The following is a 72,089-nucleotide window of genomic DNA, read 5'->3' on the forward strand; positions in this document are numbered from 1 at the left end:
GTCCTTTTGTAATAACCCGGCTAACGAAAAAGAAAAAGCTCTCCATGTCAGACAGGCAGTTTTAGACTACCTAGCAGCCACTAACTCGTGGCGTATTGACCCAAATTTGTTAATTTTTTTGGAGGTAAGAATAAGGGAAAGAAGGCCTCTATCGCTCGTTGGATCACTTCTGTGATCTCTGAGGCTTACCAGTCAGAAGGGCTTCCTCCTCCAAAGGGCCTCCATGCACATTCTACTCGAGGGATAGCTACTTCCTGGGCTGAGAGGGCAGGTGCCTCTCTTGAACAGATCTGTAAGGCAGCAACTTAGGCTAGCGCCAACACCTTTTGTAGACACTATAAGCTTGATGTTTTGTCTGGTCAACATACTGCATTTGGGAGAAAGGTTCTCCAAGCGGTAATCCCACCCTGAGGAGTTGCTTTGGTACTCTCCAGGGTGCTGTCAGGAGGGACGTACTGGAAAATAGGTATTAAGCTTACCGTTAATTATGTTTCCAGGAGTCCATACTGACAGCACTGGTAGTTCCCTCCCTGGTGATATTGTTATGCATTATGTAAGGTAGCCTGACATAAGATGTATTATGTTTCTGGCATAAGAGGTATTATGTATTATGTTTTTGGCATATGATGAAATATCTTCCTGACATATGACGTAATATATTTATTTTTTATTAAAGTTATTTTTTTGCATTTCCATGAGGTGGTTCTTGTTACAACACAGAGGATTGGGGGGTGGGACATGCCCTTTTGAACTCTCTTGTTTCCTGTCCCAGCAAGGGGAGGAGGACGTCCCAGGGTGCTGTCAGTATGGACTCCTGGAAACATAACGGCAAGCTTAATACCTTTTTTTTTTTTTTTTTACATCATGTGGACGGCCACGTTCATCAGTTACCTAGGTACGAGATGGCACCAGGATTCCCTATAGTAAAAAGGCAAACTGGCACAAGAAGAGCGATGTTGGGACCTGGCTTTCATGTGGACGTTACCTTGACCCGTACACTTCTGCACATGGAGTAAACTCCTTCGCTGCAGGGGTATTCTCCATTAGCTATGACCTGAACTACAAAATTTTTGTTTTTTGTCACCTTCTTCAAACATTCAACAATTTCAAGGTGTTTTAAACATTTTGCGCGTCTGTGATGTATGCTGGAAAAACATGTAATACATCTGGTGTACATGGATCTGACAAGAGTTGCTGCAAGATCTAGGCTAGGACTTCATGGTGACGCTGCAATTGTATGGACACAGCGAATGTAATGATTTCTTATGTTGGATTGTGACCTGTTCCAACAGATATGCAAATGTTTCCAAAGGTGTTGGGTTTTCCTGTGACTGTCACACTCTACATACTTGGTCATACACCATGTTCCAAATTATTATGCAAATGACATTTTTCTGGGATTTTCCTAAATGGTCGGTGCAAATGACAGTCATCACCCGTTAGAGTATACATCAAGTTTTATTGAAGAAACCTCCCAATGATAACAGTATGATCTCAAAAATGAATAAAAACTGAAAATGCACTGTTCCAAATTATTAGGCACAGTAGAATTTCTAAACATTTGATATGCTTTAAAAAACTGAAAATTGCTCATTTGTGGAATTTGCAGCATTAGGAGATCACATTCACTGAACAAAACAGCTATTTAACTCCAAAACATCCTAACAGGCCAAGTTATATGTCAACATAGGAACCGTTCTTTGATATCACCTTCACAATTCTTGCATCCATTGAACTTGTGAGTTTTTGGAGAGTTTCTGCTTGTATTTCTTCCCTCCCAGAGCTGCTGTTTTGATGTGAACTGCCTCCCACCCTCATAGATCTTTTGCTTGATGATACTCCAAAGGTTCTCTATAGGGTTGAGGTCAGGGGAAGATGGTGGCCACACCATGAGTTTATAATAATAATAATATATAATAATTTTTATTTATATAGCGCCAACATATTCCGCAGCGCTTTACAAATTATAGAGGGGACTTGTACAGACAATAGACATTACAGCATAACAGAAATACAGTTCAAAACAGATACCAGAAGGAATGAGGGTCCTGCTCGCACGCTTACAAACTATGAGGAAAAGGGGAGACACGAGAGGTGGATGGTAACAATTTCTTTAGTTATTCGGACCGGCCATAGTGTAAGGCTCGGGTGTTCATGTAAAGCTGCATGAACCAGTTAATTGCCTAAGTATGTAGCAGTACAGACACAGAGGGCTATTAACTGCATAAAGTGAATGAGAACATGATGCGAGGAACCTGGTTTTTTTTTTTTTTTTTTATTAAATAGGCCACACAGGGATCGTTAGGTTAATGCATTGAGGCGGTAGGCCAGTCTGAACAAATGAGTTTTTAGGGCACGCTTAAAACTGTGGGGATTGGGGATTAATCGTATTAACCTAGGTAGTGCATTCCAAAGAATCGGCGCAGCACGTGTAAAGTCTTGGAGACGGGAGTGGGAGGTTCTGATTATTGAGGATGCTAACCTGAGGTCATTAGCGGAGCGGAGGGCACGGGTAGGGTGGTAGACTGAGACCAGAGAGGAGATGTAGGGTGGTGCTGAGCCATGGAGTGCTTTGTGGCTGAGGGTAGTTTTGTACTGGATTCTGGAGTGGATGGGTAGCCAGTGTAATGACTGGCACAAGGTAGAGGCATCGGTGTAACGGTTGGTGAGGAATCTACTTTTATGCCCATAGCAGCCAATGACTCAGAGGTATTATTTGCAGCATGAGATGGTGCGTTGTCATGCATGAAGATGATTTTGCTCCTGAAGGCATGTTTCTGCTTTTTATACCATGGAAGAAATTGTCAGTCAGACACTCTATATACTTTGCAGAGGTCATTTTCACATCTTTAGGAACCTTAAAGGGCCCTACCAGCTGTTTCCCCATGACTCCTCCACCTCCTTGCTGGCGTCACTGCCTTGTTGGGACATGGTGGCCATCCACTACTCCATCCATCTGGACCATCCAGGGTTGCTCGACACTCATCTGTAAACAAGACTGTTTGAAAATTAGTCTTCATGTATGTCTGGGCCCACTGCAACCATTTCTGCTCATGAACAATGTTTAGGGGTGGCCAAATAGTAGGTTTATGCATCACGGCAAGCCTTTGAAGGATCCTACACCTTGAGGTTCAGGGGACTCCAGAGGCACCAGCAGCTTCAAATGACTGTTTGCTGCTTTGTAATGGTATTTTGGCAGCTGCTCTCTTAATCCAATGAATTTGTCTGGCAGAAATTATCATTATGCCTTTATCTGCATGAACTCTGCTCTGTTTCAGTCACAAATCTCTTCACAGTATGATGATCACTCTTAAGTTTTCGTGAAATACAGGGCTGTGGAGTCGGTAAGCCACAGTTGCGACTCCGACTCCTGGATTTTATCAGGTTCCGGCTCTGACTCATAAATGGCCAATTCGTAACAATAAATTTACTGTTGTCAAATATTAACATCGTGCTTATTCAGTTTCTCACCATCATATAAGTAATCAGACCACTTAGAGCAAAAACTATATTAATTAGAATACAATTAGAATATAGCAAATAACTTTTATAAACTCTAAACTCTTGTAAGTAAATATGCAGTAAACACTGTTATGCAGTTAATAAGAAGAAATCTATAAATTTGTCCTCAGAAAAAGTATTGCCTCTGTCAGATCCTCCTTCATGGATGCCCTCAAATCTGATCTAATTATTTTGAGAGCAGAGGACAACCTCTCTACACTAACTTGGGTTGGTGGCAAAGCAGTAACCACTCGGGCAACATCTCTGACAATGTCAGGATACAGAGGAATCGCTTGTTGCACTGTTATTTTTGATGAACGGTCAAATTTCTTTTAGTGCACATGAAAAATTCTGCTGAAATGTACTGGCTGTGTTCTTTGGTGGGGATGACTCTTCTATGCGGGAACGCTTTGCACGGTCCTTGTGATCCAAATATTTTTCGAAATTAAATTCTTCATCAGTTGATGAGGGTGAAGATGTGGCAGGACGACCAAATTCTTCTTGTTCCTCCTGACTGTTCTGCAACCCTTTCATCCTTACTGCTATTTCAAACAGAGCTTCTTTTCCTTTAGTTAGCCGTTGATCTAGAAGAATCCGATGCATTGGATCTACATAAACAGCTGCCAAAAGAATGTTATTTTGTAATAGTAGCTCCTCTCAGTTTCATTGATGTAGCAATGCCACTTGCAAGCTGTGAGTAGCAGCTGTGAGATGCTTGGAAGACGCACACCAAACATCTAGTCTAGAGGAGGAGCTTTGCTACTAAGAATTTGCAACACGTTTTCACTTTCAGTTTCATACATTGTAAGTAGGGGGGTTAAGGCACCATGAGGTTAACCAAGTATAAGATTAGATAAGGGCAGTGGAGAACAGTGACACACAAGAAGTAAAGGTACCGTCACACTAAACGATATCGCTAGCGGTCCGTGACGTTGCAGCGTCCTGGCTAGCGATATCGTTCAGTTTGACACGCAGCAGCTATCAGGATCCTGCTGTGATGTCGTTGGTCGCTGCAGAAAGTCCAGCACTTTATTTTGTCGCTGGACTTCCTGCTGACATCGCTGAATCGGCGTGTGTGACGCCGATTCAGCGATGTCTTCGCTGGTAACCAGGGTAAACATGGGGTTACTAAGCGCAGGGCCGCGCTTAGTAACCCGATGTTTACCCTGGTTACCAGCGTAAAAGTAAACAAACAAACACTACATACTTACCTTCCGCTGTCTGTCCCTCGGCGCTCTGCTTCTCTGCCCTGTGTAAGCACAGCGGCCGGAAAGCAGAGCGGTGACGTCACCGCTGTGCTTACACAGGGCAGAGAAGCAGAGCGCCGAGGGTCAGACAGCGGAAGGTAAGTATGTAGTGTTTTTTTTTTTTACTTTTACGCTGGTAACCAGGGTAAACATCGGGTTACTAAGCGCGGCCCTGCGCTTAGTAACCCCATGTTTACCCTGGTTACCGGCATAGTTGGTCGCTGGAGAGCTGTCTGTGTGACAGCTCTCCAGCGACCAAACAGCGATGCTGCAGCGATCCGGATCGTTGTCGGTATCGCTGCAGCGTCGCTTAGTGTGACAGTACCTTAAGAAATGTCTCCAGCAGAACTGCTTATCACTGTTCATAGTTTGATAGAACATATATATTTGAGTAACATTTATAAAATTCATATGAAAGTTCAATTATTAAATATTAATACATTTTTTTTAAAAGCTGGAGTCGGTACATTTCTACCGACTCCGACTCCAACCAAAACTAACTCTGACTCCACAGCCCTGGTGAAATATCTAATGTTTTCATACCTTGTCCAAGGCATTGCAATATTTAACGCTTTTCAGCAGCAAAGAGATCCTTTTTTATTTCTCATATTGCTTGAAACATGTGGCCTGCTTAATAATGTGGAACATCATTTTTAAGTAGTTTTCCTTTAATTAGAATCACCTGGAAAACTAATTATCCCATGTGTTTAAGATTGATTTCAGTGATCCATTGAGCCGTGAGACACAATACCATCCATGAGTTTTTGAAAAACAAAACAATTAAATCTTTGACACTTAAATCCAATTTGCATAATAATTTGGGACACAATGTAGACTTCAATGAAAGTTGTAACCGATGCGACTAGGCTTCTTTCACACTTGCGTCATTACGCGGCCGTCGCTAAGCGTCGGCGCGACGGACGTTGTGAAAATTCGGCACAAATTGGAACAAATGTTTTGCCCCCCAACATTTCAGAGAATTACTGTCGCCCAACTCGTGTCCCTGTGTCGTCTCCGGTGTAAGTGGATGCCTTTATGGTCTTTGCACACAACTTCATGTTCAGGGAGATTCCAGACGTGGCGAACAAAAAAAAAAAAAAAGGATAATCCACAGAAATGTAAAAATGACCTTGCTGTGCCCATGCTCAGATTTTGGAAACGATGAAGTGATAAAAAGCATCATGTTCAATTTTGGAAGAGCGACTTGGCATTGGACACCGCATTCTCGCTTCCTAGCTGACCAAGGAGATAAAACGCAATCTGATATCTTTTCATTTGGCACTGAAGGTCTAATGTAGACCGAAACGTTGGTGAACCTTTATTGTTGGATTGCATATTAAGTAATTTATTTCATTAAATCTACTCTGAGTGCCAAGTTTTCTTAGTCATCGTTAAAGGGGTTTGGATCCTACTTGTGCACCATTATTCAGTATTGCCGTGGACATCTCTATACATTCTTTGGAAGCCGCTGGCTATGTGCACACGTTCAGGATTTCTCGCAGAAAATTCCTGAGAAAAAACGGACATTTTCTGCAAGAAATCCACATGCGTTTTTGCTGCGTTTTTTTCTGGACATTTCCCAATGCATTTTGTAGTGGGAAATCTGCAAAAAAAAACACAATTAATGAACATGCTGCTTTTTTTTTGCGGAAAAAAAAAACGCATCATGTGCACAAAACATGCGGAATTCATTCTAAATGATGGGTTGCTTATGGTATGCTTTTTTTTTTTTTTTTGCGGTTTTATACTGTTTTTATCGGGAAAACCGCAACGTGTGCACACAGCCTAAAACCGCCTCGTGAAATAGATTGCTGGTTCATTTCTGAAGCAGCTTTGCCTAGGAAAACCGTGTCGGCTCAGGGTATGTGCACACGTCAGGATTTCTTGCAGAAATTTCCTGAAGAAAACCGGAAATTATCTGCATATTTATTTTTTTTTTAGCATTTTGCAAGCGAAATTAGCTTGCAGAATGCTGAAGTTTTCCAAGCGATCTGTAGCATCGCTTGGAAAACTGACTGACAGGTTGGTCACACTTGTCAAACATAGTGTTTGACAAGTGTGACCAACTTTTTAATATACATGCTGCCTATGCAGCATCAATAGTAAAAGATAGAATGTTTAAAAATAATAAAAAAAATTTTTTTTAAAAATGGTTATACTCACCTGCAGACAGCCGATCTCCTCAGCGGCGTCCGTTCCTATAGATGGTGTGTGTGTGTGTGCAGGACCCTCGATGACGTCGCGGTCACGCAACCAATCACAAGACGGCGACGTCATCGCAGGTCCTTCACACACACCATCTATAGGAACGGAAGCCGCAGCATGCACCGCTGAGAGGCGGGAAGACTCCGGGGCCATCGAAGGTGAGTATATTACTATTTTTTATTTTAATTTTTTTTTTTACCAATTATATGGTGTCCAGTCTGTGGAGGAGAATCTCCTCTCCTCCACCCTGGGTACCAACCGCACATAATCTTGCTTACTTCCCGCATGGTGTGCACAGCCCCATGCGGAAAGTAAGCAGATCAATGCATTCCTAGGTGTGTGGAATCCCCACAATTCCGCAAATTTAATGAACATGTTGCTTTTTTTTCCGCAATGCGATTTTCTCGCGGGAAAAAAAGGCAACATTTGCATAACAAATGCGGAATACTCTGTAAATAATAGGAGGCATATGTAAGCGTTTTTTCGCGTTTTTATAGCGAAAAAACGCGAAAAATACTGAACGTGTGCACATGGCCTCAAAGATATCAGGTGCACATACCCTCAGAGGATTAAGGTTCCAGACCACCCCTTTAATTTCTATCATGTGGTTACACTGCAGGGGAATCAACTTGGCTCCAAATGGGTCATGATGAGAGGACGGCAAGCTGCATGGGGCAGCAGTGTTGTTTTCAGGTGGCTGGGGCCTAGGTTGATCATACATCTACTCAGTGACATTTAAACTTGTAAAGTTATTCTTCATTTAATAGGCAGCCGCTGCAGTGTGCAAAGGATATGTGTTATGGGAACATGTCACGGTTGTTTTGTCTTAAGTCATGAAGTTCTCATATGGGCAAGAATTGCACTTTTTTTTTTTTTTTTAATGGAATTACAAACATCCGAATGCAGTTCGATTTTTCTACAGATTCTCAGAGTAGAGGATAAAGAAATCTTGTTCCTCATCCAAGAATTTCGAATCACACTATGCTAACACTATTGTCAAACTGTGATTAGAGCTTGATCTAAAAGTAATTTACATAATTGATCTGAATTTCTCAGAAGAGAGAATCTAGGGTCGTGTGCCTGTAGCCGAAAAGAAACGGTCAGATTAGAAGATTCACTTTCACAGCGCCAGAAAGGCCAAGGGAATAAAGTGGGACCCTGTTCTTGAGATCCAGCTTTAACACTCTTGAGCATTCACGGTTTGTTCACACGCCGCATTTTTGCAAGGATTGTCGCCCTGGAAAAAGCAGCAGTAGTGACAGTTCACACTAGGGGTAGAGGATGGTACAAGTGCTGGTCAGTACACACTGTTGGTAGAGAGTAGTACAGGCTTGGGTCAGTACACACTGTTGGTGGAGAGTGGTACAAGTGCCGATCAGTACTGTTAGTACTCACTAGTGGTGGAGGGTGGCACAGAGAGTGGTCAGTAGGGACAGTACACACTAGTGGTAGAGGATTATACAGGTGCTGGTCAGTACACACTATTGATAGAGGATGGCACAGGCTCTGGTCAGTACACACTGTTGGTAAAGGATGGCAGTCTCTGGTCAGTACACACTATTGGTAGAGAGTGGTACAGGTGCTGATCAGTACGGTCAGTACATACTATTGGTGGAGGATGGCACAGAGTGGTCAGTACGGACAGTACACACTAGTGGTAGAGGATTATACAGGTGATGGTCAGTACACACTATTGGTAGAGGATGGTACAGGCACAGATTGTACTGACAGTACATTCTAATTGAAAGAGGATAGTACAGGTGCTGGTCAGTACTGACCGTACACACGATTGGAAGATGGTGGGACAGGGTTGGGTTAGTACAGTACACGTATATGCAGTTCAATACAGAATAGGTATGGGTCAGTACAATACAAATGGTGCTGGATGATATAGCTCATATGCTACAGCTAAAGTACCGTGCATGCAATATCTATCACATAGCTAGAGATCAGTACAGGTAGAGAGTAGTACAGTAACAGTAAGAAGGATGGTAAATACAAAACTGATAACCCAGCAGGTTAGGAGCAGTACAGTTCATATAGTACTGATATAGCAAAAAAGTATAGTACTAGTGGAACTACAGGCTAGAAACAGTGATAGTGTGACAGGGAACACTCCAGAATATACAGTACCAGTTAAGCTGCAGGCCATTACATATAGGGTAGGGAGTAATACAGTACCAATAGCACAGGGAGCGGTAAAGTACCAATAGAGCAGGGAACAGTATAGTACATACAGTACCAATGGCACGGGGAGCAGTATATACCATACTGATAGCGCAGGGAGCAGTACAGTATGTATAATACCGACGGAGCAGGGAGTATAGTACATACAGTACCGATGGTGAAGGGAGCAGTATAGTGCATACAGTGCTGATGGAGCAGGGAGTATAGTACATACAGTACTGATGGAGCAGTATAGAACATACAGTACTGATAGCGCAGGGAGCAGTACAGTACGTATAATACCGAGGGAGCAGTATAGTACATACAGTATCGATGGTGAAGGGAGCAGTATAGTACATACAGTACCGATGGTGAGGAGAGCAGTATAGTACATACGGTACCGATGGTGAGGAGAGCAGTATAGTACATACAGTACTGATGGTGACGGGACCAGTGCAGTAGGTACAGTACCGATGGTGACGGGACCAGTGCAGGACGTACAGTACCGATGGCGACGGGACCAGTGCAGGACGTACAGTACCGATGGCGACGGGACCAGTGCAGGACGTACAGTATCGATGGCGACGGGACCAGTGCAGGACGTACAGTACCGATGGCGACGGGACCAGTGCAGGACGTACAGTATCGATGGCGACGGGACCAGTGCAGGACGTACAGTACCGATGGCGACGGGACCATTGCAGGACGTACAGTACCGATGGCGACGGACCAGTGCAGGACGTACAGTACCGATGGCGACGGGACCATTGCAGGACGTACAGTACCGATGGCGACGGGACCAGTGCAGGACGTACAGTATCGATGGCGACGGGACCAGTGCAGTATGTACAGTACCGATGGCGACGGGACCATTGCAGGACGTACAGTATCGATGGCGACGGGACCAGTGCAGTATGTACAGTACCGTTGGTGATGGGACCAGTGCAGTACCGATGGTGACGGGACCAGTGCAGTGGGTACAGTACCGATGGTGACGGGACCAGTGCAGGACGTACAGTATCGATGGCGACGGGACCAGTGCAGTATGTACAGTACCGTTGGTGATGGGACCAGTGCAGTACCGATGGTGACGGGACCAGTGCAGTGGGTACAGTACCGATGGTGACGGGACCAGTGCAGGACGTACAGTATCGATGGCGACGGGACCAGTGCAGTATGTACAGTACCGATGGCGACGGGACCAGTGCAGTATGTACAGTACCGATGGCGACGGGACCAGTGCAGTATGTACAGTACCGTTGGTGATGGGACCAGTGCAGTACCGATGGTGACGGGACCAGTGCAGTGGGTACAGTACCGATGGGGAAGGGAGCGGCGCGTACAGTACCGATGGTGACGGGACCGGTACAGTACCGATGGGGAAGGGACTGGCACGGCGCGTACAGTACCGATGGGGAAGGGACTGGCACGGCGCGTACAGTACCGATGGAGCGGGGAGTGTAGGCTACCCGTGGAGCTGCAGGGCCGTCGGTCCATGTATCTCCTGCCCCAGGGTGAGTGACGTGGATTGTGGCCCGCTTCCTGTCTGCCGTCCGCGCCTCCGCTCCCGGTCATATTCACGCTGTCATCCCTGCACGGTCATGTGGCCACACCGCAGCGCGGGCCGGTGAGGGGGTAATAACCGTCTGACACCTGTGGCCGCGCGTTATTAGTGACCTTGGGGCAATACCGGCCTGCGGGGTGGAGACTTCCAGCACTGCCGGTATCAGCACAGCAGTCCGCTCCAACCACAGTGGCTGATAACAGTGAGCAATAGCTTTAGAAACGTCCCCATACCGCAGTATATAATATCCCGGAGCCGCTGTGTCAGGAGCGCGGTACCGTGTGAGCCGCGGCTGGAGCCAGAGGGAGGACGGGACGGAGCCGCACACCCATTACAGCTGCACGGACTCACCCCGCCCCCTTCCCGGAGATGGCGCCTCAGTTTGGATTGCGTGTGACGAAATGACGCGCTGCGTTAGTACGTGCTGACGTCACCGGTGCCGGGCGGACCAATGGGGAGAGTACAGCCCCTTCTCTCAGTGCCTGCTGATTCACCAAATAGTAATCGGCAAATCAGCAGGCACTAGAGGACGGGGCTGATCTCTGCCATTGATCGTCCGATGCAGCCCTGCTAGGTGAGCGCAGCCTCCTCTGCGGCCTTGCCGACCCCTCCTCCCTCTCTCCGGTCGCCTGTGTGTCCGGGGTCTTCTCATTGTTCCCCGGTGCGGGTTGGGTGGGCCCGGACGCACATTGGCTGCGGCGCGGCCCTCCTGTGGCTACGCCCCGCAGTGTGTCTGCTGCTGCTGCTGCTGCCCCCGGTCTGACCTGTGCTTTCTCTCTCTGTACAGTGCGAGGCGGAGTGCGGCGACCCCCCATGCGGTGTTAGTGCAGCTCTGCCATGCTGGCCTGATAGCCGGGACCGGGGGACCTCGCCTTCCTGCTTCTCCCTCAGCCGCAGATGAACACTGGACTTCAGAAATGTAAGTGCTCTATGTCCGCCCTGCATTGTGTGTACCCGGCCAGAGCCGGCAGCCCCCAGTCACAGGAGCCGGCCGGCTGTAAGGAGAGCTGTGCTGCAGCGGGGGCTTCATGCGCACCACCCCAATGTGTGTGCATATATATATGTATGTATACTAGTGGTGCTTGTGCGCTGCCCCGCATGGGTGTGTATGGTGGTGCTTGTGTGCCGCCCCGTATGTGTGTGTGCATATATATGTATATACTAGTGGTGCTTGTGCGCCGCCCCGTATGTATGTGTGCGTGCATATATATGTATATACTAGTGGTGCTTGTGCGCCGCCCCGTGTGTGTGCGTGCATATATATGTATATACTAGTGGTGCTTGTGCGCTGCCCCGTATGTATGTGTGCATATATATGTATATACTAGTGGTGCTGTGCGCCGCCCCGCATGGGTGTGTATGGTAGTGCTTGTGCGCCGCCCCGTGTGTGTGCGTGCATATATATGTATATACTAGTGGTGCTTGTGCGCCGCCCCGTATGTATGTGTGCGTGCATATATATGTATATACTAGTGGTGCTTGTGCGCCGCCCCGCACGGGTGTGTATGTTAGTGCTTGTGCGCCGCCCCGTGTGTGTGTGTATATAATATTGGTGCTTGTGCGCCACTGTGTGTGTATGTATGCGTTTATAGGTGTATATATTAGTGGTGGTGCTTGTGCCGACCCCTGTATGTATGTATGTATGTATGTGTGTGTGTGGTGCTTGTGCGCCGCCCCCTGTGTGTGTGGTGCTTGTGCGCCGCCCCCTGTGTGTGTGTGTGTGGTGCTTGTGTGCCGCCCCCTGTATGTATGTGTTTGGTGGTGCTTGTGCGCCGCCCCCTGTGTGTGTGTCTGTGGTGGTGTTTGTGCGCCTCCCCCTGTATATATATATATGTGTGTGTGGTGGTGCTCATGCGCCGCCCCCTGTGTGTGTGGTGCTCGTGCGCCGCCCCGTGTGTATGTGTGTGGTGGTGCTTGTGCGCCGCCCCGTGTGTGTGGTGCTTGTGCGCCCCCCTGTGTGTGTGTGTGTGGTGCTTGTGCGCCGCCCCCTGTGTGTGTGTGTGTGTGGTGTGCTTGTGCGCCGCCCCCCGTGTGTGTGTGTGTGCGTGTGGTGCTTGTGCGCCGCCCCGTGCGTGTGGTGCTTGTGCGCCGCCCCGTGCGTGTGGTGCTTGTGCGCCGCCCCGTGCGTGTGGTGCTTGTGCGCCGCCCCGTGCGTGTGGTGCTTGCGCGCCGCCCCGTGCGTGTGGTGCTTGCGCGCCGCCCCGTGCGTGTGGTGCTTGCGCGCCCCCCCTGTGTGTGTGTGTGTGCTGCTTGTGCGCCGCCCCGTGTGTGTGTGTGGTGCTTGTGCGCCGCCCCGTGTGTGTGTGTGGTGCTTGTGCGCCGCCCCGTGTGTGTGTGTGGTGCTTGTGCGCCGCCCCGTGTGTGTGTGTGGTGCTTGTGCGCCGCCCCGTGTGTGTGTGTGGTGCTTGTGCGCCACCCCCCTGTGTGTGTGTGTGTGGTGCTTGTGCGCCACCCCCCTGTGTGTGTGTGTGTGGTGCTTGTGCGCCACCCCCCCCTGTGTGTGTGTGTGTGGTGCTTGTGCGCCGCCCCGTGTGTGTGTGTGGTGCTTGTGCGCCGCCCCGTGTGTGTGTGTGGTGCTTGTGCGCCGCCCCGTGTGTGTGTGTGGTGCTTGTGCGCCACCCCCCTGTGTGTGTGTGTGGTGCTTGTGCGCCACCCCCCTGTGTGTGTGTGTGGTGCTTGTGCGCCACCCCCCTGTGTGTGTGTGTGGGGTGCTTGTGCGCCACCCCCCTGTGTGTGTGTGTGGTGCTTGTGCGCCACCCCCCTGTGTGTGTGTGTGGTGCTTGTGCGCCGCCCCCCCTGTGTGTGTGTGTGTGTGTGTGGTGCTTGTGCGCCGCCCCCCTGTGTGTGTGTGTGTGTGTGGTGCTTGTGCGCCGCCCCCCTGTGTGTGTGTGTGTGTGTGTGTGTGTGTGTGGTGGTGGTGCATGTGCGCCGCCCCCTGTGTGTGGGTGGTGGTGCATGTGCGCCGCCCCCTGTGTGTGTGTGTGGTGGTGCTTGTGCGCCGCCCCCCTGTGTGTGTGTGTGTGTGTGTGTGGTGCTTGTGCGCCGCCCCTGTGTGTGTGTGGTGCTTGTGCGCTGCCCCTCCAATGGAGAGTGGAGTCTCTACTGGCCGACCATCACCAACTCATACTGAGCAGCCTTACCAAGGCATGTTGCCTGATTATTAAAGGATTGTGAGTTCCCCTCCCTCCCTGGTAATGATGATTGTCACCTGACCGCTGCAGCCAATTACTGGGTTAAGGTACCTTCACACATAACGATATCGTTAACGATATCGTTGCTATTTGTGACGTAGCAACGATATCGTTAATGAAATCGTTGTGTGACAGCGACCAACGATCAGGCCCCTGCTGGGAGATCGTTGGTCGCTGAATAAAGTCCAGAACTTTATTTCGTCGCTGGATCGGCGTGTGTGACACCGATCCAGCGATGTCTTCACTGGTAACCAGGGTAAACATCGGGTAACTAAGCGCACCCGCGCTTAGTAACCCGATGTTTACCCTGGTTACCATGCTAAAAGTAAAAAAAAAACAAATACTACATACTTACCTACCGCTGTCTGTCTTCCAGCGCTGCGCTCTGCTTCTCTGCTCTCCTCCTGTACTGTCTGTGAGCCGGAAAGCAGAGCGGTGACGTCACCGCTCTGCTTTCCGGCTCCCAGACAGTACAGGAGGAGTGCAGAGCACAGCGCTGGAGGACAGACGGCTGTAGGTAAGTATGTAGTGTTTGTTTTTTTTTTACTTTTAGCATGGTAACCAGGGTAAACATCGGGTTACTAAGCGCGGCCCTGCGCTTAGTTACCCGATGTTTACCCTGGTTACCGGGGACCTCGGGATCGTTGGTCGCTGGAGAGCGGTCTGTGTGACAGCTCTCCAGCGACCAAACAGCGACGCTGCAGCGATCCGGATCGTTGTCGGTATCGCTGCAGCGTCGCTTAATGTGAAGGGGCCTTTAAGTGGTTAAATCTGCATGGAGTGTCCAGGCCAGTGATTGTTTGCAGCAGTTAGGTGACTGGGCAGGATTGAGTGTAGTGGGTGCAGACTCAATCGGTACCATTCTCTTATGCGGGAGTGTTGAAAACTGCTGAGCTAATGCACTTGAGCGAGCTGCATGTTGTACAACTAGTGGGGCCTCATTCTCATGTCCCACCGCTAGGATCCACAAAATAGAAACCACAGATTCCTGTGTAACAGACTGCTGGCGCTCCATACGGGCCGCTATATACACTGTACGCCCTCACTACATGCGACACAGCAGCCGCGCACTGTTTGTCATTTTACCTCTGCAAATTAGAAAAAAATAACCCAGTTGTAATAGTTTATATGATTTAAAGGGGTCCCTTCATCAGGACCATCCCGGTCCATGTGGCCTGTTAGGGACTTGGAGGAATCGGGTGATCACCCCTAGGGGCTGCTTTCTGAAAGTGTTACTTTTTTTTTTTTTCTCCTGAGACAATCTCTCTAAGTACTGACCACTAATTGTACTTTTTGTAGTTTGCATTAGTGTTTCTGGTCACCATAAGGGTCGGTGCATGTGGACATTTTAGGGCCTTTTGGGATTTTCTATGGTTCTGTCCCGTGGACGAGGTCCTGATCTTCTGAGATCACTAATGGCTCGATACATGAACCTGGTGACTACTGCAGCATATTGTGACCCCTCGTGGGTTCAGGAGCTGGCAGTACGCACATGGACGTTGGTGCCAGAAATAATTCTGCCTCCCATTGATTTCAGCAGAGTTTATGATGTAGCTCATCAGCTGCAGAATTAAAATCTGAATTTTGGATATTAAACTGCAAATCTTGGGAAATCTGCCATGAGATCTTGTGTAATTGTTTTACTAACCGCATACTTCAGCAAATCTACTGGTTCCGGTTAAAGTCCAGGTGTACGTCGTGTGGCACCTATGTGTTACACAACATTCTGCACATGATGTACAGTGCCGAAAAAAAAAACTTTACATGTAAAATCCACATTATAATTTCACTTTTTAAGTGTACACAATGGGGGAGATAATAAAAAACTGTCTAATATTAAAGCTGCCTTTGTTGCAAATATCAACCAATCAACGCTCAGTTTTCACTTCTCTGGTAAAGCGAAAGCTGCACTCTGATTGGTTATGTGCAGCCCAGCCAGTTTTGCTATTAGGCAGTCTTTTATTATCTCCCTCAGTTTTTTATTATCTCCCACAATGGGTCGAAAGAAGCTTAAAATGGAAGAGAAATCCCGTGCCTTGACTCTGCTCGAGAAGGGGGATTCGGTGATTGCTGTAGCTAGAGATCTGGGAGTGTCAAGAGAAGCAATTTATCAACCGAAGCGGTTGGCGGCATCATTGCCTCCCGGGATGGTACCGCAGAGGAAGCCAGGCTCTGGCGCACCTAAGAAGACTTCACCAAGGACTGATAAGCTTCTGGAGCGTGAAGTGATGTCACATCCTTCTATAACTAAGTACCCTATGCTCCTCCAGAACATCGCAACTAGGACAATTCGTCACCGCCTGCAGAAGGACCTGGGTCTACCAAGTTGCCGTGCCGCAAAGAAGCCCCTGCTCACAGCAGCAATGAAGAAGAAAAGGCTGTCTTCTGTAAGAAATATCAAGATTGGACATCTGAAGAGTGGAAGAAAGTGATGTTTAGTGATGAGAGCACTTTCAGGCTGGTCAGGGGAGGCTCAAAGGTTGTGCGTTGTCCGAGTACCGTGTCACGGTATTACCCAAAATATACAGTTAAGAGACTGTTAGACACCCTGATGGTGTGGGGTGCTGAATCCATGCATAAACGACTGCAGATGGTGATAAAATGTAAGGGTGGCATGACAAAATACTAATTGTAATAAAATATCCACAATAAAACACTTGAATCCACTTGAATTTCATTGAACTTGTAAAGATTTTTTTTTTTTTTGCCGACACTGTATTTATAAGTATCCTCACAGACGACCCTGTGTAGATCGCGGCCCTTGTGGGTGATCAATGTCCACATATTCATGGCAGCCCTGTGTTCTGGCCCATGGAGGGGAGTTCTATATGGGAGACCCACCTCCGTGATGTCCTATAGGCCTGATAGACATGGATCGTCTTCCTGACCTCTTAATTGCTACCTACAATTGATGGCACACGGAAAGCCAAGAAAAGGTCAACGACTGACCAATATCCGGGAATGCACTGGGCACAAAGTACTGTTTGGGCAGAACGTTGGTGCCTACTACCCCAAACATCATTACGAATGAAGATTCATTGTGCAGGAACTCCCCTGATATAAGGGCCTTTCCTCGTACTCTCAGGTTTTCTTGCCTTTTAGTTCTGTAAAATCTGTGTAATGCTATATGTAACTTTTCTCACACGACTGATAACTTGGGTTACTCGGGACTTCTGCCAGCAAAAAGGCCCCAAGCACTTTAGATTAAAGTTGTTAGAACATGTCGATAGTCTCTGGTGTATGGGGGACTCACGGCTGTGCCTCAACGGAAGATGTCCGGAGAGAAGGAGCCAGCCAGTTACATTTCCAATGGCCAAACCTTCAGTTCAAGAAATCGACTTCTCATAGAGCACAGGGCCGAGCAGCCGTGTGTATGGGCATTTGGAGAGATGTCTCGCCTATCTATTGTGTATGGGGTCATTGGGCCCAGGCTCCGTCACTGATGTCTGAGCACGGTTTTCCCTACAGTGCTCGGGGTATTATACCATGGGGGGAGTCTAGGTGCTCGCTCATATATTTAGTATAGACTCCATCTATACATTAGTTTGGCTGCTGCAAGCACTAAAGTAGTGACGCTGCCAGAATGGCCCTGTGCTCCTGGCCTTAGTTTGGTAGTGATAATGCTGGAGCCAGGCGAGCGCACAGTGTATACGGACGGACTTGGGTCATTAACGTTATCGACTGAGTTATGAAAAACATGGCTGCTTTACTACATTAAAAATAAGTCTCTAGCATTGCTGCTCCATTCTTGTAAATAGAGCAGATCTGCATTACCACACACAGCCCCTGGATAGATGGGGCGCTGTTTCTGTCAGAAAGCTGTCAGTTTTTAGTTCATCAATGGGTTATTCCTAGATACAGAAGTGGTACCTATCCTGAGGACGGGTCTCTGAATGGAGCCGTGGCCAGGCATGTGCCAGCCCGCTCCTCTCATTCTCTATGGCGCTTGGCTTTTTCCGGTAGTCCCATAGAGGATGAATAGAGCAGCAGTGTGCACTGTTCGTTATATTCAGACGGGGCTCTGCACAGACCTGTTCTGGTGATTGATGGGGAAGGGGGGGGGGGGGGTCCAGCAGTCAGGTGCCCACCAGTCAGCAAGTTCCAGTGTACAGGGAATCTGGTCAGCACAAACGTACAGTAAAGCCTTGTAGACAACGTAGCCGATAGAAAGCTGCATCTTTACTGCTGTAATCACTGCCTTCTTCTGCAGAAACTTTAACTTAATCAAATATGCTAACTATGGTTCTTGGTGCACACTGGGTGTGGCTCAGGCTCTGCGCACTCTCCGCCCACAGGTTTTATGTGCCCCGCCTCCCTCACTGGTGATTGACAGCACTGCCTGTAGATAAAGCTTCTGTAAGCCAGAGCTGTCAATCACCTGTGAGGGAGGCGGTGCATGTAATACCTGTCGGCAGACAGTGCGCAGAGCCTCGTGGCCATACCGAGGAGCCTAATAAGAATATCCAGTTTCTGCAAAATGGAGACAATAATTAAAACAGCAATAAGGCCATGTTCACACTATCAGTATTTGGTCAATATTTTACCTCAGTATTTGTAAGACAAAACCAGGAGAGGAACAATCAGAGGAAAAGTATAATAGAAACAGGTCACTACTTCTGCATTTCTCACCCACTCCTGGTTTTGGCTTACAAATACTGAGGTAAAATACTGACCAAATACTGAGCGTGTGAACGTGGTTTTTTTGTTTTTATTTTAATATATAATATGTGCGCTATACTTTTGTGTGCTTGGTTTATACGGATAGCCTAAGGGCGCCTGGCCAGCCAATGTGCACAGGTTCAGGATTTCTTGCAGAAAATTCCTGAGAAAAACCTGACATTTTCTGCAAGAAATCTGCATGCGTTTTTTGCGCGTTTTTGATGCGTTTTTTTACAGACATTTCCCAATGCATTTTATAGTGGGAAATCCGCAAAAAAAAACGCAAAATTAATGAACATGCTGCGTTTTTTACCGCGATGCATTTTTGTTTCTGCGAACAAACATGTGCACAAAACGTGCAGAATTCTTTCCAAATGATGGGATGTATATTGTATGCTGTTTTTTTTTAGTTTTTATCGCGAAAAAAAACCGCGAAAAATCAGCAACGTGTGCACACTGCCTTAAAGTGATAGCTGTAGTGTGAATACTCTGTAGGTGTGCGGTCTCTGATGCGGAGCCTCTCCGGCCCTCGCACTGTCACTTTGGCTCCTCCTCGGAGTCGTGGTGAATTCTGGAAGTGCACATGCTGCCATTACTTCTCCCTGTTATATAAAGTCTTTATAGCGTACTTAAATTGTGTTTGTCAGTGCAGACCCCCTGAGACCACCTCCCCTCCATTCCTCCTGGGAGAGAGCGTTTCCGTGCTGGCGGCGTTTGCGATCTGCGTGTCCCTTTTGTGCCGGAGTAGGCTGTGGTAATGCTGCTGCCAGCCCATCGCCACCCTCTCCAGTTGCTGAAGAAGTACATGGAGGCTGCCAAGCGGAAGGAGGTTAGGCAATTAGACTGTTTCCCTACGAGTCCCTTAATTGTGTCTTCTAATAAAGCTGCATTCTGTTTACAGCTGAGCCGATGAATCATAAACCTGTAATGGCTGCTGGATCTTCTCGAAGGTGCAAGGTTCAGTGTACACAGTAATTTACATTGTGCGGTTGTTATTTAGATTGAGTCTTTTCTGTTTTTATTTTATTTCTTTTCGGTTATTTCACAGATCTAAACTAAAACACCGGCTGTGCCCCAATTCTGTAATGTATGCACGCTCCTGACCAACCCTAGTAACCAAGTTTGTGACGTCCATGTCTAGTGAAGAGCGAGTGTACTTGGTGTTATCTGAGCATGCTCATGTCCTAATAGAGTATTTTCAGCGTGCTTGAAAAACCCGCTTGAGTTGCCTCGGCTGTTGAACAGCCGTAACACATGCAGGGATCCTGTCTTTTAGGCAATCCTTCACGTGTTGTGGCTGTTGGACAGCCACGGGACATGCAGCCGTGGGGACTCGAGCATTTTTTTTCCACACAGGTTCCTTTCCTAATAAATGTGGTTTTATTACATGGCTCCAACCAACCATGAAGGGAACGGGTGTTTTGCTCTTTTGGCTGCTTCTCCACGTTGCTATCCCCTGTGCAACACATTACATTGCCAGGAAAAATGTAACTGGGGTGTGGAGCTCCGTTGGGGCCGGCTTATTGCATGACTCCATTTATTAGCAGGAACCTGATATCTGATTCAGGATGGTCACTCAGACTCAGTCATGTCAGCAGGTAGCACACCACGGTGTTTCAGAGACTACATACTTCTAAAAGCCGGCCAGGGACTATGACTGGTGTGACGAGTCCAAGAGGCAGGTCTCCGGCAGCTTTTCCCCATCCTGCTCTCCATGACTATTGGGTCTCTCCCTGTACACACACATTGGGAGAGCATGTTACTCGACCAGGGAGAAGCTGCCAGAGATCTGCATTTCGGACTGGTCACGCGAGCCATAGTCCCAGGTCCACTTACTGCAGCGTTTCAGATCCAAACATCCCTGGGTGAAATGATGGAGCCAGACTCTCGATCCATGCTGTGCGGGGTTTGAGCATCTTTCTCTGCAGCAGATTTATTTGCAGTAAAATTTTTCAAAGCCCTGGTAACAGAGACTAAGGTTGGCGCTTGTGGATAGAATATTTCGCCCTGCCACCTACTGATAGAACCCATGATCGACCTTCTGTGCTGCTGTTGCTTTAATATGTCCAGCGCTGTCTTGAAGCTACAAGGACAGTGCATTTCATTGGGTTGGGTCCCCGAGGCCATTAAATGAATTCAGAATAATAGTGATTCGATCATTGGTAATAAATCCAGTATCCAATATCCAGTGGTGTGTATATACTCATATTCTCTGAATCCCTTAAAATTAAAATTTGACTATTGCCCATATACATGGGCCAGATGCCCACACACTGCTCACTTATTGGGCTTGGACCCCAAGTAGTGCAATTGACTTTTTCATATTGTTCTCAAAATAAATTTGGACTCCAAAATGATTTGACAACTGAGCACAGCGTACTTAAAGACCCAGTTGTTGCCAGGTGACCCCCCTATGGAAAGAAGATACCAGAATACTCCTCAAAAACTACAAATCCTGACGGAGCACTCTTCCAACAGCTATATGAATATGGACCAGTCTTGTGGTACCATAGATGCAGCGATCTGCTCATGTCTGCAGGTCTTTCTACAGTAACAGGTCCTTCCAAGGTCTGTGCCTTCTGTGGTCATTGAACATTGGTTTTGTCGTTGTTGTTTTTTTTTTGCTGCAAAAGGCCTTTTCCAATGTTTGTAATGCAGTTCACTGTAGTGACAGGGTCACATCTATATTCTGCAACACAAATTTGCCTCAAATAAACGAATGTGTAATATATAGTACAGGTGCTTCTCACAAAATTAGAATATCATCAAAAAGTTAATTTATTTCAGTTCTTCAATACAAAAAAGTGAAACTCCTATATTAGTCATTACAGACAGTGACTACCTCTTGACAATACCCATAGATTCTATGTGGGGTTAAGATCAGGCGAGTTTGCTGCCAATCAAGCACAGTGTTTTTAAACCAGGTATTGGTACTTTTAGCAGTGTGGACAGGGGCCAAGTCCTGCTGGAGAGTGAAATTTCCTTTTCCAAAAAGCTTGTCGGCAGAGGGAAACATGAAGTGCTCTAAAATTTCCTGGTAGACTGCTGACTTAGGTCTTGATAAAACACAGTGGACCTACACCAGTAGATGACATTGCTCCCCAAACCATCACTGATTGTGGAAACTTCACACTAAACATCAAGCAGCTTGGATTGTGGCCTCTCCACTCTTCCTCCAGACTCTGGGATCTTGATTTCCAAATGAAATGCAAAATTTACCCTTCTTGTTGTCAATGACTGCCTTCTGGACATCTGTCAATTCAGCAGTCTTCCCCATGATTGTGGAGCCTTCTGAAACAGACCTTTAACTAAGTGACTTTTTTGAACACTTAGGCTATGTGCACACGTAGGAAATGTGGTGCAGAATTTTATGCACTAAATCTGCATCTGCAGATTTGATGTAGTTTCTGCGCAGTACAATGTAAATCAATGTGAAAAAAAAGCTGTGCACATGGTGCAGAAAAATCTGCGCAGAAACGCTGTAGAACTGCACAAAAGAAGTGACGTGCACTTCTTTGAAATCTGCAGCGTTTCTGCGCAGATTTTTCTGCACCATGTGCACAGCTTTTTTTTCACATTGATTTACATTGTACTGTAAATCACAGTGCAGTTCTGCAGCGTTTGTGCAGCAGAAAAATCTGCTGCAGTTCTGCACCAATTCTGCACTAAATCTGCATCGTGTGCACATACCCGTAGGAAGCCTTTGCAGGTGTTTTTTAATTCTAATTTACTGAGATAATGACTTTTGGGTTTTCATTGGCTGTAAGCCATAATCATCAACATTAACAGAAATAAATGCTTGAAATAGATCGCTCTGTTTGTAATGACTGTATATAATGATTTCTAATACACCTTCTGGTGCACACCAGTATGCGCTCTGTGATATTACACCTGACTTGAGTCTAGCCTACCATCCCAGTACTACCCTGCTATACTTAAAGGGAACCTGTCATGTAAAATAACACTCTTAACCTGCAGATATTATACCTGCAGATATTGGGTTAATCTGCAGGTTAATGACGCTCTGACACTGTGCGGCACCAACACTGAGAGCCCCGCTGACTGGAGGAAATTAGCTTTTTCCCCTGGCGCTGTTTGGCTCCCAGTAATAAAGGTGGCACGGCTTCAGTCATAACCCCCCCCCCAGCCGACTCAGCATTAATGACTGCTGTCAGTCAGTGCTGGGGGCCACACGCGCAGCTACCCCTGGGATTGGAAGCCGAACACAGTTGGGGGGAGAGTAAGTTCACTTTCCCCCGTCAGTGGGGCTCTCAGGGTCTCTGCCGCAGTGTCAGAATGCGAGTTACCTGCGGGTTAGTAGCATTATTTTACATGACAGATTCCCTTTTAGAGTTGGCATCAGAAAGTGACCTGTTTAATAATGTATTTGTGAAATGTATTTAAAAAAAAAAATTATGTACAGTTGGCTTACTGGAAACGTGAGTACATAGAGAAAATGGCGTTACGGTATATTCTCCCTGCAGCCTCTCGCTTCCCGTCTTCGGATCTGTGCAGGGAGCTACAGCTTGCTGCCCGCTGTACACTGACTGCCCGCTGTACACACATTCAGAGCGTACTGTCAGTGCAGTGGGGGGTGATTACAGTGCGCTCACTGTTGTGAGCAGTGACTGACCGCTCCGATGATTGAGCATGAGCCGTTACAGGGAGAAAAACCCATCATTTTCTACCTGCAGCCGTGCCACACCAGTAAGCCAGACATGATAGTTACATACAAATTACCACTATATCAACAGTTAAAGGGAACCTGTCACCCCGTTTTTTCAGTAGGAGATAAAAATACCGTTAAATAGGGCCTGAGCTGTGCGTTACAATAGGGTATTTTTTGTCCCCTGATTCCCTATCTATGCTGCCGAAATACCTTACAAAAGTGTCCTTTTTCGCCTGTCAATCAGGCTGGTCAGGTCAGATGGGCGTGGTCACAGCGCTGTTTCTCCCCCACATCTTGCTTAAGTTCCCGTTGGTGGCGTAGTGCTTCTCGCATGCGCAAGTGCCGAATGCACTGCGCAGCTGTAGAAAAAGAGCGCGCTCGCCGATTTTCCTGAAGCCCCGGGAAGCAGGAGACTCCATTTGCGCACGCGCGGCCTCAGGAAGATGGCCGCGCCCACTGAGAAACCGCTGAATAGCGGCGAGCGCGCTCTTTTTCTACAGCTGCGCAGTGCATTCGGCACTTGCGCATGCGAGAAGCACTACGCCACCAACGGGAACTTAAGCAAGATGTGGGGGAGAAACAGCGCTGTGACCACGCCCATCTGACCTGACCAGCCTGATTGACAGGCGAAAAAGGACCCTTTTGTAAGGTATTTCGGCAGCATAGGTAGGGAATCAGGGGACAAAAAATATCCTATTGTAACGCACAGCTCAGGCCCTATTTAACGGTATTTTTATCTCCTACTGAAAAAACGGGGTGACGGGTTCCCTTTAAATAGTGTTTTGGGGAATTTTTAGGTGACTGGATCTCTTTCAGAGAATGTTAAAGGAAAGGACTTTATGCCATGTCACAATTTTGTATTTAAAAAAAAAAAAAAAAAAGCTTTTTCCACACAGGACACTGGGGCTTTTTAGACTGTTATTTCAGTATGCACACTAACATTAGCCACAATGACCCTATTGTTTGTATTGAAGCATCTGATGAGTGTGCAAAGATCATTGTGAAAGGAGGAGCAGGGTCGGCTGTGACAACACCTGTTGTTATTGGCGGATCCTCTTATGAGTTGTTTATAGAGTTGTTGCCTGTGATTATTTGCTATTCTACCTCTACTGATGAAAATGCTTGCTGAAAAGACCGTAAATGAGTCTAAAGCCCCAGTGGTCAGTGTGAAAATTTCAAGATTACTAAAATTGACTTTTAATTGTTAGTGATATGAAAAAATATACCGTACTTGTAATGCATGATCTTATTTTTAAGAATAAAATTAAGTTTCGGAAGATTCATTCCTTTTAACGTGGTGTTCCCACCTGGGCATTATTGGGCATGTCTTCTCAGGATTGGAGAGGTGTTTGTGCTTTTCTCGCTTTTCAGTCATTTGTGAACTCTCTGCCGTGTCTCAAATGGGACGACTTCTAAGGGCAATTGTTATATTCAAGCTGTATCCTGAAATCAACCTTTCCCTAATATCGTTATGCATCATATTTCCCTAGTGTAGTGTTAATTTTCCAATTCCTTGCCTGATTATGGGGTCACCCAAAAATCCAGCTGTGGTTTATGGGGGTCGCCCGATGATCCAGCTGTGGTTTATGGGGGTCGCCCGATGATCCAGCTGTGGTTTATGGAGGTCGCCCGATGATCCAGCTGTGGTTTATGGAGGTCGCCCGATGATCCAGTTGCAGTTTATTGGGGGGGGGGGTCGCCCGATGATCCAGCTGCGGTTTTATGGGGGGAGGATCGCTTGATGATCCAGCTGCGGTTTATTGGGGGGGGGGGGGTCGCCCGATGATCCAGCTGCGGTTTATGGGGGGGGGGGGGGTGTCGCCCGGTGATCCAGCTGCGGTTTATGGGGGGGGGGTCGCCCGATGATCCAGCTGCGGTTTATGGGGGGGGGGGTCGCCCGATGATCCAGCTGCGGTTTGAGGGGGGGGGGGGGTCGCCCGATGATCTAGCTGCGGTTTATGAGGGGGGGGGGGGTCGCCCGATGATCCAGCTGCGGTTTATGAGGGGGGGGGGGGGGTCGCCCGATGATCCAGCTGCGGTTTATGAGGGGGGGAGGGGGGTCGCCCGATGATCCAGCTGCGGTTTATGGGGGGGGGGGTCGCCCGATGATCCAGCTGCGGTTTATGGGGGGGGGGTCGCCCGATGATCCAGCTGCGGTTTATGGGGGGGGGGTCGCCCGATGATCCAGCTGCGGTTTATGGGGGGGGGGTCGCCCGATGATCCAGCTGCGGTTTATGGGGGGGGGCGGGGGTCGCCCGATGATTCAGCTGCGGTTTATGGGGGGGGGGGGGTCGCCCGATGATTCAGCTGCGGTTATGGGGCAGCCTTTTTGCTGGAGCGGCTGTAGTACTGGAGTCTTGTCTTACAGGCACCAGGACATAAACTGATTGTTTCTAGCCGGGTTGCATTCTTCCTTCATGATCTAAAGTTTTATTAGTGATTGAATCATACTTGTAAAAGCCTAGCGCGTGATGTGCGTGGATAGATTACATTATCATCATAGATGGAAGCCTGTGCTTTACCCGAAGCCTAGTTTCTTCACTGAAGCTTAGTATATAGGAACACATCCATAGTCTCTTGCACTTTTCTACAAAAACCTTCTGGTTCTGCTTTGCGGGGCTCAGCCTCCTATTCTAATACTTGGTGTCGCCACTTCATCCCTTATCTGAGCTTTTTCATGCATTCTTGTCCTACAGTCTGTGATTTTCCTGCTGCTTCATATAATCTGTATTCATAGGATTACCAATTCTTTGAAAATGATTTTAATTACAGTTTTATCAAGGCCATTGTCTTGTAGAAAGAGTGCTGACGACTCTCTTTAGGTCTGGAGTGAGGGTTTCTTGCGTACGGAAATTAAGATGCATTAGTTATGGGCGCTGGATGGCATGAGGAGTCTCAGACTTTCGTTCTTTTCCTATGGCAGATGACTCCAGGATTCCTGTGTTGCTGGATTTCTCCTTCTGAGTTCTGGCACTTATGCCTTCTCCCTCACAGATCTAGTAACTTGGAGATCTGCTTTTCTGATGTGGTACGATTTCGATGTAGCACTCTCGCCTGTCTCCACTAGCACTTTGTAAGTTTCTCTAGTGACAGATTTTGTTGTCTTAAGTCCAAACACTAGAAGGAGAGATGCTTCCCGTTAACATCTTGTAGCGTTTCTCTGACTGTTGTGATTGCCTGTGGACCCTTTCTGCCCCAGAAGTAAGAGCTCAAATGAAGGAAAAAAAACAACTCCGTTTAGACTGGCTCCATAGATTAAATTGCACCGGATCCAGCCATAATTGTGCTTTCATATGCTATGCTATATGTGATTGTATCCGGTCATGAGCAGCAGGTGTAGTATAGCTTTATGACGAGTAACTTGTTAATGTAGGGCTTGACCCATCCAAGGACTCGGACAAGCACTTACTAACCTGCTATTATCATCTTGCTTGCTGCAGTTTTAATAGGATTTATGACACTTACTAATAAGCTGCTAAAATCAGCTTTGCTGTAGTTCTACAAGTCTAGAAGGGACATATCATGAGCAAGTTAAAGGGATCAGCCATCATACCTACTTATCGCCTATTCACAGGGCGGGTAATAAGCTACTAATTCCAGGATGTCTGACTGCTGGGACCTTCACCTCTGAATCGGGGAGGGGGGGGCAAAGGTTGGAAGAGATCTGTGGTCTAGCATGTCCACCACAGCTCCTTGTATTGTTAGTTCAGAGTAGGAGGGTGGATAGACATTGAATGGAGTAGTAATGTACGTGCCATATCATCAATCTCTTCCAACTAGACTCCCATAACCCATTCTTGGTCAATGAGATCCCATTGGTTAGACTTCCCATGGATTAGCAATTTATCTGCTGTCCACAGGATTGGTGCGGTTATGTGGGCCAACCTTTTGAAAGGTTAGTAATATAGTGTTATTACAACTGATTACAACACTGTGGCTTATATAGCTACTTGGCATCTCCATCCTGTCTCTGAGATTCTGGCCAATCCTGCAAACTAGGTCACTTCTACATTTCTCCTGCACATGGCTGCTCCTGGTTACCCACGGTGCAGGGAACTGCAACATTACTCCATTTGTGTGTGTGAGATCAGTATTGCAATCCACTTCTCTGCAGGTGATTACCCAGAGCAGCGAGGCTCCCAATGAGCCTGAGCCTCCCTAAATTGAGGGTATGTCAAAAACAAACGAAAAGTGAAAGATGCTATAGGATTTATACAGGATGAAATGGTCAAAAATGATGTTGAGAAGGCCGAACTTCTAAATTCCTATTTTGCATCTGTGTTCTCTAAGGGTATGTGCACATGATCAGGAATTGGCAGCGCTTTGGACACAGCGCATGTCTGCTGCATTTATAGCGCTGCCGGCTATTGAACACGGATGAATCCGCATGTGTTCATTGAACTGTGCGGAATCACTGCGTCCAGTACATTGCATGGGTGACATTTATCTTGAGGAGGCTTGCGTCTCTGCAAATTAACTAGACATGCTGTGGTCTGGAGAGACGCGCGCCGCATGTCCATCTCTGCAGATGAGATCGTGTGTCTCTGGACGCATAGTGCACAGCGTTTACTGATCCGGGTGCACATACCGTTAGAAAGCAATTGTAGCATTAACTGATTTTCACAGTGCTATCAAAGGAATAAAAGAATCCACACTATCCATAAACAGAGAGCTGGTCAGAGAACACTTAGCTAATATAAATGAATTTAAATCTTCTGGTCCAGATGAATTACATCCTAGGGTACTGAAAGAGTTAGCAGAGGAAATTGCAGAACCACTAGCCAGAATCTTTGAAAAATCCTGGAGAACAGAAGTCACAGAAGATTGGGGAAGGGCAAATGTCCCGATCTTCAAAAAGGAAAGAGGATGGAGCCAGTGAGCCTTACTTCTATACCAGGAAAGATCTTTGAATAAATTAAACTGCATGTATGTAAGTACTTGGATAAGAATACGGTAATTAACCAAAAGCCAGCATGGGTTTGCAGCAAACAAGTCATGCCAGACTAATCTAATTTCTGACTATGATGCAATCACTGACTGAGTGGATCAGTGAAATGTGGTAGATATAGTAGATCTTGAGTTCAGCAAAGAATTTGATAAAGTATCTCATACTACCCTTTTTTGTAAAAAATAACCAATTATGGGATTGACAAGGCTACATAACCGGCTCAGGGTGGTAATAAATGGTTGCACATCCAATTGGAAAAGTGTTTCAAGTTGGGTAAAGGTACCGTTACACTAAGCGACGCTGCAGCGATATAGACTACGAGCCGATCGCTGCAGCGTCGCTGTTTAGGTCGCTAGGAGACGTCAAACACGGCAACAGCAGAACGATGCAGGAGCGATCCAGTGGCGTACTTATCGTTCTCGCTGGTTGTTGGCTCCATGAAAAAACATTGCAGGCATCGTTGCTTTTGCTGTCAAACATGACGAATCACGCCGACCTGACGACCAAATAAAGTTCCGGACTTCTAGCTACGACCAGCGATGTCACAGCGGGATCCTGATCGCTGCTGCATGTCAAACACAACGAGATCGCTATCCAGGACGCTGCAACGTCACGGATCGCTGTCGTTCTCGTTCTAAAGTTGCTCATTGTTAAGGTACCTTAACTCAAGGCTTTGTCCTGGTGGTGTTCAACATTTTTATAAATTATCTAGATAAGGGAACTGAAGATAAGCTAATCACATTTGCAGAGGATGAAAAGCTAGGAGGGATGGCAAACACTAGAGAAGATAGAAAGAATTCAGAACGATCTAGATAAGCTTGAACAATAGGCACAACTAAAGGTACCTTCACACATAACGATATCGTTAACGATATCGTTGCTTTTTGTGACGTAGCAACGATATCGTTAAGGAAATCGTTGTGTGACAGCGACTAACGATCAGGCCCCTGCTGGGAGATCGTTGGTCGCTGAGGAAAGTCCAGAACTATATTTCGTCGCTGGACTTCCCGCTGACATCGCTGGATCGGCGTGTGTGACACCGATCCAGCGATGTCTTCACTGGTAACCAGGGTAAACATCGGGTTACTAAGCGCAGGGCCGCGCTTAGTAACCCGATGTTTACCCTGGTTACCAGCGTAAACGTTAAAAAAACAAACACTACATACTTACCTTCAGCTGTCTGTCCCCGGCTCTGTGCTTCTCTGCACTCCTCCTGCATCCTGTGTCAGCGCCGGCCAGCCGGAAAGCAGAGCGGTGACGTCACTGCTCTGCTTTCTGGCTGACCGGCGCTGACGGAGCAGAGGAAAGCAGAGCGCCGGAGGACAGACAGCTGAAGGTAAGTATGTAGTGTTTGTTTTTTAACGTTTACGCTGGTAACCAGGGTAAACATCGGGTTACTAAGCGCAGCCCTGCGCTTAGTAACCCGATGTTTACCCTGGTTACCGGGGACCTCGGGATCGTTGGTCGCTGGAGAGCTGTCTGTGTGACAGCTCTCCAGCGACCAAACAGCGACGCTGCAGCGATCGACATCTTTGTCGGTATCGCTGCAGCGTCGCTCAGTGTGAAAGTACCTTTATAGAATGGTATTTAAAGGTACCTTCACACTCAGCGACGCTGCGGCGATACCGACAAAGATGTCGATCGCTGCAGCGTTGCTGTTTGGTCGCTGGAGAGCTGTCACAGAGACAGCTCTCCAGCGACAAACGATGCCGGTAACCAGGGTAAACATCGGGTTACTAAGCGCAGAGCCGCGCTTAGTAACCCGATGTTTACCCTGGTTACCATCGTAAAAGTAAAAAAAACAAACACTACATACTTACCTTCCGCTGTTTGTCCTCGGCGCTGTGCTTTCCTGCACTGACTGTGAGCACAGCGGCCGGAAAGCAGAGCGGTGACGTCACCGCTCTGCTTTCCGGCTGGCCGGTGCTCACAGCCAGTGCAGAGAAGCACAGCGCCGAGGACAGACAGCGGAAGGTAAGCATGTAGTGTTTTGGTTTTTTTTTTTTCACTTTTACGATGGTAAACATGGGGTTACTAAGCGCGGCCCTGCGCTTAGTAACCCGATGTTTACCCTGGTTACCAGTGAAGACATCGCTGAATCGGTGTCACACACGCCGATTCAGCTATGTCTGCAGGAGGTCCAGCGACGAAATAAAGTGCTGGACTTTCTGCAGCGACCAACGACATCACAGCAGGATCCTGATCGCTGCTGCGTGTCAAACTGAACGATATCGCTAGCCAGGACGCTGCAATGTCACGGATCGCTAGCGATATCGTTCAGTGTGACGGTACCTTAACAGGGAGAATGCAAGATTCTATATCTGGTCAAGAAAAACAAAAAATACATCTACAGAATGGGAGAAGTGGAACTAAGCAACAGTACTTTTGCAGCAGCAAAAGAGGCAAACACAGTTCTAGGATGTACTAAGAGAAGCATAGCGTCTATATCATGTGAAATAATTATCCCGCTGTACTTTTCTTTGCTCAGGCCTCATCTGGAATACTGTGTGCGGTTCTGGGCACCACATTTTAAAAAATAAACTGGAGCAAGTTCAGAGAAGAGCTTTTAGGATGATGAGCGGGCTGCAAAGTATGTCCTACGAGGAATGGTTAAAGGATCTGGGAATGTTTAGCTTGCAGAAAAGAAGGCTAAGAGGAGACTTATTAGCTGTCTACAAATATCTGAAGGGCTGTCAGTGTAGAGGGATCATCCTTATTCTCACTTGCACATGGAAATACAAGAAGCACCGGGATGATGGATTAGATTTTAGTGGTCAATTAGTGGAAGAGGCTGCCAAGAGAGCTGGTGAGTTCTCCTTCAATGAAAGTCTCCAAACAGAGGCCGGACAGACATCTGTCTGGGATGATTTAGTGAATCCTGCCTTGAGCAGGGGTTGGACCAGATGACCCTGCAGGAGGTCCCTTCCAACTCTTAACATACTATGATTCTATTTCTGAGGCATCTGCATTCTGATACCGGCCTTCAGACATGCGAAGCCCCACTGATAAGATATGTCATGTTCTCCGGGTTTTATAGCCTCACCTCCTATTATTAAAAAAACCCTTTAATATATTACAGAAGTTTAATTTTAGCAGCTCCTAGGTTTAGAGGTGCTTTTTAGACTTGCATAAATAATAGTGGCTGAAATGCAAAGTTCCCCTTAACAGGTTTATGATCACCCACATGTAAAACCTGTAGCCTGCGTTCAGCTGACCGTTCATCATGGTTCGGTTTACCTTTGTGCATCCTGTATAGTTTGGTGCAGATAATGGATTATGGCTGTAACAACTCGTTCATTCTGCTCATCACATATCTATGAAAGAAATGTCGTCTGTATACAGCACGTCTGGCTGGAGGTCACATCTACACATTGCAGATATTTTCTGCAGACCAATTGTCATGTGCTTTTCCTTTCCCCTCCATGTAAGGGTGCTTTCACACTGCGTTCTTTGCCACGCTCAGTAGTCCAGTCAGGGCTTTCGTCCAAACCTCCTGCAAAATGGGATTTGGGTGTATGCGCCGACTGGGCCGTTGACTGTAATGGTGCGGTCAGTCACCGTGTGCTGTCGTACATCGTTTTTGGGAGTATATGCTTACTGGAGGCTCACACCCACACACATTTTAATATCTGGAAACACATCTGCCTTCTGGAACCTCTCCAGTTCTGGTAATAAACGAGCCTCATGCCTATCCTTCCAGGGCAAGTTTAGTCCATGTCCTAGGATGGAGGGCGGATAATACAGGGTTCTGGGGACAGATACTTACCAGCACCTGCTAGATGAGAACCCTTTTTTACAGATCTTGTATTGGGCTGGGTCTGAGTGCAAGTGAATGTGAGCGATATAAAGTTTCGCAGTCCTCGCGTACACCTGTAAATACATTTTCTCCTCCACCCTTGCCTGCAGGTACTTATGACCTTTTGTTAATGTTCATCTCTGTACATCTGTTTTGATGAAACCAGTCTTTTTCTTATCAGTCCTTTGGAAAGTTGCGCTTCTGAAGGTGGCAAACGTCACGTTCCTAATAACCCCAAGGGGTTGGACGAGGAGTAAATGGGTCCTGGTTCCACCTCTGGGGCCTGAATTGATCAGTCAGACATTCAGTTGTTGTTGATGGAAATGTCTGGTTTAAAGGGAATCTGTCACCAATGTTTTTGTTTAAGAAAAACAAGTTAGATTATACTCACCCAAGGGTGGTCTGGTCCGATAGGTGTCGCAGTCCAGCACCTCCTATCTTCATACGCTGACGTCCTCTTCCTTGCTTCTGTCACTTCTCCTGCGCAGGCGTACTTTGTCTGCCCTGTTGAGGGCAGAGCAAAGTACTGCAGTGCGCAGGCGCCGGAAAGGTCCGAGAAGCCCAGCACCTGCGCACTGCGGTACTTTTTCTCTGCCCTCAACAGGGCAGACAAAGTACGCCTGTGCCGCGACACAAGCAAGGAAGAGGACGTCATCGCATTAAGATGGGAGGTGCTGGACTGCAACACCCATCGGACCGGACCGCCCCTGGATGAGTATAATGTAACTTGTTTTTCTTATCTTTCAGGATACATCGGGGGGGAGGGGGGGGGTTGGGTGGCTTATCTTTAATTCCACGGTGCTTTACAGATTATTCCCACGACCCCATTGGGGCTCAGAATCTACAGTATATTCCCTATTAGTGTTTTTGACATTACCAATTGTGATTGTCGAAGAAATCTTTGAATCGCCTCACCGGTAGCTTAAAAGGAACCTTGGTAGGATCAACCCTCCAAAGCAGTCTATATGGCCATGTAGGTCATGGGAAGCTGACTTGGAATCCGATGTCTTATTCCAGAGAAGTCCATGTTTTACTTAATATGTAAATGAGCTGTTAAGATCTATGGGCCAGACATAGATCTCCCTGAGAATCTGCCTCCAGAGATTATTTTAATTGACAAGGGCGTTACCTGTGTGAGACATATAGATCAGGAGAGTAGACTGTCAGTCGTTACATGTCTCATAGGTAACTCTCCCTTCCGTTTACAAAAGGGAGATCTATGTCTGGCCCATAGATTTTTAACAGCTCATTTACAGTTGTGCTTAAAAGTTTACACACCCCAGCAGAATTTTTGCTTTCTTGTCCTTTTTTCAGAGAATATGAATGTTAACGCCAAAACTTTTTCTCCACTCATGGTTAGTGGTTGGGTGAAGCCATTAATTGTCAAACTACCCAAAACATCCAAATGACCCTGATCAAAAGTTCACATACCCTGGTGATTTTGGCCTGATAACATGCACAGAAGTTGACTCAAATGGGTTTGAATGGCTACTAAAGGTAACATCCTCACCTGTGACCTGTTTGCTTGTAATCAGGGTGTGTGCATAACAGCTGAGTGAGTTTCTGGGATCCAGACACTCTTGTATCTTTCATCCAGCCACTGATGTTTCTGGATTGTAAATCATGAGAAAAGCAAAAGAATTGTCAACGGATCTACGGGAACAGGTAGATGAACTGTATAAAACAGGGAAGGGATACAAAAAGATATCCAAGGTATTGATAATGCCAGTCAGCAGCGTTCAAACTGTGATTAACAAATGGAAAATCAGGGGCTCTGTAAAAACAAAACCATGGTCAGGTAGACCAACAAAATGTCGTCCACAACTGCCAGGAAAATTGTTCGGGATGCAAAGAAAAACCCACAAATAGCATCAGCTGAAATACAGGACTCTATGAAAACCAGCGGTGTGGCTGTTTCAAGATGCACAATAAGGAAGCACTTGAAGAAAAATGGGCTGCATGGTCGCCAGAAGAAAGCCATTACTGTGCAAATGCCACAGAGTATCTCACCTACAATATGCCAAACAGCAAAGAGACAAGCCTCAAACCTTCTGGAACAAGGTAATTTGGAGTGATGAGAACAAAATTGAACTTTTGGGCCGCAACCATAAACATTACATTTGGAGAGAGGTCAACTAGGCTTATGATGAAAGGAACACCATTCCTCTTGTAAAGCACGGAGGTGGATCGCTGATGTGTTGGGGGGTGTGACAAAGTTTCCTGTGCATTTGTAGCTCAAAGTTGAATGACAAATAGTCAATCAGCTCAGAAGCTGCACATGGGATGTACTTGGACGTTCCAACCTGACAAGGATCCAAAAACACAAGGCCATGTTGACCTGTCATTGGCTACAGCAGAACAAAGTGAAGGTTCTGGAGTGGCCATCTCAGTCTCCTGACCTCCATATCATTGAGCCACTCTGGGGAGATATCAAGGGTGCAGTTCATGCTAGACAGCCCAGGAATTTACAGGAACTGGAGGCTTTTTGCCAAGAAAAGTGGGCAGCTTTACCATCTGAGAAAACAAAGAACCTCATCCACAACTACAACAAAAGACTTCAAGATGTCATTGATGTTAGAGGGGGCAATACACGGTATTAAGAAATGGGGTATGTGAACTTTTGATCAGAGTCATTTGGATGTTTTGGGTTGTCATTCTCATTTAAAAAAAGAAAACGCAGTAGTTTGACAATAAATGGCTTCACCCAACCACAAACCATGAGTGGAGAAAAAATTCTCTAAAAAAGGTCAAAGCAAAAATTCTGCCAGGGTATGTAAACTTTTGAGCACAGCTGTACATATTAAAATGTGGATTTCTCTGAAATAAAATGTCAGATTCCAAATATCAAGATATCATAATTTTATTCTACTTTCCATGACCTGCATGTCCATAAAGACGGCTTAGGAAAGTTGCTCTTACTGATGCTCCTTGTTAAAAACAACCATATACATAACGCAATCACTAACTCGTCAATTTAAAAAAGTGCAACAAAAATGGCTGAAAAGAAAACTACTACAAAAAAAAATCCAACTACCAATAAAGTGTGTAATTAGCCCAAGGCTATACTTACATGTGCGAGTAATGTGCCACGTGGTCAGAAATCTGTTAACTATAAACAATGGAGAACAAAAGCGGCTTTGTGGGACCTAACTAAGGCTATGTTCACACGTTACATTTTTGCAGCATTTTTTTATATGCCAAATTTAAGTTGCTTACAAAAAAGCAGGTTTTGCTTTTTTTTCTTTAACTACGTATTTGTCAGGGTACATTTGTCCCTTGTGCATGCTGATAAAGTTTAGTGCACAGAAAAAAATTTGACTAAACCTCATCAGATTTTGGCAACAAAACCTGATACCTGCGTTTTTTGCACTGCAATGGGTAAAAAACGCTGAAACAAGTGACTGCTGCGTTTTGCAAAAACCAATCTCTTGTGACAACAGTCATAAAATAAAACCAAGCTGTGCGCATGAGATTTCTGAAACCTCAATCTGCTGGTATTGTGAAACACAGCTGGAAATTTGCATTAAAAAAAATCTGAAGGGTGGAGGGGGATGCAAGAAACACATGTGAACATGGCTTGTATGTGCCGTTTTGTGATTTGAGCTCTGTTCTCACACGGGCTCATACAGAGCAGTGTGATTTACGTCCGGCCAGGTTTAGTGTATTATGGGTGAAAGTCCCAGCCCAACCTCTAGTCTAGAGACCCAAACTGAAACCTCCATAGGCAAAATGCGTACCCATCGCTTCCTGTATTTCCTGAGGTATACACCTGCACGATTCAGCAGATGTTCCTGTACAGCGCAATGTCATGGCGTACCGGCCTAGCATGTCCCCACATTCACTCTCTGGTCGTGGGCTTGGTGTATGTGACCCTGTGTTACATAGACGTAGATTGCAGATCACCTTCATGTGTTAGGCTATGTGCCCACTTTGTGCTTTTTGCCGCAGCGGAAACTCTAAAAAATGCTCAAATGCAATCCTATGGGATTCCGCAGTTGCTGTGCCCATGCTGCAGATTTTCCCGCTGCAGAATCGCATAGAGGTAAAATCCGCAGCATGTTAGTTATTTCTGCGGAATTGCGGCGATTCCGCATCCATAGGATTGCATTGTAACACTGAATTTACACATTTGACTATGCCCACCATGCGTAAAGTGAGCGCTTCATGTGCGGATGGTACCCGGGTCTGGAGGAGAGGAGACCGCAGCATCAATAGTAGAAGGTTGGTCACACTTGTCAAGCACTATGCTCGACAAGTGTGACCAACCTGTCAATCACTTTTCCAAGCGATGCTTCAAATTGCTTGGAAACGCAAGCATTCTGCAAGCTAAAACGCTGGTGTTTTGCGGGAAAACGCATGCGAATTCTGCATTCGTTTTACCCGTGGCAGGGAGTTGTGGAAACGCTGTGGACCTGTCTGCAGCATTTCTGCAATGTGGGCGCATAGCCTTGGATACTGGTCTCATCCGTCGTGGATTTGTGACCTCCGGCAGCAGCTGCAGAGTCTCCTTTTCTGCAGCATCCCCGTTGTTAGGGTTGTGTGCTCAGGATATTATGTTCTGTTTGTAAAAGAAAAGACAGATTCTACTGTCCTTCTGACTGAAGGCAATCAGTCCCAAGCATTTTTCTGTGTGAGCAGCTGCGTCCTCCTTGAGGTATGTAAGGAATTACTGACGAGATGGAGCAGAACCAATAACGGCGTGGCTATAGGCTGAGAGCCTGGTTTCCGGTCAAGTGCCTTTCAGCTGTAGATCCAGGCAGCTGCTAACTTACACGTCTCCTAGGGAAAAAGCTGCCAAACCTGGAAGACATGACTGCACCTAAAGGCTTGTGTCAATAGTAAATGTTTAATTACTGTAGCAGAAGTATTGAGCCCCAGTTGGGCACACACACTAGGTACATGTTGGCACCAGACACCTCTAGCTTTTACCCCTTCCACAATCTTATATTGCACGGAGCTCGAAGACTCGTTAAGCAATACATTTTACATGGCCGGTCCAAAATCCGCTCTTGAATTGGTATGCAAATGAGGCTGCAGAGCTATTTGTAGATCTGAAGCTTCTGTCACTCCAGCTCTATTCCCCGTCCATTGCCTCCTGCTTATTTGGAGATGAAAGTGGATATAAAACCCGCGCTGCCGAGGATCCAATAGGAGACCAGATGCTGTTATCTGTGTGGTGCTCATACCTTTTTATCAGGACAAATCACAATGATCACCTTGCTCTGGTCTCCTATATTGGTTCCTTGGCAGCACGGCTTGTATATCCACTCTCCAAGTTTGCTTAATATCTGTTTGGTGGATCTTCAGCTTTAAAGCTAATAAAGTGGTTGTGAATTTCACACCCCTCACCCCCAGGTGAGCAAATCCCGCTTTGCCCTTTCTTTTGTAATCCATATAAGACCCTATTTCTCTTATTGTCATTCCAGTTTTCATCTAAACACGTGCCTTCTCCTGCTTGCCAGACTGCTCCATTGCTTTAAGTCACCCAGCATAAAGGCTGTCAGTCAAGCAGGAGGAGGTGGCGGGAATGGAGCTGGAGTGACAGAGGCTTCAGATCTACATAGCTCTTCAGGCTCATTTCTATAGCAATTCAAGCTTTGATGTCTCGGTAACGGAAGAACGGACCGGATGTGTGAAGTCATTGCTGGAAATTTATTTAAAAGAAATACAGGATCATATAAATAGGGGATCTGTTGACAAAATTTCACCCCCAAACTTTCAGAACGGAAGACTCTCATACACCCATTGGGGGGGGGGCTGAAATCCCAGCAAAAATGCAACATGTGAACATAGCCGATGTGTTCCTTCTTAAATATTGTATTCCACAATGTAAAATTTAAAAAAAACAACGTAATACCTTCCGCACCGGCGTCGTTCCAGTTAGGTCTCCATGGCTCATGTGATGTTATGCCAATCAGTGGCGCTAATGGGCTGCTGTTCACACACTACAGCGCTAAATGTGGCCTAGCCTCACACGAGAACTGGGGCAGGAGATGAGCTGAAGGGCTTTATTTCACATGGTTTTACCAAGGGCTTCTCTGAGCAATGCACGGTTCTGTTAAATGTGGCTCCATCACACCTGCTATTGCCGCGGTATTTACGGTGGTACAGTGACATCCTTGAGCCTGATTCACACCAGTGTTTCTGCTCCGGGTGCTTTTCACGGTGTGCACTGACCAATGTTGGGCTACTTACTAGTGCACCAGTGTTATTTCCTTGTGGATCCTGCACTAGACTGGTCAGCTTTTATGGCCGAGGACCATGCATGGAACTGGCGGCTCTTGCACCCATTATAGAGCACTCAGAGCTGCCTTATGGCCGGTCACATCCGCATCGTGCCGCCAGAACTATAACTCTGATCCCGGCCTTGGTCTTATCAGGTACCGGTGTTTGTCATCCATATGGCGGTATACATAGATTTTAAGACTCGATTTAGTTGCCATATTTTTACTAGAGGGCAGTGTTCTTAATAAGTCAGGGACATCCTGCAAATATTTCCTGAAAATGACGGACAGCACGTTTCCCTCCTACAGGAAATGAAGGTTTTGGTCTCCCCTGTGTTTTGGGTAACCGCGGCCTCATTGTCTGACTTGTGCCAATGCCTTATCCCCACTCTATCGTGGCCTCGCGGCATCTTGTGTCTGTGCAGGTGATGGGAATGTCACCGCTGTCCTGTTCTGTGTGAGGTTTCTAATCCTGAGGCTTCTGGCTCCTCACACTGCCGGAGCAGCAGCTGTCGGCGCATGGGCACGATTAGTTTTTGTCATAGAGCGGCTCTGGTTCTGTTTTTTCATGACACCCGTTTTGTTATGCCGGGTCTGTATGCAGTTTTTTTTCCTGTAAATTTTTTTTTTTTTGTGTGCGTTGTCTCAAGGTTCTTCTCGCATTGTGCTTTTGTTGTTGGGTAATGTGAATGTAGCACTTTTTTGTGTTATACTGTAACTGAATTTCTTTTTTTTGAAGAGTAAATCCTTTTAAATAACATTGCTTTTTTTCTTGTATTATTTTGGCAGGGGATACTACACAGAAGATGAGATCTGCTCAGCATCCTACTCCTGCAGAATTGGATGCTTATGCTAAGACGGTTGCCAACAATCCCCTGACAATAAAAATCTTTCCAAACAGTGTGAAGGTTCCACAAAGGAAGCATATCCGCCGCACCGTGAACGGACTGGATACATCAGGCCAACGCTACAGTCCGTATCCTTCGCAGGTCAGCACAAAGACAGGACTTTTGGCAATTGTCAAGTCGCCGGCTAAAAGTGTTGTGAAAGTCTTCGACGGTGCCCGTGCCCGCCTTTTGCCGGACTCTATGATGAATCCCCCTTCGGCTCCATATGTTGCACCTAGCACTTTAAACCACCCTCAGGGGCTTGCACGCCCCCAGCAAGCCCTGCAGCATGCACAGGCCCTGCAGCATGCGCAGAACATGCAACAGCAGACTTTGTCACACTCGCAGAGCCTGCCACCTGGACTGCAGCACTCACAAAGCTTGCCACACCCTCAGACGATGCAGCACCCTCAGGGCCTGCCACAGGGGCTGCAGCATTCTCAGGGTCTGCAGAACACGCAGAGTATATCCCAGCAACAGGCTCTTCAGCATACGCAGGGTGTGCAGCATACGCAGGGTGTGCAGCATACGCAGGGTGTGCAGCATACGCAGGGTGTGCAGCATACGCAGGGTGTGCAGCATACGCAGGGTGTGCAGCATACGCAGGGTGTGCAGCATACGCAGGGTGTGCAGCATACGCAGGGTGTGCAGCATACGCAGGGTGTGCAGCATACGCAGGGTGTGCAGCATACGCAGGGTGTGCAGCATACGCAGGGTGTGCAGCATGCACTGCATCATGCGCAGGGACTTCCACAGACAATACCACGCCAACAGAGCATGTCGCAGGCTCTGCAGCACCAACAGAACCTCCCGACGGTCCTGCAGCACCCTCAGAATATGTCTCAAGCGCGACAACATCCACAGGGAATGCACCATCCACAGAATGTGGGATCTCAACATTCGCAAAGCCTGTCCCAACAATCGACGTTGCAGCATGCCCCTGGAGTAAGTCACCAGACTCTGCCACACCCTGCCAACAACATTCTGCAGTCAGGTTTACATGGAGCGCGAAAGCTGCCTGATGCGGATGCCCCTCCGAATGTGACAGTGTCTACCTCAACTATTCCTCTTTCTATGGCTGCAACCTTGCAGCAAAATAGACCACCAGACCTTGGCAGCATTGTGCACCAGATAAACCAGTTCTGTCAGGCCCGGGCTGGCCTAGGCACTACCTCTGTATGTGAGGGCCAGATAGCCAACCCCAGCCCTATCAGTCGTAACCTGCTTATCAATGCAAGTACCAGGGTTTCCACCCACGGCATCACCATGCCTTCATGTGTTGGAACATCTGTAGACCATGCTGCTGCTATCTCCTCTGCCGCCTCGGGAAATGTCCCCTTAGTGAACATGAGCAGAGTGCCTACTTCATATCCTGGTGATCTCAAACCCATCGCATGGAACCAACATCAGCTCGCTCATCTGCAACAAATGTGCGGAGAGTCTGGTGGTCCTGGGAAACACGCTCAGAGAGAAATTGCTGCCCAGGGCTTTCCTGGTAAGCAGAACCCCTACCAACAAGAACTGTGCATGAGCCAGTCTTTTGGCTTAAAACCCCCAATTGAAAAACCTACTCCTTCCCCTCCTGTGAATGGATTGCCGGGTCCCTTGCCATATACCAATGGACACTATTTTCAACCCATATGGAATAACATTTTGCCTACTCCAAACAGTGACAGTTCGGGATCGCAGGACCTCACTATGCCTTTCCACGGAGCACAGGCAGCTGGTGCACCCATGGATTGTGCCGGGGGTGCTCACTACAGAGGCGTTGGCGGAGGACCATCCAACCAGAACAACTTGATGCAGACCATGGATTACCTAACTGGAGGGGACTTTCAGCAGTCCTGCTTCAGAGATCAGAGCATGGCTCCACTTGCAAAGGTTCAGAGATCCCAAATGAGTAGAGCCCCTGAGTCAGCTGATAGTCGAAGTATTCACATTCAGCATCCAGGGTATAGGTAGGCTCCGACACTTTGCATCCCGAGAGGATTTAGTCTTAATTGATTAGCAAGGCTCTTGTATCCTCTTCAACGTGCAAACTTCTTGTGATCATTATATGCAAACACGAGCTGTACGGTGCTGTAATTCAGAATATCTCATGTACTTTGTTCTTTTACTACTTTTTTTTTTTTTTTTTCCTTTTTTGTGGTGGTAGTATTAGTTTCTCAGCACTGACGGGCTTCAAAATGCTGCTTTATTTTAATCTTGGGAACACTAGCCCTAAGAAGTGTGGTGTTTTATTTTATTCCACCCCCTCTTGATTTTTTTCTCCCTTACCCTCCCACCCTTACTTTTCTATGCTCTAGAGGTTGACCGTTCGCCCTTGGTTCGGTAGACATGGATTTGTATAAGTAGCATTTCTAGATCTGGTACCTCTGGGTGATAAGGTGGTGCAAACGGATTCCTTTTAGTTCCCGTTCGCCCTTCCTTGGTGCAGCAGAGAATCAGTTCACCGGATACTTGCGTGTTTTTGGAGAAATGACAATTGTTTGGGGTTTTTATGCTGTCATACAAAATGTGATTTTTCTTTTACAGTACTGTTAGGTCTTTATGCTAAGAGCCCAAAGGTCTTTATTTTACAAGACGGCCCCTTTTTTTTTTTTTTTTTTATTTGCTGCATTTATTCTGCTTTTTGAATTTTAAAAACAACCTTTGTGTTTTCAGATAAGCAGTGATTTTATTATTTTTCCCCTCCAAAGGTGGTGGTGGTGTGTACTAAAGCAGTTTGGTTACCCCTTGCTAGGTCCTCTTTCGTCTTCCCTTTTTTTTTTTTTTTTTTTATGGCCCAGCTGCTATAGTGCGTTGTCTCAGAATTGCAAGGACATCACCATGTTCTGTGTATTGCTGGTCCCAATTGCAGATATTAAGCATTTGAATATTTTATAGTGACAGGGACAATGATTGCATTTTTTTTTTCGTAAGTCTTATTGCATGTTGTCCCTTTCAACGCGGAAATTCCAAAATTCAGACATGGACGTGTGCTATCCCACACTACATCTGTCTCTGACTGCCTCATTTCACTGTCTTAAAGGGAATCTGTCAGCAGGTATGCGATCTGACTGCAGCATGAAGTATCGACAGAGACCCTGATTCCAGCAATGTATCACTTAGTTTACTGGGTGCACTTCTTCTTTTTTTTTACCCCTCTGCTGCAGATCTAGCAGAGCTCTGAATGCTGAACCCTGTATAACTGCACCCACACCACTGATGAGCAGCTTTTGTACGCTGCATATTGGCAGAAAGCTGCTAATTCATGTTGGGGGCATGGCTGGTACAGAAGACAAAAGATACCTTGTCCTTCAGTGATAATTTGCTGATAAAACATTGATTTTGGTGAAAATGCAGAACACAGCCCAGTAAGTGACACATCACTGGAATCGGGCTCTCTGCCCCTACATCATGCTGCTCTCGGATTGCAGAACAAAAACCTAATGACTGATTTCTTTTAGTGCAGCCCGCTTAGCAGACTTCCACATACTACTTATTTGTCAATGCTAAAAAGGTGTGTGTAATATACAGTGGGGCAAAAAAGTATTTAGTCAGTCAGCAATAGTGCAAGTTCCACCACTTAAAAAGATGAGAGGCGTCTGTAATTTACATCATAGGTAGACCTCAACTATGGGAGACAAACTGAGAAAAAAAAATCCAGAAAATCACATTGTCTGTTTTTTTAACATTTTATTTGCATATTATGGTGGAAAATAAGTATTTGGTCAGAAACAAACAATCAAGATTTCTGGCTCTCACAGACCTGTAACTTCTTCTTTAAGAGTCTCCTCTTTCCTCCACTCATTACCTGTAGTAATGGCACCTGTTTAAACTTGTTATCAGTATAAAAAGACACCTGTGCACACCCTCAAACAGTCTGACTCCAAACTCCACTATGGTGAAGACCAAAGAGCTGTCAAAGGACACCAGAAACAAAATTGTAGCCCTGCACCAGGCTGGGAAGACTGAATCTGCAATAGCCAACCAGCTTGGAGTGAAGAAATCAACAGTGGGAGCAATAATTAGAAAATGGAAGACATACAAGACCACTGATAATCTCCCTCGATCTGGGGCTCCACGCAAAATCCCACCCCGTGGGGTCAGAATGATCACAAGAACGGTGAGCAAAAATCCCAGAACCACGCGGGGGGACCTAGTGAATGAACACACTACGCCACCATGGACTCAGATCCTGCAGTGCCAGACGTATCCCACTGCTTAAGCCAGTACATGTCCGGGCCCATCTGAAGTTTGCTAGAGAGCATTTGGATGATCCAGAGGAGTTTTGGGAGAATGTCCTATGGTCTGATGAAACCAAACTGGAACTGTTTGGTAGAAACACAACTTGTCGTGTTTGGAGGAAAAAGAATACTGAGTTGCATCCATCAAACACGATACCTACTGTAAAGCATGGTGGTGGAAACATCATGCTTTGGGGCTGTTTCTCTGCAAAGTGGCCAGGACGACTGATCCGGGTACATGAAAGAATGAATGGGGCCATGTATCGTGAGATTTTGAGTGCAAACCTCCCTCCATCAGCAAGGGCATTGAAGATGAAACGTGGCTGGGTCTTTCAACATGACAATGATCCAAAGCACACCGCCAGGGCAACGAAGGAGTGGCTTCGTAAGAAGCATTTCAAGGTCCTGGAGTGGCCTAGCCAGTCTCCAGATCTCAACCCTATAGAAAACCTTTGGAGGGAGTTGAAAGTCCGTGTTGCCAAGCAAAAAGCCAAAAACATCACTGCTCTAGAGGAGATCTGCATGGAGGAATGGGCCAACATACCAACAACAGTGTGTGGCAACCTTGTGAAGACTTACAGAAAACGTTTGACCTCTGTCATTGCAAACAAAGGATATATTACAAAGTATTGAGATGAAATTTTGTGTCTGACCAAATACTTATTTTCCACCATAATATGCAAATAAAATGTTAAAAAAAGACAATGTGATTTTCTGGATTTTTTTTCTCAGTTTGTCTCCCATAGTTGAGGTCTACCTATGATGTAAATTACAGACGCCTCTCATCTTTTTAAGTGGTGGAACTTGCACTATTGCTGACTGACTAAATACTTTTTTGCCCCACTGTACATATCCATTAGGAGATTCTGTCTTACATAATTTTGTCTTAAAATGGGAATGTGCACCAGTTGCAAAAGAAGGGGAGATTTTTTTTTTTCTCCCATTACCCTAGTGCTGGAGGTTGTTACCATTTTTGATAAAAATAAAAGATGCTTACTCTCACACCATTACAGGCTTTTGATTCAGAGCTCCTTGAAAATTTATGTAGTTAAAATCTTCCATTTTGGCAGCTTGCAGCCACCAGTAGAGGGAGCTTTCTGCCTACAATGTAGACAAAGACCTCAGCAGTACACAGTATGCAGGTTGGCTCCCTCTGGTGTTGGATGCAGGCAATAATTGTCATAAATCTGATGATAAAAAAACTGCTCAACTACTATAAAAATTTATAGAGTAGTTGATGGATCGTGGCAGATCCAAAAGCTGCTCTCATTCATTACTTATATGAAATGATAGGCATGTTCTAATATATCACTCCCTAATAAATTTCCTATGCCATCGATAATCCCCATTTATGGACCATTGCCGTTTGCCATAATCGCTTTATAAAAACTTTAGTACACAACATCATCCCTTAGTGACTGTGGGTTTTAAATCGGGGGAACATTTTAGAAATGTGACTTAACCTGCCAAAGCCTTGTAGCATCCACTGGTGGGTAATGTAAGATCCATGATGGAATGAATACTATTGACTTAGTTGTTTTCGGCATAAAAAGCCGGTGTTGGTGCCTCACGATGAACTGTGATCTGATTTTAAGCACTTACATTTTTTTTTTTTTTTTTTTTTCTTTACCCCACTTTTATTTTCAAAATTATCGCTGTAGCCCCGGGGTAAGACTTTTGAAAAGTTTTCAAGGAAGGCCACGTGCACACGTTGCGGAAAAGTGTGCAGATTTTTTTTTCCACACATTTTTTGCAAAATCCGCGGTATTCTTGCGGATTTTGTGGATTCCACCTGCGGTTTTATGCCTGCGGATTCCTATTATGGAGCAGGTGTAAACCGCTACAGAATCCGCATAAAGAATTGACATGAACATGTGCACTGCGGATTTGGTTTTCCATAGGTTTACATGGTACTGTACACCACATGGAACAAAATATGCAACGTGTGCACATATCCGAAAGCCGCGGTATATAACTTGTATTCCACCATCAATATCAATGAGGCTTTTCTAAAAATATAAGCCAGTGAATGTCTTCAGTTGACGTGCGCACTTCGACTTTGGGTGTTGGCCTACTCATTGACTACTTTTTCATTTCTCTTTAGCAGAGTAGCTTGTCTTGAGTACCTTTTAGGTGATCACTTAAAAATGGAACCAACAAATATTCTATTTCACAAATGAATAGTACAAATTACAAAGTTTATTATGTTATCAGAGTAATATGCTTTCTCCTTCACAGCTAATCTTTTATCCTCAATTTATGGGTCAAATCTGTAGTCGATGAAGACACTTTTCCCAATACTGGGATAGGAGATAAGGTGCTGCTTGTAAGAGTCTATGAAGCAGCGGGAGGAGCTAGAGGCGTGTCTGCCTCTAGCTCCTCCCACTTCTCCATAGATTCTTACAAGAAGCACCTACTGCTGTACGTTCTAATGACACATCAGCTCCACTTTAAGTGCACTACATGCTTTGTCTAGTTTGTTTGCCGTTTTATTACCCTCATTCAACATAAAATGGATATTGAGGAGGGAAAAGTAAAAGGTAGAAACATTAGACATCAAAAATTCGCACAACATAAACAATTCCACTACTTTCCTCCTCCTTACTGGCTTAATGAAAGGCAATTAGCCACAGCAGGACATGTTTTGAGTTACTGTACTCCAGGAACATGTAATACTGGGGATTTAATAACACACTGGGCACGTTCCTCATGTTTACTTTGATCATGAATTTTAAATGGGTGCAATCTGTGGCCACCCATCATCAATGTGGCAGGCACTACTGGGGTCACAGTGGATTCTGTTTTAATGTGTATCCGTCATTACAGATGACCCTTCAGAATAAGCTATCCTTTATTATTCATGAAAAATAGCATTTTTCATCAGTGTACCCCTCTGCAGCCTTTCTGTATGTTGTTGCCTTTTAAGCTAATGTATGGGGAATGGTTTCTCATACACTGAAGAGGGATCCTTGCTATTTCCTGTTTGTCACTTGTATTCAAAAGCAGCAGCACTGAGCGGTGTAGCTGAGCATTCAGCTCAGGGGTGAGACAACACTAGATAACAGCCTTTTCATTGCTCTTCTGCACCCTCCTCTATAGACTTCAGCTGTTATCTGATGGCTTTTCTGGCAGCCTGTCCTTTCTCTGCAGAAGTGATAAGTGGAGAATAAAGCATATTTCTCTGAGAACTACTGCAAAGTTTGCATAAATCAATAGTACAAATGATTAAGAAAGTTTACTGAAATGACAGTGGTCATAAAATCGGCTTAGAAAAGGGATACTGGCAAATCTATTAAAGGTGTCCTCCGGGACTGGTAACCAGCTCTAGGCCAGATATAGGCGCTGTACGGGGGGGAACACGGCACAGGCCTGAGGTCTTTTGGTGCCCTTTTAATCCTTGTTAAATGCCACCCCACAGGCAAAGCACATGCAATATACATGATTCTGTGCTAGCTTTTATCTCGAGTAGTCCAGTCTGAGACAATGAACATGAGGCTACACCGCAACTCTGGTCGCACAACATAAGGATTTCAGCGGACCCCTACTACATTGCATATGCTAATCGTCTATACAGTGTTTTTTTTGTCATGGGACTGGTCAGATCCTTGGTGTCCTGTGACCTTAAGTTTTATAATTGGTAGTCTGGGAAGTATGAGAAAACTCCATTTTTAACCAGGGAGTTGCAACATTTTCAGCTGTTTCCTTTTTCTCCCAATAAATTGGTGTACCTAAAAGTCTGGTAGGTTGGGGCCCCATGTTCAGCCTGTATCTTTTGACATATCACAAATAAATACCCCTGATGGGAATGAATGCATTAAAGGTTAGGGACACATTTTTGAAATGGGGGGGAGTTTATATGTTAATGGGTACCATTTTACATTATTATAATTGCACTAATTTGGTCTTCAATCCTCATTCCTTTTAATCATTTTCCAAACACTCCCTTTCCCCACCCACATCCCCTGATATGCAGTTTGTAGTCTGATCCTAGTTTGGGTCTTTTCTTGTGGGATTGCCTCTCCCAGTAATATAGGCTGGATGTGAGGTCTGTGTGTATCTGTCAGCATTATCTCATATAACCACATTTTTTTTCTATCCTTCACTTATCACCTCTTTATGCGCAAACCTTTCTTTATAGCCGGTTTTCCCGCCCTCCCTGAGATTTTCACCTTATTAGAAACCTCCCCCTGCTACTATCTCTAACACTAACCGAAGCGCAGAGGGCCATCAGGAGCAGGAGTCTTCCTCCCGAGTATTTTTTATTGCTCGGAGATTTAGTTTTCATCGCCGCAGCTGGATGATTTACAGCTACTAGCCTGCTTGATTACATGTGGGGATTCCCTAGCAACCAGGCAACCCCCACATGTGCTTATGCTGGCTAACAGATGTAAATCATTCAGCTGCGGCGATGAAAACGAAATCTCTGTGCACTAACAAATACTCGGAGCACACCCGAGCGTGCTCTGGAAATCTCGAGTAACGAGTATATTCGCTCATCACTACTTGTAACCACTGTTTTGCTGCTTTAGGGGATCTGGCCCACCCAAAACTGTTACATATCCTGATACAAAGATATTATCTTCATTGATCGGACTTGCCTAACCGTAGAGAGAATGGAGACTAACGCTGATTTGCCAGTCACCATAGATTTTCCATACCATGGGTTTATCCTGCTGTTTGAACATCTGAATAATGGGTCGAGCCAGGCGCTGTTTAGTTGTGGATAGTCTCCAAACTGCATTAATGCATGTTCCCACATGGGTTTTTTCTTTTTTTTTTTACCCCCCTCTTGTTGGCTTTTAATAGAAAAAGAGACAGTGCTGTCCGGCTGCCCAGGACTGTGTGTAGATGGACTGTTGTTGCCAATTGTTTACATTAGAAGCTCTTTATCTTCTTGCTAATCCCAAAGCTCTAGGAAGATGAGTGAGTGTACAATACACTGTGCGTGCGCTACAGCAACCAAAGGGTTACGTTATAAATACTAGTGACATGACGCGGGCCTGACTTCCATAGTTCTATGTGTGTGTGTATATAATTTAAAAGCCCCAAGGCTTTGTCAACTGTGAAAATGTATATACAAGCTTTTCTCCTTTTTTATTTTATTTTTTTTCGTCCAAAAACAACAAATAGATCTTTACCCATATTCTATGTACAGAGTTGCCTTTGAGTCCTTCCTTTTTTAATTTATGTATTTATGGTTTAGTTAAGTACGTTCTGAATCCAGTGCAGCTTCACCGTTCAATCCTGTGGCCTGTCCTGTACAGATCCAGGTTTGGACCTGACTCCTAGGAGGCGTCCGTCACAGCCTTTTGTGCCTCAGCGAGGTGCTCAAATGCAGTGTTCACAAAGCTTCCCTCTCCGTTATTAAAGGGAATTTGTCGGCAGGTTTTTTTTTTTTCTATGTAATCTGGTGACAGTATGATTTGGAGGCTGAGAGCTTGATTCCAGTACTGTCACTTACTTGATTGGGTTTTTAATAATCAGTGTTTTATCAGCCGGAAATGTACTACCGGGCTGGGTGCCTCCTAGTTGTAAAGAGCTCTGCATTCTAGATCTCAGGCTAAAAAATCAGTGATTGTATCAAAATGACAGCCCACAAAGTAACATATCGCTGGAATCGGGATCTGAGCCCCTACATCATGTTGCTCTCAGATTACATAGCAAACACCTGCTGACGGATTCCCTATTAGCCCATGTGCCCTAATAGCTGGCTTGTAGTGGCTGCAATTGCTGGATCCTAGTGACTTTAATACTCGGCCCAGGACTGGACACGTGCCGGGCGCCAGCAAGACAAGTGTCTTTAAAATTTGCTGCTTGCTCCTGTTTCGGTTGCTTTGAATAGATGTCTTAGATGGCTGTCAGTCATCACCTAGTCATTTAAAAAAAAAATGGATCCAAATGGCTCCTGGAGTGGCCTTTACCCTAAAATCTACAGTCGTTTGCTTGTGAAGTGGCCGCCTCCATCGTCGGCCGGTCCATCCTAGGTTGAGGGTTTGAGGTCTGCATTGTAACGCCACCTTGCGTATCTCATCGCTGCTGGACAGCCTTACTACTTGTTGGCTTTCTCAATGCTTCCCTAAACCTTGCGATTGAATGAATTTGCACACCGTTTTGGCTCAATGATCTGGAAGAAACCAATATAATGATCACAATGAAGTTTGATGAATATTAAACATGGGGTAGGGAGAATAATGTAATACTTTCTATGTACACTGGCTAAAAGTTAATGCTATACTACTGTAATTAAGTGTAATATTTCTGTACGAATGTTGCTTGTTAGTGTGGGTTTGAGTAGACAAGTATGAGTGAACCCACCGCCGTCACCGGCTGCACCCTTCACTGACCTTCAGATAGACAACAAAGCCTTAAGTATTTGCCTCTCTAGATATTTTTGTTTTTTTATTCTTAGTAACTTTGTTTTCATTCTCCTACATGTTCTTTATAAAGTCACACAATGAATCAATCCCAGTCACTCGTTTTGTTTTTTTGGTTCTCTTAAAAGGCCCCCATGGAACCAGATGTTTAGTTGCCTTTTTTAGGTTTTCAACCACCAGTGATGTGAACGGGCGACACCACTAGTTCTTGTATAATTCCAAGTATGTAATCACTCCTGGTTTGTATTGGGTGTTTTTTGTGTTTTGTTTTTTTATAGACAAAAACTGGATTGGATATCAGTGATGGAAGGAGAAACTCTCATTTTTGAGACATGCCTTCCTATTTCCTGACATTACACAAAACATATTTCCAATCCAATTGTATTAGGCTGTGTTCACATCTACGTTGGAGCCTCTGCAGATTTTGTTTAAAAAAAAAAAGGAAAAAAATCACAGATCCGTTACTGATATAAATTAATTTTTTCCCCCTCCTATGACTGAGTCTGCATCAGTTTGTAGCGCAGGTGTGAACAGTGCCTAAACTGAACCCTATGCAAACAGACTGGCTGCCTTGTCACTCCTGGCTCTGAGCGGTGTTATACCATCCATCTTTGCTCTAACACGTTAATGTTTGCAGTTCAGTATGCTCCTGGTTACCTGTTTGTTTTTGCTTTTATATGGCTGTTATAAGGAAAGGGTTATAAACCAAAACCAACTGTTTGCTTCGGGGGCATTTTTTTTTTCTCCCCATGCATGAATTTGGGATTAAAAACTTCTTTACCATCGGTTTTCATTGCAAAATACTACACTGTTCAGTTATTACCGGCCTTCCCTGTACATTCAACTGGTTACAAGTCAGCTTAGGCCTCTTTCACACTTCAGTCTTTTTGTTTTAGTCAAAATCTGTTGTTTTGTGAAAAATAAACAAAAAATGGATCCAGCGAATTTGCCCGCTGGATCAGTCTTTTTCTCATAGACTTGTATTAGCGACAGATTACAACGGATGGCCTCACGTTTCATCCATCGTGCGCTGGATCCGTCGGAATTTGTTCATTCGTCGTCTGGAGAGGACGGACAAAGTAACGTTTTTTGTCTGCGTTGAAAAGTCGGACAGCGACGGATCCAGCGGCATCCTATGGGCGCAGGATCCATCGCTGTCAAATGACGGAATCCAGTGACTGATTCCGTTTTTTTACACTGAGCATGCTCCAAATTTGTATTTGGTAGCCAATTGGCCAGACAGCCTCAAATCTATATAAAGCTGCCAAGTGGCTTCATTTCTCAATGTGCCAGCAAGAAGCATACAAGCAAGAAGCCTGCCAGCAACCTGCCTGATGGATAGATGGTCACAATATTTGCTAGAACTCCTTCCATTTCTGTCACTTGCTCTACGACCTCTCAAAGATGGGGTGTTAAAACACTCAATATCTAGGTTTCCATTATTTTCCAGTAGGCAATCACGTTTGGGAGCCTCCCATTTGGAGATATGAAAAATCGGATGAAAAACGTATGCAACGGATACGAATTCGTCTAAAAACCGGATCCATTGTTTCTGTTTTTCACTATTTTTGACCGATCCGTCACGACAACTGATCTTGACTGACGCCAGAAGACTGAACTGTGAAAGAGGCCTTAGAGGAGCACAGAAAGATAGTTACAAATTTTGTGACAGACGGTCCTAGCAGGCTGACGGATTCTCCGTTTTACTCATTCTGCAGCCGGCAAATTGACTGTACAACACCGCGTCTATAGAAAGCAAATGGTAGGTTAATGTAAATGCAGTCAAAGTGCAAAAATTATAAAAAAAAATTTGCCCAAATTACATGCATTAGTTGAAAAATTGTGGACAACCTTTTTTTTTTTTTTTTCTGTACAAATAATTTGGACCAAAACGGGGCAGCACCAATACAATGACTGATCAAGTATGTCCATTGCTGGTTTACTCTGCATCCCGTGACTGGTGTTAGATTTAGTCCCTTCTCCATAAACTTGTCTCGCTCCCCTCCACATATGAATTGACTAGTTAAAGACCTACATACAACCTTCTCCTAACCCCCCTCCTTATGGTGACTTGAAAGGATCGTTAACGTGTCACTTTTAATTTGAAATGAAGGCCAGTCCACCACAATTTTTCATTTTTAGCATGTTTGAAAACCTAACATCTTTAGAAAAAAATGCAAAAATTATATTAAAAAATAGAAAAACAAGTTTTGAAGTGACGTTCATAGGTGGGTAGGAATTCTTACATTTAATAGTGAGAGTAGGTGTTTTTTTTTTTTCTTTTTATTCCTATGTAGGTCTAACAAACTTTTTTTTTTTTTTTCCAAAAAATGTATCTATTTTTTATTTCCAGATACCTTCCTTGCCAAGAGGAAGAACCCTGCTTTATTTAATATTTGTACTAGCTTATTATAAGGTGTTCTGAGTTATCTTTTTTGTTCCCATCCCCCCCCCCCTGTGCCAGAGTGCTGCTATAGGTCTTCATCCTGGCAGAGGCTAATGGCAGAATATCCATAGCACAGTAAGAAACTTTGGACTTTATCTTTACGTGCTGGCTGGTGTTGCCTTATATTTAAAAACCAAGAAGAAAAAGTGGAAAAAAAATGCACGTAATGTACACACGCCTATGTTCTGCCAAATAACAGCAACAAATGAAGTTCTAATTTATTATTTCAGATGATGTCATGAGGAGTCACTGTTTCCAATGCTGGAAACCCTAATGTGATGCTGAGGCTGTCATGTCATGCAACATTTCCCCAACATGTTACCTCCCAAAAGCCACGGTTTCCTCCTCCTCTTCCTTCTTCATTCCACACCTTGCCTGGGCCCTTTTAAAAGTGATATTCTGTTATGTTGGACCCTGTAAGCTGTATTTTACCATCCAAATACAAACCACCTCCTCTCTAATAAAAAAAACAAAAAAAAATGGAATTTTTGACTCTTGTTGTTTTAATGATTGTGAATTCCGTACTGTTTTTGTTTTTTCTCCAACGGGGTGGACAGATTGGATAATGTTTGAATCTGGTTTTTATGTAGAACTTGCTCAAGAGAAGAAAATGGACGTGAAATGTTCTCAATGCGCAAATTCCAACAATTGGTCTACTGACTCATCTACTGACGCTCATCAAAAACAAACCCTCTAAGGCTACGTTCACATTAGCGTCATGTGACGCAGCGTCGCCGACGCAACGCACGACGCATCGAAAACGCACGCAAAAACGCACCTTTTTTGACGCAAGCGTCGGACGGATGCGTCGTGAAATGCAGTGTTTTTGTTGCGTTTTTTCAAAAAACGCAGCGTTTTACGACGCATGCGTTGTCAAACACTGATTAAATCTTTACACACAATTTAGTGTCTAGACACTAGATAACACCACCAATGAATAGAAGAGGGTGGGTCTAGTGTCTAGACGATCGATAATGCCACCAATGGGTAAATGGGGGTGGGTATTAATGTAATAGTGGTATATATACCCCGGCATAGATTATTTCCAACCATAGAGCATCAAGATGGATCGTTCCATGGAGAGTATCTACCTCAATTTTCAGCTGGAATTAGCCCTTGCTATTTCTTATGCTATTGCCTGTCATGAACAGAGGAAAAGAGACAAACTACGGAGAAGGAGTCGTCGGCGTTTTTGGCTACACCCTATAGTGGAAGTCCGAGAGAGTCGTGGAGCCTACCATTGTCTGTTTGGCGAATTAAATGAGAACCAGGACAAATACTTCGAATACACCAGGATGTCAAAGGACAGCTTCCGATATCTGCTGCGTCTGGTGGAAGGAACCATTTCCAGGCAGGAAACGCAGCTCCGTAAATCGATTTCCCCTGAGGAACGTCTGCTAGTGACTCTCTGGTACGTAATGGAATGTGAAGGATTTATATGTTGTTGCCATTTTTTAAAGTACGTGTTTTTGTTTTGTGGGGTGGGGGGATTGTTATTAAAAATGAAAAATTCTTTCATAACAATTTTATTAATTATATTTATTTATTTTTCTTCTTGTCAGTTTCCTGGCTACCGGAGAGACATTGAGATCACTGCATTTCCAGTTTCGGATTGGAGTCTCAACACTGTCGGGTATTATTGCCGACACTTGCCGCGCATTGTGGGACAACCTCCGGGAGGAATTTTTACCCATCCCTACAAGAGAAATATGGCTTGCCAACGCCCAAAAATTTGAACAAGTGTGTTCTTTCCCTAACTGTATTGGAGCCGTGGATGGGAAGCACATTAGGATTACCAAGCCTTCAAGAAGTGGATCTCTTTTTTATAATTATAAAAAATACTTTTCCACCGTGCTGATGGCAATTGCAGGTGCGGACTGCAGGTTTCTCGCTGTGGACATTGGAGCTTTTGGTCGTGCAAATGATTCACGGACATTTAAGGAGTCTGACATGGGCCGAATATTGTACAATAACAATTTTAATTTCCCCCAGCCACGACCTCTTCCCAACACAGACGGCCCGGCCCTGCCATTTGTTGTGGTTGGGGATGAGGCTTTTTTCAAATGAGTGGCAACCTACTTAAACCTTACTCAAGTCGTGGGTTGGACCGCACCAAAACTATATTTAATTACAGACTGTCCAGGGCCAGAAGAACTGTGGAGTGCGCCTTTGGCATCCTGGTCTCCAAATGGCGTATCTTAGGATCCGCCATAAATTTGAAAATTGAGACAGTGGATGAGGTGGTGAAGGCGTGTGTGGTTCTCCACAATTTTATTATTGATAAAGAGAGAGTCAACGTGGAACTTGATGAACCCATACCAAATCCATTGCCTGATTACCAAGCTCATCCTCTGCGGACAACTCTGGAGATTGCTCATATGAGGGACCAATTTGCTGCATACTTTGTTTCAGATGTTGGGCGTGTTTCATGGCAAGATCAAATGGTTTAATTCTTCGTGTTATTATGATGTCATGTAAACACCGTGTAGTCCATGTCATTTAACCATCCTATGTTTGGTTATTGTTATAATGTTCCCTGATTTTCTAATGCGTTGTGTTTTGAAATAAAGTTCTTGTGCCTTTCCGTTTTCACCAAACAAATCTCACATACGTTTTTCCATAGTTAATAGAATTGTAAAATCCAATATTGAAAGTAATGTGTGTCACACAAAATTTGTGTGTTCCATAGTTTGGATGTATAATTACATAATCGGCTCCCACCTTGTCAACCATTTTTAATCCTGCAGACTATTTGCATATGGAACCTGGCTTGACAAGGAGGGAGATGATCATGTTTGCAAAACTCTACAGAGTTAACACTATTGTACTCAGGATGATAGAATTTGTCCAGAGTAAAATAGTGGCGACACTGTGAACATTGCTACCACCTCACCTGACCAGTAATCTTAAGGTACATTAATAAAACTATTATCCAACGATACCGACCAGTGATACGACTGGATCGAGATCGTTGTTTAGTTGTCGCGTGGTTGCTGGAGAGCTGTCACACAGACAGCTCTTCAGCGACCAAAAAAGAGCAAGTCCCGTGTAATCTGGGTAAAAGCGCTTTGCCACACTCACGATGTTTACCATTGTAAATGTAATTTTAAAAAGTACAAAAAAAAATTACACTCCGGTGTGTGAAACGTCCATCGCCGTCAACTTCCCGTACTGTGCCAGCCCTAAAGCACAGCACAGCGTTTATTATTAAGTCAACGCTGTGCTCAGCTTTACGGGCGGGAATCACAGTGTCAGTGCGGAAAGATGACGGCGAGGGACGTGGTAGACACCTTTTTATATTTGTGGGGTATTGTTAACTTTTTATTTGAGTGTTTAAAACAGTGCGCTAGTAACCCAATATTCCCTTGTTTAAAACAAAGACATCGCTGGATCGGTCTAAACTCGCCGATCCAACAATGACAGCGTCTGATCATTTATCCAAAAAAAAATTCCAAATCATTCGCTGACACCAAAAAACTCACAGCAGGGGCTCAATCGTTTTACGATTTCAGAAAAGATAACGTTGGTTACACACAAAAACCAACGTTATCTATACTGAAATTGTTGTGTGATGGTACATTGTAAACTTGACATATTGAGCAATGCTGTTTGTGTTTGTAACATCTGAGTACAATGAGCGACAGCCCTATAAAACAATGAAAAATAACAAATTGATAAATATTGTCAGACATTGCACATCAGGTGTTACAAAGACAAGATTTGTGTATACGGCGCAAGGTGTGATTTGGTGCAAACTTTATTTGAGACAATAAAAACTAATATTTTAAAAAAAAAATAACATTTATTTAGGGTACAAAAAAAAAAATTGGGAAATGTTATTAGGGGGTACCAACATTGGCAATTAAAGGGGATTGATATCCCACATTTTTTGGGGGAGTTGACGAGACAGAGAAAGAGGAGGACGAGGGGGAGGAAGCAGCAGCATAGTCTATCACACTAGACGGGATGCCGACATCAATCCAGGCAGTGGATGGTGGTGAGATTAGCAAAGCAGGAGGTGAGGGAGGAGGAGGGACGACCAGTGTCCTTGGCTGGCTACTCCGGCTCCGGGTCGACCCAGGCTGTGTAGATGGTGTACTCCTCGTTGACCCAGGCTGGGTACTGGGTGTGCTCCGTGTAGACCCAGCCTGGGTACTTGGTGTGCTCCGGGTGGACCCAGGCTGTGTTCTGGTGGTAGTTGTGGGAGCAGCCATAGCCAAGGTCGTATTGCTTGTCGTTGTCTTCTTCTTCTTTTTCCTCCTCTCTCCCTCTGGGTGTGGGTCGCAATCCCGTCTGTGTCCCCTTGAAGGCCTGTCAGGCTCTGAACTTGGGGGCTCTGTTCTGTGGTGGCGGTGGCCCTCGGCACGCGGAGCTCTGTGGTGGTGCTCTGCAGCAGGAGTCGGAGTCATGGCAGCCAGCGATGGTACTGCGGGCATATTTGTCGCTGACTGCATGACCCGAGCCTGCTGCAGAGCAGTGACATATGCGTTGTTGCAGGCCTGCATGACCGAAATCTGGAGTTCCGGCGTAAGATGTTCAACCATGCCGTTGTGAATGGCATTAAAAAAATGTTTGGCCAGCCTCGAGAGATCCGTTTCGATGTTTTCAAGACGCCGTTCGATATTGCACATTTTATCGCACAGCGCCTTGAAACCATTCTGAAATACGGTACTCAGATGTAAAAATTCGGGCATGACCGCCCTGTCCGAGGCCCGCTGACGCTGTCGGGAAGACCCGAAGGAAGGAACGCCAGAGGCCTCGGCCAGGGGAACATCTGATGGACCGGCTGCCGGTTCGCCAGATTGTGGTGGTGCAGACCTGCTCTCGCTGTGGGATGGCTGCGAATGTTCAGATGGCGCTTCACAAAGGACCGCTCCAGAGGGTCGGACAGTCTCGCGGGTGCTGCTGTGTGTTCTGTGAAAACATAAGGAAACCATTAGTATACTAAATATCACATTTCACATGCGTCATTAATTAACTTTACCGGCGGTATCCATTGCCGCCGTTAATATTAACCTATTTTTAATATTGACACTGCATATGCCGCATCAATATTAAAAAAAGAATGCATTTATTTATTAAAAAATAGTCACCCATGGTTGTGGTTTGCAACGCCAGACAATTATGCTTACGTTGGAACTGCCATGACGTCACGGTCATGTGACCGAGACGTCATCACAGGTCCTGCGAGCTGAGCAACCATGGGAACATAACCTGCTTTGCAGTGGAATGTATGCCGTGTCTATTATATTTTAATTTTTTGTGTTTAAAAAAATCGGGGCTATACCTGGATAGCCACTATACTACTACACTATTAAATATTGGCTGGGCATGGCCAATCTACTATTTTTCTGTGTTCTGTATACTTCTGATTTCAGTGAAATTGCTAGTAAGTCAAGCTCACCATTGTAGTAATCCCAGAAGGGAGCCACTGTGTCAAGTGTGAGAAGACCAGAAATGAATAAAAAATTCTAGGTCAACGAGGCGTGAAAAGTAAAAACAAAATTCTTTATTCACTTCAATCAGAAGCAGAGGATGAAACATCTGCACAATACAATAAAAACACTATCTACGCGTTTCAGGTCTGATGTTCCCTGTCACCTGAAACGCGTAGATAGTGTCTATTGTATTGTGCTGATGTTTCATCCTCTGCTTATGATTGAAGAGGATAAAAGTCTGTGTTTTTAACTTTTCACGTTTCGTTGAGCTTTCCTTTTTTTCTTCCTTTCTATACTTGGTACTTGCCAAAATAAATGGCTGGGCAATAAGCTATGTGGCTGTAATGTAGTATGTGAATATGAATGTTGTAAAAACTAGGTGTGTGCATAGGTACTATACTTACTCTCTGCTTTCAAGGACCGGTCGCAAGAACTGCAGTATACGGTTGTACTTACACACCGAGGTCCTTGAAGCGGCAGCATCACTACGAGTCTGTCCCTCCTTTTTCAGACCCCTCCGGAAGCGGTCCTTCATGGAGCGCCATCTGGTCCTCAATTGTTTAACTGTGTATAAAGATAAAAAATAAAAAAGGTTTTAGATAATATATTGAAAACGATTACGCAACCGTGTGCAATCCCAATAGAAGACATCACAGACGGTTGTGTAATCCTGGCATGATGGGTCACAGCAGCATTTTGTTAATACTTACGGAAACTAGTTTTGGCCTTTGGTGAAGCGCTGTCGAAGCCATCCCACAGCAATTGTGCCACCTCCAACCACAGACGCCGCAATATGCCCTGGTCCGCGTGCCGGGGGTCACGGCTGTCCCACAACGGGCCCCGTGCTTCAATGGATGCCACCATCATGTCAATATTGAGTGGTTCATCCAGGGCCCGTTGTGAAACCTAGAAAAAATGGAAAATATTAATGTTTGAAAGATAAAAACAATGGTCCCTACCTCCTCCACCGCCACCTACTACACACAACACCACAACCTCCCACCACCCCCCATAACCGCAAAAACAAAAAAATTAAACAAAAAAAAAAAAAGGTTTGAAATAAATACTTACTCTCCGTCCTGCAGCCACAGCTTGGCCCCGTGGTCCCTGCTGCTGCTCCCTCTCTTCCTCCTGGTTCTCCTCCTCACTTGAAGAAGCCTGCAAAATAGTTTACCAAAAAGTTGAGTGACCCATCTACTAATGACAGCGAATATAAGCAATAGTAGATCATGTACTCACCGGACTCCTCAGCGGTGGGGTTTGACTCAAGTCGCTGCCGCTGGCCATGACTAATGCAATTCTGAAATAAAGAACAAAATAACATTGATACTATGCTCCTATGCACAATCCAGCAATAAATAAAAAAAAAAAAGGCATTTAAACCACAAAGAACATTGCACTCCAACTGAACTAACGCTGAGCAAACAACACTGCCACATTGATTAAATTAAAGAAACAATGGCAGAGACAACCCAATGCCAGAGTACAAAAGCCTAAAGATAAGAAAACTAATCTACAACAGACCCTATGTAGTAATCCCAAAAGAGTGTTTTTTTTGTTTTTTTTAAAAGTACAGTATGCATGGAGCAACCCAAAAAACACAATAATTTTTTGAAAGTAAAAAATTAACAACCCCCAAAAATTAAGGGCAGAAACATTAACACACCATACTTTACAATAATACCGACAGGGACGGAGACAATAAAAGGCTACACAACGCCATTCATCACAACCATAAACATACAACAATGTCTTTACACAACCACAGTGCTGAACATAATACTCAACTTGCAATTTAAATTATTACATTTAATAACAGGGCGCAGAATCATTCTATACTAACATACTTTACAATAAAACCGACAGGGACGGAGACAATAAAAGGGCCATACAACGCCATACATCGCAACCAGAAAACATACAACAATGTCTTTACACAACCACAGTGCTGAACATAATACCGTATATACTCGAGTATAAGCCGAGATTTTCAGCCCATTTTTTTGGGCTGAAAGTCCCCCTCTCGGCTTATACTCGAGTCATATACCCGGGTGTCAGCAGGGGAGGGGGAGCGGGGGCTGTGTAATCATACTTACCTGCTCCCAGCGCGGTCCCTGCAGTCCCTGGCTTCTCCGGCGCTGCAGATTCTTCCTGCACTGAGCGGTCACATGGCACCGCTCATTACAGAAATGAATAGGCAGCTCCACCCCCATAGGGGAGGAGCCGCATATTCATTGCTGTAAATGATCGCTGCCATGTGACCGCTCAATTACAGGAAGAAGCTGCAGCGCCGGAGAAGCCAGGGACTGCAGGGACCGCGCCGCAGCAGGTAAGGGGAGCGCAGCGCTATAATTACCTGCTCCTCGCTCCGGCTCCGTCTGCAGCGTCCTCTAGCAATGACGCTCAGGTTAGAGGGCGCTGTGACGTAGTCAGTGCGCGCCCTCTGCTGAGCGTCAGTGCTGGAGACGGAGCCGCAGAGGAGCAGGTAATTATTGAAAGCGCCGGCGTCCTGAGCAAGAGAGGTGAGTATGTGATTTTATTTTTTTTTATGGCAGCACCAGCAGCATTCTAAGGAGCACCTATGGGGCCATAAAGGTGCAGAGCATATAAGGGGCACAGCATTATAAGGAGCACCTATGGGGCCATAAAGGTGCAGAGCATATATGGGGCACAGCATTATAAGGAGCACCTATGGGGCCATAAAGGTGCAGAGCATAAATGGGGCACAGCATTATAAGGAGCACCTATGGGGCCATAAAGGTGCAGAGCATATAAGGGGCACAGCATTATAAGGAGCATCTATGGGGCCATAAAGGTGCAGAGCATATATGGGGCACAGCATTATAAGGAGCACCTATGGGGCCATAAAGGTGCAGAGCATATATGGGGCACAGCATTATAAGGAGCACCTATGGGGCCATAAAGGTGCAGAGCATATATGGGGCACAGCATTATAAGGAGCACCTATGGGGCCATAAAGGTGCAGAGCATATAAGGGGCACAGCATTATAAGGAGCACCTATGGGGCCATAAAGGTGCAGAGCATATATGGGGCACAGCATTATAAGGAGCACCTATGGGGCCATAAAGGTGCAGAGCATATAAGGGGCACAGCATTATAAGGAGCACCTATGGGGCCATAAAGGTGCAGAGCATATATGGGGCACAGCATTATAAGGAGCACCTATGGGGCCATAAAGGTGCAGAGCATATATGGGGCACAGCATTATAAGGAGCACCTATGGGGCCATAAAGGTGCAGAGCATATATGGGGCACAGCATTATAAGGAGCACCTATGGGGCCATAATCAAAGGTGCAGAGCATATATGGCACAGCGTTATAAGGAGCATCTATGGGGCCATAATCAAAGGTGCAGAGCATATATGGCACAGCATTATAAGGAGCACCTATGGGGCCATAATCAACGGTGCAGAGCATTCTATATAGCACAGTTGTATAAGGAGCATCTATGGGGCCATAATCAACGGTGCAGAGCATTCTATATAGCACAGTTGTATATGGAGCATCTATGGGGCAATAATGAACGGTATGGAGCATCTATTTTTATTTTTGAAATTCACCGGTAAATGCTGCATTTTCTACCCTAGGCTTATACTCGAGTCAATAAGTTTTCCCAGTTTTTTGTGGCAAAATTAGGGGGGTCGGCTTATACTCGGGTCGGCTTATACTCGAGTATATACGGTACTCAACTTGCAATATAAATTATTACATTTAATAACAGGGCGCAGAATCATTCTATACTACCATACTTTACAATAAAACCGACAGGGCCGAAGACTATTAAACGCCATCATATAACGCAAGAAAAACATCACAACTGAATACAAAAAACACCACCAAACCAAAAAATGGAAACGAAAAATCTATCCTGGAACAATAATCAAGGCCGCTGACAATGAAACGCCATTCTACAACGCCATACATCACAACCAGACTAAAAATACCACAATATCTTTAACCACAGTGCAGATTATAATACACAATTTGCAATAATAATTTTAAAAAACATGTAGAAAATGCACAGAATCATTCTATACTTACATCTCTGGACAGCGGAAGAGAAGACAGTTGCTCAGATTTTCTGGTGTGATGTAGACTGTTGTGTAGCCTGCTGCAGAAGTGACAAACAATCCAAAGATTTTCTTTATATATGGGGGATGTTTTTCTCACTGTTTGCACTGTCTAGACACTGTCTAGACACTTTTTTGTTTCATTTTATCTAACGACGCATGCGTCGCACAACGCACGCACGACGCACACCCGCGACGCAAGTGCGTTGTCAATAGGTTTCAATGGGAAATTGAACGCATTGACGACGCACGAGCGACGCAAGTGCGACGCGTGCGTTTTTTGGACGCTAGAAAAATGCAACAAGGTAGCGTCGCCGACGCCACCCAGGCGCGGTGAAACGACGCATGCGTCCTGCGTTTTACCGAAAACGCACGACAACACAACGCATGCGTCCCCAATGATAAAGATAGGGGCGCATGATGCATGCGTTGTCGTGCGTCGGCGACGCTGCGTCACATGACGCTAATGTGAACGTAGCCTAATCACACTTTGGATCTTGATTCAAGTCGTAGATCTTTTACTGATCTAAATTTGTTTAGTGTTTTGAGAACAAAATGTGTTTAATTGGAACTGATCTCATCAACCTATTAAAGGCTGGATTCCAAACCGCCCCAAAAATCAAAGTGAAAACGTTAAAATGGATCCAATTTGTGGAAACTTCAGTGGTACAACTAAATTGAGTCAGTCGTGTGTGTAGTCCCCACATGACTATATATTCTCCTGCTAATGTCTGGGCCAGTACTTCAGATGGTGTCCTGAGGTATCGCCTCCCAGATCTGGATCTGTGCATCACGGAGCTCTTGGATAGTTTGGTGCTAGTTGACGGAGTCAGATTACTTGGTATATAAGGTCAGAGGTTCTCAGTTCCTTATCCAGGAACTGCCTACACACTTGCCACATGGAGCTCAGCATCATTGCTTCAGGAGGAACAAAGGGTCTACAGCACCAGTATAGGATCTGACCATGGCCCTGAGGATTTCACCCTAGTACCTGACATATGGCATTGGACCTTCATGTGAAACACGGTCTGACTTTGATCAAAAACATGCACACCCGTAGCCAAGGGTGATCATTGCAAATACTGGTCCTACAGTGGGGTTTCTGTCATTTTACAGTTTTGTCCAGTACACCTGTAACAGCCCATGTCCTGGTATCTGGTCCATGCACTTGAGACTGTGCTGGAAGATGCTGCAAATCTACTTACGACAGCATGTATGGATGTGCCACCTTGGAGGAGCTAGACTACATCTGCAGCCTGAATACACGGGGGTAGTACCTGCAGCCTGAATACACGGGGGCAGTACCTGCAGCCTGAATACACGGAGGCAGTACCTGCAGCCTGAATGCACGGGGCAGTACCTGCAGCCTGAATACACGGGGCAGTACCTGCAGCCTGAATGCACGGGGCAGTACCTGCAGCCTGAATGCACGGGGCAGTACCTGCAGCCTGAATGCACGGGGCAGTACCTGCAGCCTGAATACACGGGGCAGTACCTGCAGCCTGAATACACGGGGCAGTACCTCCAGCCTGAATACACGGCGCAGTACCTGCAGCCTGAATACACGAGGCAGTACCTGCAGCCTGAATGCACGGAGGCAGTACCTGCAGCCTGAATGCACGGGGCAGTACATGCAGCCTGAATGCACGGGGCAGTACCTGCAGCCTGAATGCACGGGGCAGTACCTGCAGCCTGAATACACGGGGCAGTACCTCCAGCCTGAATACACGTGGCAGTACCTGCAGCCTGAATACACGGGGCAGTACCTCCAGCCTGAATACACGGGGCAGTACCTGCAGCCTGAATACACGAGGCAGTACCTGCAGCCTGAATACACGGAGGCAGTACCTGCAGCCTGAATGCACGGGGCAGTACCTGCAGCCTGAATGCACGGGGCAGTACCTCCAGCCTGAATACACGGGTGTTGTGAATTCTGTGGCTGAGTTCACTTCTGTGGTCACAAGTGGTATTGCAGTCTCTGGGCTTCCTCCCTCAGGTGTTTTGGTGAGCTCGTTGGCTGCCTTGCTATTTAGCTCCACCTGAGTCTGTCTTCCTTGCTCCTTGTCAATGTTCCAGTGTTGGATCTGAGCTACTGCATCTTTCCTTGGGCCTGCTGCTCTGCTGGATAAGTGCTTCTAGTTTGTTTTCTGTTTTTTCTGTCCAGCTTGCTATTGTCTTTTGCTGGAAGCTCTGAGAAGCAGAGGGGTGCACCGCCGTGCTGTTAGTTCGGCACGGTGGGTCTTTTTGCCCCTTTGCGTGGTTTTCGTTTTAGGGTTTTTGTAGACTGCATAGTTCTCTTTGCTATCCTCGCTCTGTCTAGAATATCGGGCCTCACTTTGCTGAATCTATTTCATTCCTACGTTTGTCTTTTCATCTTGCTAACAGTCATTATATGTGGGGGGCTGCCTATTCCTTTGGGGTATTTCTCTGAGGTAAGTCAGGCTTGTATTTCTATCTTCAGGCTAGTCAGCTCCTCAGGCAGTGCCGAGTTGCATAGGTAGTTGTTAGGCGCAATCCACTGCTGCTTATAGTTGTGTGAGGATAGATCAGGTACTGCAGTCTACAGAGATTCCACGTCTCAGAGCTCGTCCTATTGTTTTTGGTTATTGCCAGATCTCTGTATGTGCGCTGATTACTGCACGCTGTGTTGCCTGATTGCCAGCCATAACAGTACAAGGAGCCCCACCAATGATTCCCAATAGAGGGAAAAAAGAAATCCTGACATCATTTTTTTTTCTTAGCTCTGTCTTCAGTCTTTTTTTTCCCCTAGACATTAGAGTGCTTCAGGACACAGCTGTGGACATGGATATTCAGGCTCTGTGCTCCTCAATGGATAATCTCGTTGTAAATGTACAAAAGATTCAAGATACTATTGATCAGAAATCGATGCTAGAACCAAGAATTCCGATTCCTGATTTGTTTTTTGGTGACAGAACTAAGTTCCTGAGCTTCAGAAATAATTGTAAGCTATTTTTGGCCTTGAAACCTCATTCTTCTGGTAATCCTATTCAACAGGTTTTGATTATTATTTCTTTTTTGCGCGGCGACCCACAGGACTGGGCGTTTTCTCTTGCACCAGGAGATTCTGCATTGAGTAATGTTGATGCATTTTTCCTGGCGCTCGGATTGCTTTACGATGAGCCTAATTCAGTGGATCAGGCTGAGAAAAATCTGCTGGCTTTATGCCAGGGTCAGGATGATGTAGAAGTATATTGTCAGAAATTTAGGAAATGGTCAGTACTCACTCTGTGGAATGAATCTGCACTAGCGGCTTTGTTCAGAAAGGGTCTCTCTGAAGCTCTTAAGGATGTAATGGTGGGATTTCCTATGCCTGCTGGTTTGAATGAGTATGTCCTTGGCCATTCAGATCGGTCGTCGCTTGCGCGAGCGTAAATCTGTGCACCATCTGGCGGTACTGCCTGAGAGTAAACCTGAGCCTATGCAGTGCGACAGGACTATGACTAAAGTAGAACGGCAAGAACACAGACGTCTGAACAGATTGTGTTTCTATTGTGGTGATTCTACTCATGCTATTTCTAATTGTCCTAAACGCACTAGGCGGTTCGATAGCTCTGCCGTTATTGGTACTGTACAGTCCAAATTCCTTTTGTCCATTACCTTAATGTGCTCTTTGTCATCGTATTCTGTCATGGCGTTTGTGGATTCAGGCGCTGCCCTGAATCTGATGGATTTGGATTATGCTAAACGTTGTGGATTTTTCTTGGAGCCTTTGCGGTGTCCTATTCCGTTGAGAGGAATTGATGCTACACCTTTGGCCAAGAATAAGCCTCAGTACTGGGCCCAGCTGACCATGTGCATGGCTCCTGCACATCAGGAAGTTATTCGCTTTCTGGTACTGCATAATTTGCATGATGTGGTCGTGTTGGGGTTGCCATGGCTACAAACCCATAATCCAGTATTGGATTGGAACTCTATGTCGGTAACCAGCTGGGGTTGTCAGGGAGTACATGGTGATGTTCCATTTTTGTCTATTTCGTCATCCATTCCTTCTGACATCCCAGAGTTCTTGTCGGACTTTCAGGATGTATTTGAAGAGTCCAAGTCTGATGCCCTACCTCCGCATAGGAATTGTGATTGTGCTATCGATTTGATTCCTGGTAGTAAATTCCCTAAGGGTCGTTTATTTAATTTGTCCGTACCTGAACACACCGCTATGCGCAGTTATGTGAAGGAGTCCCTGGAGAAGGGACATATTCGCCCATCGTCGTCACCATTGGGAGCAGGGTTCTTTTTTGTAGCCAAGAAGGATGGTTCGCTAAGACCGTGTATTGATTACCGCCTTCTTAATAAGATCACTGTTAAGTTTCAGTATCCCTTGCCATTGATTTCTGACTTGTTTGCTCGGATTAAGGGGGCTAGTTGGTTTACTAAGATTGATCTTCGTGGTGCGTATAATCTGGTGAGAATCAGGCAGGGAGATGAATGGAAAACGGCATTTAATACGCCAGAGGGTCATTTTGAGTATCTGGTGATGCCGTTCGGACTTGCCAATGCTCCATCTGTTTTTCAGTCTTTTATGCATGACATTTTCCGTGAGTATCTGGATAAATTCTTGATTGTTTACTTGGATGACATTTTGATCTTCTCAGATGATTGGGAGTCTCATGTGAAGCAAGTCAGAATGGTTTTCCAGGTACTGCGTGCTAATTCCTTGTTCGTGAAGGGATCAAAGTGTCTCTTCGGTGTGCAGAAAGTTTCATTTTTGGGGTTCATCTTTTCCCCTTCTACTATCGAGATGGATCCGGTTAAGGTTCAGGCCATCCAGGATTGGACTCAGCCGACATCTCTAAAAAGTCTGCAGAAATTCCTGGGCTTTGCTAATTTTTATCGTCGCTTCATCTGTAATTTTTCTAGCATTGCCAGACCATTGACCGATTTGACCAAGAAGGGTGCTGATTTGGTTAATTGGTCTTCTGCTGCCGTGGAAGCTTTTCAGGAGTTGAAGCGTCGTTTTTGCTGTGCCCCTGTGTTGTGTCAACCTGATGTTTCTCTTCCGTTCCAGGTCGAGGTTGATGCTTCTGAGATTGGTGCAGGGGCGGTTTTGTCACAGAGAGGTTCTGGTTGCTCAGTGTTCAAACCATGTGCTTTCTTTTCCAGGAAATTTTCTGCTGCTGAGCGTAATTATGATGTGGGCAACCGAGAGTTGCTGGCCATGAAGTGGGCATTCGAGGAGTGGCGTCATTGGCTTGAGGGTGCTAAGCATCGCGTGGTGGTATTGACTGATCATAAGAACTTGACTTATCTCGAGTCTGCCAAGCGCTTGAATCCTAGACAGGCCCGTTGGTCGTTATTTTTTGCTCGTTTTGATTTTGTGATTTCATACCTTCCGGGCTCTAAAAATGTGAAGGCGGATGCTCTGTCTAGGAGTTTTGTGCCCGACTCTCCGGGGTTATCTGAGCCGGCGAGTATCCTCAAGGAAGGAGTCATTGTGTCTGCCATCTCCCCTGATTTGCGGAGAGTGTTGCAGAAATTTCAGGCTAATAAACCTGATCGTTGTCCGGCCAAGAAACTGTTCGTCCCTGATAGGTGGACTAGTAAAGTTATCTCTGAACTTCATTGTTCGGTGCTGGCCGGTCATCCAGGAATCTTTGGTACCAGGGAGTTGGTTGCTAGATCCTTCTGGTGGCCATCTCTGTCACGGGATGTGCGTGCTTTTGTGCAGTCCTGTGGAATTTGTGCTAGGGCTAAGCCCTGCTGTTCACGTGCCAGTGGGTTGCTTTTGCCCTTGCCGGTCCCGAAGAGGCCTTGGACACATATTTCGATGGATTTCATTTCTGACCTTCCCGTTTCTCAAAAAATGTCGGTCATTTGGGTGGTCTGTGATCGCTTTTCTAAAATGGTCCATCTGGTGCCCTTGGTTAAATTGCCTTCCTCCTCTGATTTGGTGCCTTTGTTCTTCCAGCATGTGGTTCGTTTACATGGCATTCCTGAGAATATTGTTTCTGACAGAGGTTCCCAGTTTGTCTCGAGGTTCTGGCGAGCCTTTTGTGGTAGGATGGGCATTGACCTATCTTTCTCCTCGGCCTTCCATCCTCAGACTAATGGCCAGACCGAACGAACCAATCAGACCTTGGAAACATATCTGAGATGTTTTGTTTCCGCTGACCAGGATGATTGGGTGTCATTTTTGCCGTTGGCTGAGTTCGCCCTTAATAATCGGGCCAGCTCGGCTACCTTGGTCTCTCCATTTTTCTGCAATTCTGGGTTCCATCCTCGTTTCTCTTCAGGACAGGTTGAGTCTTCGGACTGTCCTGGTGTGGATTCTGTGGTGGACAGGTTGCAGCAGATCTGGACTCAGGTAGTGGACAATTTGACCTTGTCCCAGGAGAAGGCTCAGCTTTTCGCTAATCGCAGACGCCGTGTGGGACCCCGACTTCGTGTTGGGGATTTGGTTTGGTTATCTTCTCGTCATATTCCTATGAAGGTTTCCTCTCCTAAATTTAAACCTCGTTTTATTGGTCCGTATAGGATTTCTGAGATTCTCAATCCGGTGTCTTTTCGTCTGACCCTCCCAGACTCCTTTTCCATACATAATGTATTCCATAGGTCGTTGTTGAGGAGATACGTGGCACCTATGGTTCCATCTGTGGAGCCTCCTGCCCCTGTTTTGGTGGAGGGGGAATTGGAGTATATTGTGGAGAAGATTTTGGATTCTCGTGTCTCTAGACGGAAACTCCAGTATCTGGTCAAATGGAAGGGTTATGCTCAGGAAGATAATTCCTGGGTTTTTGCCTCTGATGTCCATGCCCCAGATCTTGTTCGTGCCTTTCATGTGGCTCATCCTGGTCGGCCTGGGGGTTCTGGTGAGGGTTCGGTGACCCCTCCTCAAGGGGGGGGTACTGTTGTGAATTCTGTGGCTGAGTTCACTTCTGTGGTCACAAGTGGTATTGCAGTCTCTGGGCTTCCTCCCTCAGGTGTTTTGGTGAGCTCGTTGGCTGCCTTGCTATTTAGCTCCACCTGAGTCTGTCTTCCTTGCTCCTTGTCAATGTTCCAGTGTTGGATCTGAGCTACTGCATCTTTCCTTGGGCCTGCTGCTCTGCTAGATAAGTGCTTCTAGTTTGTTTTCTGTTTTTTCTGTCCAGCTTGCTATTGTCTTTTGCTGGAAGCTCTGAGAAGCAGAGGGGTGCACCGCCGTGCTGTTAGTTCGGCACGGTGGGTCTTTTTGCCCCTTTGCGTGGTTTTCGTTTTAGGGTTTTTGTAGACTGCATAGTTCTCTTTGCTATCCTCGCTCTGTCTAGAATATCGGGCCTCACTTTGCTGAATCTATTTCATTCCTACGTTTGTCTTTTCATCTTGCTAACAGTCATTATATGTGGGGGGCTGCCTATTCCTTTGGGGTATTTCTCTGAGGTAAGTCAGGCTTGTATTTCTATCTTCAGGCTAGTCAGCTCCTCAGGCAGTGCCGAGTTGCATAGGTAGTTGTTAGGCGCAATCCACTGCTGCTTATAGTTGTGTGAGGATAGATCAGGTACTGCAGTCTACAGAGATTCCACGTCTCAGAGCTTGTCCTATTGTTTTTGGTTATTGCCAGATCTCTGTATGTGCGCTGATTACTGCACGCTGTGTTGCCTGATTGCCAGCCATAACACACGGGGCAGTACCTCCAGCCTGAATTCACGAGGCAGTACCTGCAGCCTGAATACACGGGGCAGTACCTCCAGCCTGAATACACGGGGCAGTACCTGCAGCCTGAATACACGAGGCAGTACCTGCAGCCTGAATACACGGGGGCAGTACCTGCAGCCTGAATACACGGGGGCAGTACCTGCAGCCTGAATACACGGGGCAGTACCTGCAGCCTGAATACACGGGGGCAGTACCTGCAGCCTGAATCCACGGGGCAGTACCTGCAGCCTGAATACACGGGGCAGTACCTGCAGCCCAATCAGTAGTAACAATGACACTAGCAAAACTAAAGATCAATTGAAACGTATAAGGAGGTGAGCAATTGCCTGTGGCAACGACCTGCCAACCCTTCCCTTGTTTTGTGGGGTCTTGTTGTTGCCGCCTCTCTGGTGCACTTGTCACTGTTATTTGCACCAAAACATGAAATTCATTCACAATTGCTTATGCTTCCTAACTGGACCACTTGATATCCCTGAAGATTAATTGACCTGGGATTATATTATGGTTGTGTTCCTTTAATGTTTTTTTGAGAAGCGTAGCATCATAGATCCCTATGATGGTCTTTGTTTGTATAGTAAAACCTCCAGTTGGGCCTGGCCTGGTGCCTGCCTTGTGACAATGTCTCTTACACGTCAATTATAAGATTAACAGGCCTGTTAGACAAATGTTGGTCCGTTTTTCAGGCCATGTAAGACCCAATTGGAAAAGGACACAGTAGGCTTGCTTCTTTATGTTTGTACAATATACAACAGTGCATTGCCTGAAAATAAATTGTGTAAGTCGCACTACCACCATAAGCGTCATCATAGGAAAGTGTTGCAAGTCTGTGCTTGCTGCTGTAGCATTTACCTTTATTCCCTGAGCATAATAAAATACATTATACTAGTGGAGTAAATGCTCACAATCCTGTAACATTTCTAATACTAGCAAAATCCTATGCCAACAAAATTAAAGGGCCTGTCCTAACATAGGCTTGGTCTATTCTAAATGCCATAAAGTCATTGCACATGCTCCTCCCGACACCTGAGATAATACCCAACACACCTCCATATAAGCCCACTTTATTACACTATTGTTTTGTCTACCTTTCTAATTGGAAGAACTTTGTAAAGCCCTCCATACACAGACTGTTGTCAGCCACACCTGCCATTATCGACAGGTACAGCCAACACATCATGTATGAGGGGTGCAAGCAGATGAATATCGGGGAAGATGTGGATCGGGATGTCTGAATTTAGACTGCCGATAGCTTTGCTGTCCCGTAGATCAGCCGCTGGTAGAAACGCCTGTTGACAGCTTTCTCGTAGACAGCACAGTACAGCTCGTCCAAACAAGTGCTCCTGTTCATGTTAGAGACAGCCAAGATGGCTGCCTGCTGAATGATCTCTTCCACTGACTCCTGGCAGCAACTCTTGTATCAATTCACATCATGGCATTCCACACAGACTTCAGAGACAATTGTGACCAGATCACATCTATACCCATAAGATCATTCCAATAGTGCTGGAGAACCACAGGTGCAGGGACTATGGACCTCCATACACGTCGGTCTACTCTCACCTTGTCCCACGGATAGTATGGTGTATATGGGGGCCTTCCGACTGAAGCCAGAGGTGATTGGTAGGAATGAGCGGACCTCTGGAAGTTTGGATTCTGGTACCCAACCCGTGCTTTATTTCAAACTTCAGTTGGGGTACCAGAACTGTACCCATACCCCATTGAAAACAATGGAGACTCAAACATTTGAATCTCAAAAAAAAATCTCCAACAAACTTCTGGGAGAAGTCCGTGTTTGGCGCGGAGCACCAAGTGTCTGGTATGAACCCCAAATTTTCAAGTTTGGGTTTATTCGTCTCTAGTGATGGGTATCCAGTATGTCCTATTTCAGTCTGCTCATATTTTTTTTTCTCCGTGAAATAAGAAGCCGGTGGAGAAATCCGGCAACACAGGAGCGCTCAGCAAAATGCTCGGTAGACTAACAAAAAAAAAATGGAGGCCACTCATAGTGAAAAATAATAATTTAGATAAAGAATTCTGATCAAGATCAATCTGTTTTTCCTCATACTAAAAAAAAAAGTACATGTGAATGAGGCCAAAGACATACTGATGGGGAATTCTGATTGTGAGCCCCGTGGTGGATAGTGATGATTATTTTTAGGGCTGTGGAATATGATGGCGCTATATAAGCAATGCATAATAATTAAGGCACAGGAGGGGCTCCTGTCTGTACATTGGCAGCAACATGCATGGCGCAGGCAGTGGGACAACTCCAGCCAGCAGTGGGGGGCCGGCCAAATGCACAAGGATGGGGAGAATCGCAGTGGTCTTCCATTCTTGGATGACTGCCATTGCCCAGTAGAGCGTGCCCGATAATATTCAGGAACCTACAGCATAAGCCATGGTCTATAACCTTGACATTTACGCGATGTTGGCCTCGTTTTCTTGCTCGGGCGTACGCAGGTTAGTGGCAGATTAGCCGGTGCTCAAGGTAATCTTCCAGCATCACTTGAGCCTTGCTGCCTGCCTGGACATGAAGGAGCTGTAAAAATGCATGTTTCCTATTATTCCACCAAAAGTTATCCAAAAAAAAGGGCATTATCTAGAGAATTAGGAGGTGATAATAGATAATGATAGTACTTCTGATCTTGTGATGAGTCCTGTAGTTCCAGCGTGAATCTGTAAATGCACAAGAAGTAGAAAGGTTTTGTTGAAATGTAATTTGAAGAGAAAAAAAAAAGTCAATTTTCTCTGAAAATGAAGCTGACATTGGTTTTGTTACATGAGGACAGTGGGTTATCTCTTCCCC

The 72,089-nt window shown here is 45.7% G+C and overlaps 1 protein-coding gene and 1 pseudogene across 1 annotated transcript; both read left to right on the top strand.

The window, feature by feature from the left end:
• The first annotated feature begins 11,084 nt into the window (after window positions 1-11,084).
• LOC138671462 (protein FAM222B-like) lies at window positions 11,085-52,591 on the top strand (annotated as a pseudogene).
• On the top strand, window positions 39,166-43,869 carry FAM222B (family with sequence similarity 222 member B). The gene has a single exon (XM_069761214.1). The coding sequence runs from the start codon at window positions 39,259-39,261 to the stop codon at window positions 41,017-41,019; it is 1,761 nt and encodes a 586-aa protein (XP_069617315.1). The 5' UTR covers window positions 39,166-39,258; the 3' UTR covers window positions 41,020-43,869.
• Window positions 52,592-72,089: the final 19,498 nt, after the last annotated feature.

The sequence above is a fragment of the Ranitomeya imitator genome, chromosome 3, assembly GCF_032444005.1.
Source record: "Ranitomeya imitator isolate aRanImi1 chromosome 3, aRanImi1.pri, whole genome shotgun sequence".
In the NCBI taxonomy this organism is placed as follows: Eukaryota; Metazoa; Chordata; class Amphibia; order Anura; family Dendrobatidae; genus Ranitomeya; species Ranitomeya imitator.

Bases quoted from the DNA above. Each gene is read 5' to 3' on its own strand.
- FAM222B (XM_069761214.1), top strand. From the start codon at position 39,259: ATGATGAATCCCCCTTCGGCTCCATATGTTGCACCTAGCACTTTAAAC.